The following is a 70,519-nucleotide window of genomic DNA, read 5'->3' on the forward strand; positions in this document are numbered from 1 at the left end:
CGCTGACTTTATAGGACTGGAATTCATTCAGCAGCACAATATACCACTGCTGCCAGCCACGCTGCCACTGCACGTTGTCACGGTGGATGGCAGAGACTTGTTAGGGGGGCAGGTGGTGCAACAAACGCAACCAATGGTGATGCGGATTGGAAATCACCAAGAAGTCATCAGCTTCAATGTCACCCACCTGTCGGACACGCCTGTAGTCTTGGGCATGAGTTGGCTGCACAGGCACAGCCCAGCATTGGCGTGGTACCAGCGCCAACTGACCTTCGGCTCCTCCTATTGCGCGGAACATTGCATCCTTCCTAGCCCGGAAGAAGGAGGGGACGACCCGCAGCTACAATTAGGCACGCTGCAAGCAGTGCCGCGCAAGTACGCAGCGTTTTTGGAGGTTTTCTGCGAGAAGGAAGCGGACAAGCTGCCTCCCCACAGGCCCTATGACTGCAAGATTGACCTCCTGCCAGGAGCGACGCTGCCAGCCGGGAAACTGTATTCCATGTCTGAGGACGAGCTGCAGGAGCTCAAGGAGTTCATAGACCTCAACTTGAAGCGCGGTTTCATCCGGGAGTCGAAGGCAGCGGGGGGCAGTCCAGTATTCTTTGTGAAGAAAAGGGACACGCCCCAAAAGAGGCTTGTAGTTGATTTCAGGCTCTTAAATGCCAAGACCAAGCCCACGGCCTTTCCCATGCCCAAAATAGATGACCTGCTGGCAACGGTGAGGAAAGGACGCGTTTTTACAAAATTGGATCTGCGAGGGGCGTACAACCTGATTCGCATACGGGAAGGAGACGAGTGGAAGACTGCCATGTTCACGCCCCTGGGCACATATGAATACAGAGTTATCCCCTTCGGTTTACAAAATGGCGCCCACTGTTTTCAAGCCTTCATGCATCACGTCCTGGCGGGTCTCCTCTACAAGACATGCGTCTGCTTCTTGGACGACATCCTGATATTCTCGGAATCTGAGGAGACCCACGAAGGTGACGTCAAGGAAGTTCTGCAGAGACTGCAGGAGCATCGGCTGTATGCCAAGCTGGAGAAGTGCCAGTTCGACAGGAAGGAGGTGGATTTCCTGGGCTACAAGCTGTCGGACAAGGGGCTTGCCATGGACAGCGCCAAGGTTCGCGCAGTGTTGGACTGGAAGAGCCCGCGCAATCGGAAGGAGGTCCAGCGGTTTGTGGGGTTCGCCAACTTTTACCGCAAGTTCATCAAGGGGTTCGCGATGCAGACGGCGGCCATTACCGACACGCTCAGCTCCAAGAAGAAGAAGTTCATCTGGACGGAGCAAGCGGAGCAGTCCTTTCAGAACCTTAAGCGTCTCTTCTCGTCCGAAGGGCTGCTACTGCATGTGAATCCCAGCAAACCGATGAGGGTTGAAACAGACGCCTCAGACAGAGCCGTGGGCGCCGTACTGTTGCAGAAGGACCCGCATGGGGACTGGAGACCGTGTGCCTTCTACTCTAGGAAGCTCAGCAAGTCGGAGCAGAACTACACCATCTGGGACAGGGAGCTGCTGGCCATTCATGCAGCATTCAAGGCGTGGCGGCACTTCCTCGTCGGGGCCAAACACACAGTGCAGGTTCGCACGGATCATAAGAACCTGGAGTACTGGCGCACGGCAAGGTTCCTGAACCAGCGGCACATCAGATGGGCGGAATTTTTTGCGGATTTCGACTTCAGGATAGAATACATCCCAGGCGACAACAACATCATGGCGGATGCACTGTCCAGAAAGCCGCAATACCTCGAAGAGGCGGCACCAGCAGCGGCCAAGCACATTTTCGCTCCGAAAGCGTGGGCGTGCGCTTCAGCAACCGTGGACCTGGAGGCGGTCCGTCGAGCACTGCAGGAGGACCCCTTCGCACAAGCCAAGATGGAGGAGGTGCACAAGGGCACGGTGAAGGACGACGAGTTCCAAGTACGAGACGGATTGCTCATCCGCAGAGGAGCACTCTATGTACCGGGAGACGACCTCCGGGCGAAAGTACTGCAGCAGTTGCACGACGCACCCACCGCCGGGCACTTTGGCAAGGAGAAGACGGCAGAACTAGTTGCCAGAGATTTTTGGTGGCCCAAGATGCGGGGGGAAGTCGCGGAGTACGTCTCGAGGTGCGACACCTGCCAAAGGGCCAAGTCAGTGCACAAACCTCCGGCGGGACTGCTCGAACCGCTGCAGACCCCGAGCGAACCGTGGGAGAGGGTGGCCCTGGACTTTGTCACGGATTTACCCAGCTCAAGGGGTAAAACGGCAGTGCTAGTGGTGGTGGACATGTTCACTAAAATGGCCCACTTCATTCCATGCGCGAAGGTGGCCACGGCAGAACAGACCGCCAAACTGTTCATAGACCACGTCTTCAGGGTGCACGGTCTGCCACGGTCTATCTTGTCCGACAGGGGGCGCCAGTTCATTTCGAACTTCTGGCAGAAGCTGATGGGTTTCCTGAACGTCAAGATCAACCTAGCGTCGGCGAGACACCCGCAGACCAACGGCCAAGCGGAGCGCGTCAACGCCATCATGCAGCAGTACCTGAGATGCTATGCAAATCAGCAGCCGACAACATGGGTGGACTACCTGCCGCTCGCTGAGTTCGCCTACAACAACACGAAGCACGTGTCCACGGGGGTGACACCGTTCTTCGCCAACAACGGGAGGCATCCCAGAACCTTCCCGGGATTAGGGAGACTGGGGGAGGGAGAGCCACAGGCAGCGGAAGTCTTGGCGGCAGAATTGCAGGAGGTTCACGAACAGCTTAGGAGGCAGTTAGAGCTTGCAAAGCACGCATACAAACTGCAGGCTGACAAGCACAGAAGGGTTGGGGAGGACATAAAGGTGGGAGACTGGGTGTGGTTAGCGGCACACGCAGTGCCGACCAGATCACTAGCTAAGAAGAAACTCGGACATAAGCAGCTAGGACCTTACCAAGTTGAAGCACGGATCAATCCGGTGGCTTTCCGGTTGACACTTCCGGAGGGATCCAGAATGCACCCAGTATTCCATAGGTCGGTGCTCACGCCCTACAAAGCACCTCACCGATTTCAGGCGCAGGACACGGCACCAGACCCATATGGGGAGACCCCCCCAAGGAGGGAGTCGCCAGGAAGGGAGCCCATCAACCAGGTCACAGAGATTTTAGACTCGAGATGGGGGGAAGAGGGAGTAGAATACTTTCTCGCCAGTGAAGGTACCCCGGCCAGCGCCAACCGTTGGGTGCCGGACTATGCCCTGAACGAGCCTCTTCTCAAGGAGGAGTTTCATGCCTTGTTCCCACACAGGCCCATGCCAGCCGAGTATTTCGACGACTGGCTTTTCACACCCACGCTTTCAACCAGCACCTTCCAGGGGTTCACCTCGGACGAGGAACCAGCAACGGAAACACGTTCCCCGGAGGGCTCGCCCTCGGGGTTTGCCTCAGACCGCTCGTTTTGGTGGGACGATCGAGGAGAGGAGCGGTGGAGCAGGAGGTGGCTGAGGGGTCCTTGGCGGGCAACGGACCCAGAGGACACCGAGGGTGAGATGGACATGGACAGGCTGGGGGAGGACGTTGGGTTCGAGCATGGCGGCACGGAGATGGAAGCAGAGGAGATTGAGGTCGGCGAAGACAAGGAGGACGAGCCGGACTTATCCGGATGGATGCACGCCACGGGGGACGAACTGTATCCACCATTCACCCCCACAACGACGGAGCACCCAGCACCCCCGCCGGAGGAGGGGGAGGGGGGAACGGGGGGCTTCGAGGGGGGGATGGATGTCAGAGGTTCAGGAGCAGAGTCACAGGAGAGGGAGGAAATGGAGAGCGAGGGGGAGGAGTCTGAAGGAAATGTCAGCGAAGACAGCAGTCCGAGGTCTCTGAGTCTCTCCAGTGACTCGGAAGATTCACAGAAAGGGGCCCCCATAGTCAGGGCAAGGGGAGTGCCCAGGGGGGCACCTCAGGAAGAAGGGGCCAGAGGGGACTCAGAGAGTAGCAGCTGGAAATCCGGACCAGCGTCCCCCCCAGAGGGCAGTAGGGGGGAGGAGTCCCAAGCATCGGGATCAGGTGGCGCGCGGGCAGCGGGAGAACGTGAGGCAGGAGCGATCACACCCTCGTCGGTGAGCGAGGAAACGGTCATCAGGAAAGTTAAACGCGCGCGCGCGCCAAGTTCAAATGTACAGGAAGGCGGCAAGGTGGGCAGCCCGGGTAGGGAGCCAGGTCCTAAAGCCCGCCGAAGAGAGGGGGAGGAGTCAGAGGGGTCAACGTCTGCATCAGAAGAGTCCAGGAGGGAAGAGACACCGGGGGGTAGTAGGACCCAGAGGAAGAGAGAGAGAAGGAAGAGGTGGAGTAAGATTAGAGTGTTAAACTGGTGCGCAGGGGGCGAAGACTCAGATGGAGCTTCGCCGGTCTAGAGTTCAGACGTAGAGCTGGGACGCTGAGGCTTTGAAATGCAAACTATTCTTCAATAAAGACTTTGATACTATACTATCGGCTAGCGTTGGTCCTTGGTGAGCTGGGACCCGGAGCCAGCTCTGACATCTGCTTTCTCACAAGATGCTGCTGCTTAAGCAAAAGGTTATTTTTTATCAGTACAAGAAGGCTTCAAAAAGCTAATGAATAGGCTCTGTCACTGCCAGGAAAAAGCAGGTCTGGGAACTAAGTCTTATCTCATTCAGTTGCAACACATCTTGGACACGCTGAATGCAAGGCTTCTCAGCCCCCTTGGCTTCTCATCCCCCTTTCCTGGGAAGGGCGCCGAGAGTCCCAAGAGTCCCAGGACAGGAGCTTTCTGTTCATGCTCAGGGAAACTCATGAGGCAGGACTCCTGAGGAGGGGGAGAAGGGGGAGGGAAGTGGAGGGGAATTATGCTCTGTGCAAATGGCTGTGCACTAGCTCCTTCTACCAATCCCGGATGGTAGAAATAAAGCTTTTTCTCTGAAATTATCCCTTGAGTGCCTGTTTGACTCCCATTTCCGTCTCCCGGGTGCAATGCTCTTCCCACCTGAGGGCAAAGCCTGAAAAGGCTACAGGAGTTGTGGCGTCCTCAGGCACAGAGGTTTTCCAGGTAGCTAGTCCCAGTGTCAATTTCTGCAGGCAGCGCGCCTCCACCTGCACACAAGACAAGCCACCTGCAGGAATCGACTCCTGCAAAGTGGCACAGCAATGGGAGATCCTTCCAGCAAGGTTTCAGGGCAGACCTTCAGCCAGACCTAGTCTGTCCTGGGATCCACCCATAATGAGAAAACGAAAACAAAACTATTCACACAAAAGGCAGGCCTTACATCCAGGCTTTTACTGACCGTACATTAAAATACCTTTTCACAAGAGATATTGAAGATAATAAAACACAGCACCCAGAATTAGGAAGAGATAACCAGGCTGGAATAGTAGATCATGTCAGATCATTTTCCTCCACAAATTTTACAATATTCTTCCGTGGTATCCACTTCCTCCCCCCTTTGATCTACATGAGCTTGCTATTTCCAGGTCTGTATCCTTCTCACTCTGAGTAAAAAGACTTCCTCATTTCAATGTTTACAAATAAAAATACCATACCAAATACTTTGAATCATTCCCAGATTCTGTCAATATCCAGGATATTTCCCAATTGCTAAATTTCCAGCAATCAAAACTGGAATATCTTATTCCAGTCTTAATAGATTACCTAAAAATAACAATTTCTTATCCAGAGATTCTATTTATTTTTTTAAAATAATTTTTTATTAATTTTTCCATGGATTCTAATTCTAACACAATATCTTTAACAATTTTTCATATTTCGACCCTCCTCCCCTGGACTTCCCTCATACTCACATTTTTTTTTATTTCCCTATTGTTCACCTTGCATATTTGATGTTTCCCCAAAATTTCCTCAATACATATTGTCTTATTTTTTGTTGTAGACAGTTGTGATTGTTCACTCAAACCCTGCCAATGAGTCCATTTTTTATGTTGCCTCTTCATATATGTTGTAAATGGTTCCCATTCTCTTTTAAAGTCTTTGTTGTCCTTTTCATGTAATTTTTCTGTTAGTTTTGCCGGTTCTGCATATTCCATAAATTTCCCTTGCCATTGTCCTTGTTGGTATTTCTTCTGTCTTCCAAGTTTGTGCTAATAAAATTCTTGCTGCTGTTGTTGCATACATAAATAATTTCCAATTTTCTTTTTTTACATCTTGGTCTAAAATTCCTAGAAGGAATGCTTCTGGTTTTAACAAAAGTCTTTTTAAACAGTTTTTTAAATCCTTATATATCATTTTCCAATAATTCCTAATCTTTTTGCATCTTGCAGGATGGCTTCTTTTCTAAAACGAAAGAAGAAAAACAGAATCTACCCCTCATATGAGGACGAGGCCCCTGTCCTACTGCCGGCATTGGCAAAGCCTTCAACATCAGCTGCAGAGGGCAGGAGGAAAACGCAGGCTGTACCCCTAGTCTTGCCAGGGCTGGTGCAGCCCCAGACCAGCACTTTTCAGCAGGCAAGCAGGCAAGACAGCAGGCAAGACAGCAGGCAAGACCCAAGCAGGGAAGACCTAAGACAGCAGCGGCCCTTGTCCCTGCCCAAAAAGAAGAGCCTTGCGGACTCTGGGCCAGCGTTCCCAGGTGAGTAGGCAGAACCAGATCCCTTTTGGGTTCCCCTTGGCCTTAGACTTGGTGTTTACCTCTACGGATGTTGGTGATCTGACACTAACTAAAAGCGAAACAAAAGAAGTGCCATGGTCAGATCACTTCCTGGTGCAACTGGACTTCTCCGCGACCCTTCCCCTCGGCAGGGAGGTGGGACCAATTCGGATGGTCCGCCCCCGCTACTTAATAGATCCAACTGGTTTCCAGAGAGTGGTAGGGGATGTTTTATCCCAAGTTGATGGCCTCTCGGCTGATTCCCTGGTGGCCCATTGGAATGCGGAGTTAACCAGGGCTATTGACTGCCTGGCTCCGAAGCGCCCTCTCCGATTGCATGGAGACTGGACAGCCCCGTGGTTTTCCCTGGAGCTAAGGGCGATGAAACAATCATTGAGACGGCTAGAGCGCCGGTGGCGGAAAATTCACTCCGAATCAGACCGGACACGGGCTAGAGCTCAACGTCGAGCCTACCAAGTGGCAATGGCGACGGCATCTGCAGAAAACAGCAGCAGGAGACTTTTTCAGGTGGTTCGCAATCTATCAGAACCACTTGCACCACCGGGGCCTGGTAGGGACCCCAAGATCTCCTGCAATGCTTTTGCAAAGTTTTTTGCAGATAAAGTCGCTCAGATTCAGAAGGAGGTAGACTCCACCGTGGGAGCAGGGCCAGGGCGGGAGAGTGCTAGAGTTCTGTCTAGTCCTGTTACATGGGATCAATTCCAATCTGTTACCTCCGAGGATGTGGACAGGCTGCTTGGACAAGTGAAACCGACCACCTGTCTCCTTGAGCCCATCCTGGCTGATCAAAGCGAGCCAGGAAGGGCTGGGCGATGGGCTCTGCGGGGTGGTGAATGCTTCTCTCTGTGAGGGAGCCTTCCCAGTCCTGCTGAAAAAGGCGATCATTAAACCGCTTCTTTAAAAAACATCTTTAGACCCAGCCAGTTTGGCCAACTATCGCCCAGTCTCAAATTTACCATTCTTGAGCAAGGTGATTGAGCGGGTGGTTGCCAAACAACTCCAAGCACGCCTGGAGGATGCGGACCATTTGGATCCCTTCGAATCGGGATTCAGGCCTCACCATGGGACTGAAACTGCCTTGGTCGCGCTGGTCGATGATCTCCGGCGGGCTAGGGACAAAGGTGAGAGCTGTTTCCTAGTTCTGCTGGATTTCTCAGCGGCCTATAACACCATCGACCATAACATCCTTCTGGACCGTCTAGAGGGGCTGGGAGCTGGGGGCACTGTGATACAGTCGTTCCGCTACTTCCTCCTGGGCTGTGTTCAGAAAGTGGTGGTGGGGGGATGAGTGTTCAGACCCCTGGGCTCTCACGTGTGGTGCTTCAGGGTTCCGTCCTCTCCCCCATGCTTTTTAATATCTATATGAAGCCGCTGGGAGAGATCATCAGGGGGTTTGGGCTGGGTGTTCATCCGTATGCAGATGACACCCAGCTCTACCTCTCCTTTAAATCAGAACCAGTGAAGGCGGTGAAGGCCCTGTGTGAGTGCCTGGAGGCGGTTGGAGGATGGATGGTGGCTAACAGATTGAGGTTGAATTCTGACAAGACAGAAGTACTGTTTTTTGGGGACAGGGGGCGGGTGGGTGTGGGGGATTCCCTGGTCCTGAATGGGGTAACTGTGCCCCTGAAGGACCAGGTGCGCAGCCTGGGAGTCACTTTGGACTCACAGCTGTCCATGGAGGCGCAGGTTAATTCTGTATCCAGGGCAGCTGTCTACCAACTCCACCTGGTATGCAGGCTGAGACCCTACCTGCCCGCGGACTGTCTCACCAGAGTGGTGCATGCTCTAGTTATCTCCCGCTTGGACTACTGCAACACGCTCTATGTGGGGCTACGTTTGACGGTGACCCAGAAACTGCTATTAATCCAGAATGCGGCAGCTAGGCTGGTGACTGGGAGCGGCCGCCGGGACCACATAACACCGGTTCTGAGGGATCTGCATTGGTTCTGGGCACAATTCAAAGTGTTAAAGCCCTAAACGGCCCCGGTCCAGTATACATGAAGGAGCGTCTCCACCCCCATCGTTCAGCCTGGACACTGAGATCCAGCGCCGAGGGCCTTCTGGTGATTCCCTCATTGCGAGAAGTAAGGTTACAGGGAACCAGACAGAGGGCCTTCTCGGTAGTGGCGCCCACCCTGTGGAACACCCTCCCTTCAGATGTGAAGGAAATAAGTAGCTATCCTATCTTTAAAAGACATCTGAAGGCAGCCCTGTTTAGGGAAGTTTTTAACATTTAACGCTGTATTGTTTTTAATACTTGATTGGGAGCTGCCCAGAGTGGCTGGGGAAACTCAGCCAGATGGGCGGGGTATAAATAATAATTATATAATAATTAATAATTATATAATAATTAATTAATTATTATTATTATACAAGGCCGGGGTCTCTCCTGGTTTCCTTGATGTCTGGGTGCAAGCCCCCCCCCTTGTTAAGAGGCTTGTAACATGGAGCAGGGACTTCTGGGTGGCTGCTCCTGTTCTGCATTGCTGGGGGTTGGACTAGGTGACCCCGCAGGTCCCTTCAGACGCTACAGTTCTATGATCCCTGTTCAATTATGGCATACACCCGCTCATTGCAACTGGCGAGAAGCCCCCTGAGAAAGAACTTGCCGTCTTTTCTCGTGTATAAGACGAGGTTTTTTACCCCCCAAATCAAGTGTCAAATTGGGGCTCCTCTTCTACATAGGTAGTGCTGAGGGGGGACGGTGTGACGTTAACATATATGAGAGAGTGCTGGAGGGGAAATAGTTAAATAGGTTGCACAGACAGGACCCAGGGGGATGGAGTCAGTGGGTCTATAAAACTAGTTCTGGGAGGGGTTCTGAGAGGAGTCCGTTGGGAGTTGTGGGTGGGTAGTTGGTTGGATTTCATGGGTTGGCTGGGAAAGGCAGTTGGTAATAGAGAGACAGTTAGGGCAGTTGGTCCTTGAGTGTGGGGAGGTAGCAGAGATAGAGAGAGGAACATAAGACTAAGAAAGTAAAGAGGAACACCGTTTGGAATGCTGCAAAAGTTTTGTTTTATCTCTGAAATAAAATACACTCTTCTTTATTGGTAATTGAAAAGCTGACTGAGACTGAAGTGATTTTACCAGGGAGGACCTGGTTGGTGGCAGCGGATTAATGGTGTATGGGTCAATAATCCGTGAGACAACTGGGTGCTCTGTACGAACGCCACAGACGGGCGCTTGGTTGTAGCCGCCAGGAGGAGATTCCTAGCCATGATTTCTTTGCTGTGGAAAGGGCTGTTGTCGACTGGCAGGCGATAGGTGACTTGGTGGTTGATGCCTGCAATTGTGCAATTTGATTAATGCCCCCCCCAAAAAGCTCAACAAATCTGGGCAACCCCTCCCCAAAAAAGCTTAACAAGTCTTGGCAATCTGCCCCCGTTTTCTAAATTTTGAGTGCCCCAAAATAGGGGGCATCTTATACATGGGGGGCGTGTTATACATGGGAAAATATGATACCTTCAGTGGCGTAGCGTGGGTTGTCAGCACCCGGGGCAAGGCAAGTAATTTGCACCCCCTAACCCGTGGATTTGCGCCCCTAACCCTAACCCCCAGATGTTGCGCCCGGTGCGGCCGGCCCCCCTGCACCCCCCACGCTACGCCACTGGATACCTTTCCCTCTCATCCGCCTCATTTACTCACCTCTCTCTCCTCTCTCTCTTTCTTTCTGAAGAACTCTCTGATGAAAACTTCGAGTACTTGTGGATGGGTACGAAGATCCTGGGAGGAAGAACCGTCAGAGAAGCCTTGGAGATGATGGATGAAAGGGAGATTTTGGACACCATCCTCCAACACCTCCAGCCACCTCCCCAGGTGTGTGTGATGCAGGGTGGATTTGATTGAAATCAAATCGATTTAAAACATATTTTTACATTCTTGCTTGTATAATCTTAATATTTACAACCAGATGAAGGTTTCATTTTGGGAATAATAAATTTCCAGAGTAGTTTTTACTACTGATTTGGTTATACTGTTAGGAATGAATAGACAGATAATTATGAAATTATTGTGGGGTATAATAAGTTAACTGTGTACAGACGCTTCAGGTTACAGACTCCGCTAACCCAGAAATAGTACCTCGGATTAAGAACTGCCATTGGCTCAGGGGCGAGAGGGGAAAAGCCGGGTGGATTACAGAGAGCCCCCAAAGATCGTGGGAAGCAGCACTTCCTCAGCGGAGGAAGGAGAGGAGATGCAGGGGTCGGAGGAGGCAAGGCGGTGCCAGGACACCTTGCCTGAGCAAAGCGGGGAGGAGGGGGGTCCTCCATTACCCAAGCCTTCCTTGCGCAGTAGGCTTCCGCGCAGAGAGGGGAGGCGCAGACTGGCGCCAAGAAATTACTCTGCTGGGGAAGGTTGAAGGGCCGCTCACTCTCAGATGCCCATGAATGAGCAAGACACGGAATAGAGGCGCTCTGCATTCTAAAGGTTTTGATCATTAAGAAGAAAGCTTGAAAACAGACTCTTGAGCCATATTGCCTGATTGCTCTCAAGCAACCAACCGATACCTCTAACAGTGGTGCTTCAGGTTAAGAACAGTTTCAGGTTAAGAACGGACCTCCAGAACGAATTAAGTTCTTAACCTGAGGTACCACTGTATATTTGGACAACTTTTCTGCTGTACCTTATTGGAAGGAGAAAAATAATCATTTCCTTAATAAGAATTTAAACAATTTATTTAACAAAAACAATAACATTATAGCATATATATCCATGTTTGTTAACTGATGTGGTTAAACATTTTTTTAAAAAAAATTCTTAGACTGAATTTTAGCATATATGAAAAACTTAAAACAAAGTCTTACTTCCCAGTGAACAGCCATTGGACTATAATGCAACTTAAAAAGAAAAATATATTTCGAAAATTTTTTCCTCCAAAAGCATTTTATTTTAGAAATCCAATTTAATTTTTTTAAAATGTGATTTAAATCAAAGAAATCCATTTAAAAATAATAATAAAAAATTGGGTCATTTATTTTTATCCACCCTGGTCTGATGTTGCGCAGCGTGAACCAGGATTTCCCAACCTGGTGCCCTCTAAATGTTCTGGACCATATGCTGCCTGGGGCTGGTGGGAGCATGTAGAAGGGTTCAAGTTGAGGGGAACTGCCATGAACTATCACAGGCAAAGGCAAACTCGGCCCCCCAGCTGTTTTGGGACTACAGCTCCCATCATCCCTAGCTAATAGGACCAGCGGGTCAGGGGTGATGGGCATTGGAGTCCCCAAACAGCTGGAGGGCCGTGTTTGCCTAGGCCTGAACTATTGGGAGCCCAGCTTGGAGGAAGGTCCTATTTGCACATGCAAGAGACGACTTTCCCCTGGTGAGAAGGAGTGGTGACCGCCAGTCTGGGGGGGCTTGAAAAGAGGACCAGGCAAACTTGGGGAAGCAGAGAAGGCAATCAGTGCAGGATCTGTAGACCGGAAGAAGAACCAATCCATGAACTAGATTTGGTGGGGTGACTTGGACCCCAGGAAATGTTGCATTTTTTTTCTTTAACTTTTGCAACTGATCGTTCCCGATATCTGGGAACGTTTCAGAACCCGATATTGTGCAGTAAAAGTTTTGTGACTGTATTGTGCTAAATATGGCCAATATTTCCTCTTCGCTCTCAAGAGCAGTTAATTTGCCAGGCCTGGGCATTTGGCAGAGCAGGCAAGCAAATACTTTATGCAACAGAAAATTTAATAAATAATCATACTGGGAGTGGTATTGTCTGTTTGTTATTATGGTATGTATTTTTTAGTTTTTATATTGTAAACCGCCCTGTGATCTTCGGATGAAGGGCAGTACAGAAATTTAATAAATAATAGTAATAGCCACAATGCCTAGATTCTGTTTGTTCATGGCAGGAAACAAAGTGCTTTAAATGAATGGTGTGTCTCCCAGTCTGGAGGATTTATTTAATCTTCTTTGGAGTGTTACTTTAAAAAAGAAGAATAATTGATTGCAATAGATTTTACTCCAAATGATTTTTGCAAGAAGTCTATTTCTAGGCATGTGGGGGTTTTTTTAGAGAAGACAAGTGGCAGATAGATGGCAACTGCTCTCTAGACAAAAAACATTCACTTTTCTTCATTTTATTCCCAGCAGAAGACATCCAAGCCAGGACACAACAAGGTAAGTCCTTGTCGCGAATTCCTCACGGTGCTTTTAGTAGAATGCTCAGAGTCCCAGGTTCTTTAGTGCAGTATTCATTATTGTGAGCTCAATATATATGCAAATATCTACAGAAGCAGTTCATCTAATCAGACAGAGTACCTGCACCTTGAGGCAAAAGAAGACTCCACACTCATCTACACCACTCCACCACTATTGGACAGGCTTCCCTTTTAAACCGGTGACAGCCAATCACATTACTGCTGCATCATTCTGACCCAGCACTTCCACAGAGGGTATTGGATCTGTAGCCTTATTGGAGTTCACTGATTTGGTCTGCGTTGCTCCGGGACAGGAGGAAGGAAGCCAAATGACACCGAGGTTGATTCAAAGAAGAAAGAGTTTATTCTGCTCTCCGGATAGCAGAAGGTACTTGCGTGATCAAGTCCACAGCAAGTCCAAAGAAATGACAAGTTTCATGCAGTATATATATCCTCCAGGCACCCTCTCCCTCCTTCCAACCACATCAACCTATGTACGCAGGTTGACATCACATATGTTCTTGCTCTGGTATTCTTAACCATAAAAGGGTGTTCCTTCCTGTACTTCTGACCATAAAAGGATCTTCCTCTTCCTACTCTTATCTGGGAGGAATAGGTCATAATCTCCGGGAACACGCTCTGGTGCTGTTCCCAGATTGGGTCTGTGCGTCTTTTGTGGTCAGCACAGATAAGGCACACACACATCATCCCTGCTCTACTGGAACTTGGCAACATTGCCGCCACAGACTGATAAGGGAGAGAGCTTCGAGCACAGCCGGGTTTTTGTTTATACATTGACTCAGAGCTCGTTAATGGATTTTAGCTAAGGAAAAATAGGGATTTTGGTGCAGTTTTCAAACTACCTTCACAGTCAGTTTTGGGTTTGGGAAACCCATTCCTTCACATCAGCCTGTTGCAAACTGAAGCCTGCAGACTTACTTGCACAGCATCCTGTGAATCCCAACACTCAAAGGCTCGAGACCTAATAATTCTCTTAGGTCTCGAAATTTAGGAGCATCCAAACATTTTGTATACAAATCTGCCACATTACATTTTGTGTTACAGTGCTGTACCTTGAACACATTTCTTTCCAAAGCATTTTTCACATTTCCATATCTTATAGCAATATGTTTGCTCTTGCTCTTAAAGTTCTGTTGGTTAGCAAGCTGTTGTGCAGCCATGTTGTCATTGAGCACAGAGATTGGCATTTCAGAAGGTATTCCAAGCTCTTTTGTTAGGCAAGCAAACCACTCTACTTGTGACACACATTCGCTTATGGCTGAGTACTCTGCTTCACAAGTACTTGTGGCAACAAATGTTTGTTTCTGGGATTTCCACTGAACCAGGGCATTTCCAATATATATGGCATAGCCAGTGGTAGACTTTCCATTTTCTCTGTCTCCCCAGCTGGCATCAGTATGTGCATACACTTGCTGATCATATCCTGTATCCAGCACCAGTTTGTAATCTTTTGTGCCTTTCAGATACCTTAGGATTCTTTTAAGTGCTACTCAATCTCTCTGAGCCAGGTCTGCACTTCTTTGGCTTAACATGTGCACTGCCAATGTTATGTCGGGTTTCGTCCAGCAACTTAAATATAACAGAAAACCTAACAAAGAATGAAACACAGTTGCATTCTCACATTTTTGTCCTTCTGGTTCATTTTTGTACTGTTTAGTTATGGGAGTGTCAACCTCATTTGCCCTCTCTATTCCATATGTCTTCAGTAACTTTTCGATTTTTTCCTTCTGACTCAGAGAGTAGACGCCCTCTTCATTTCTCTGAACCTCTACTCCTAAGTAATTCTGAATCTATCCCAAATACTTCAGTTTGTGGCTCCAACCTGGTGGAACGCTCTGTCACAAGAGACTAGGGCCCTGCAAGACTTGACATCTTTCCGCAGGGCCTGCAAGACCGAGCTGTTCCACCAGGCCTTTGGTCAGGGTGCATCCTGACTCCCTCCTTTGGCAATCTTTACAAAACTTTAGTTTATGGTTGCCATCAACTTTGAATTTGATCTTAATTAATTTTTTATAATGTTTTATAATGTTGCACTATTTTAGTGTTGTTAGCCGCCCTGAGCCCGGCTTCGGCTGGGGAGGGCGGGATATAAATAAAATTTATTATTATTATTATTATTATTATATGTATTTGTTACCTAGGCTGTTTATAAACCAAGACCCTTGCTTTAGTGCAGTTGTTATTAGACAGATATCATCAACATACAAAGTAAATAACAAATGCTTCCTTGCACCATTGCTGAATATAAACAGGAATCAGCCATGCTTTGTTTGAATCCCATCTTTTTCAAAGTTGTGTCTATGCATTCATGCCATAGACGTGCACTTTGGTGTAAACCATATAGTGCCCTTTGCAGCTTTAACACCATGCTGTCTTTTTCCAGCTCATAACCTGGTATTTGCTGTAACTACACCTCGGCGTCAATAGCAGCATTTAGCAGCTGAGGCAACATCAAAATGATTAACTTTTAACCCCCTCAGACTTGCCATTGCTAAAACTGATTTTACTGTTTCAGCCTTTGCTCTTGGGGCAAACACTTCATCATAATGTATCATTTTCCTTTGTGTAAAGCCCCTTGCAACCAGCCTGGCTTTCCTCTGACAACTACCACCAGCCAGCTTTTTCACTTTAAAAACCCACTTACAGCTTATGGGCTTTTTACCTTCAGGCAATTCTGTAGGTGTCAGCATCGCCCTTGAGCCAGTGTCACCCTTCAGCCCCAACTGGGCTAGGCGAGCTGGATAGCACTTCCAGAGACCACCTTCTGCACAGGAAGAGGTCAAAGTGCTGTGGACTCACAGCTTAGAGTTGTGAGCACCAGATTCACTTCCACAAGAAGACAGTCATCGCACAGCAGAGTATAGCAGAGTACAGCAGAGCATAAACGGCTCAGAGAACAGCTCTGTAAAATATCTTCTTTATTCTAGCTACAACTATAATACACAACTATATACAGAGCTAAATGAGGTCTAAACGAAAATGAATGCTGAACTGCACTGAGTGTCTGCAGCTGCTCTTAGCAGCAACCTTATCTATACACACGATCTCTCTCTAACACTCAGTCTCTCTCTCCGACACTTTGATGTGAGGCTGGAGCGGAATAAGTAGAGAGCAAAAACCGCCCCCTCCTCTCTGGAGAATCAGCAGAGAACATCAGCAGATTCTTGGATATGGGAGGGGTGAAATCTCCTCAGTAGGTACAAACACATTGTTATTTAGCAGAGAGTTATACTCTACCTGCATTGCCTTTAACCACACCTCTTTCTCTAGAGTAGGTAACTCCTGCACTTCTTCAAAGTTTGCTGGCTCAGTTACACAAACCTGGTTTATGGTGGCTGGGAACCCATAACGGGCTGGAGGTTGGCCTTTATTACTTCTTTCAGACCTCCTTGGTTCATTAATCTCACCCCCTGGGCTACCTTTAGGACTGCTTTTGGGGTGGATTGACTCTGGAGATTTACCTCCTTCTGTCCCTGTTGCACTTTCTCCCCACCCCCTGCTCCATGCTAGCAGCTGGAGAAAAATGCTCAGTCTTTACCTCCTCCCTTTCAATTTCTCTGGGAGAGCTGCCAATTCTTAGCTTTCTTTCAACGGCCTTATCAGGTACGCTTGGCAGTAAAACGTTTTCTGGCAGCAGGTTTGCATGTATCTTGGGCCAATTTCTTTGCTCATTAAAGCTGGCTGACCAACTATAACTCAAAAGATTTTTATCATCTTCAAACCTGTAGGCTTTCGTACCGCTTTCATACCCAAGAAATAGCAACTGCGGTGCCCTTTTCCCACCTTTTCTTCGGGGTTTTTACAGGTATGCCAACCCATGCCTTTGTCCCAAAGATTCTCAAATGTTGCAAACTGGGACTTTTGTTATAGAGAATCTTATAGGGTATGTCATCTAGTACCCTTGACCACAAACAATTTCCAATATAATTCCCTGTCTTAATACTCTCAGCCCAGTATTTAATTGGAAGATTTGCATCTGCCAACAATGCTTTCATTTGTGTCTGCAAGACACCTCCCCTACGCTCTGCTACTCCATTCTCCTGAGGAGTCGCCACAGTGGTAAGCCTATGTTTAATCCCTTGGGATCGCAACCAGTTTCTTAGGGAGCTTGCCATAAATTCTCCTCCCGTCTGTCTGAATAGAGCACACCTTTTGGCCAAGTTGTCTTTCTATCCTTCTTACCCAGAACTTCAAAGTTTGGGCAACATCAGATTTTTGCTTTAATGGATAGACCCAGCCAAATCTAGAATAGTCATCCACTAGGATCAAATAATACTTGTTACGGGAGACACTTGGTGGAAAAGGACCAGTTACATCAGCATGAACCAACTCCAGTGGTTTTTTTGTTTCTCTCTGGCTTGCTCTTGCTACTGGGCAAGCCCTGCTTTTAACCTCCTTGCAGATATTGCAGTCTAAGTAATTATCACAACTTTTAATGTTTTTCATCCCCCCACACAACTCCAATGTTTTGTTCAGCACCTTAAAGCTGCCATGAGCCAGACGCCTGTGCAGCAGATGAATACACATATCATGGGTTGGGACATTTTGCACATTCGCAACCTTAGACTCACACTGCAGTACATACATATTAATTCTAAGGTTAGCATTTGCCAATACTGCCCCATTTTGCTTTATCTGGCACTGATCTCCCACAAAGTTTACTTCAAAGCCTGCTTTTGCCAAGTCAGGAATACTCAGGAGATTGTTTTGCAAACTAGGCACACACAACACATTCCTGAATGTGTGTCCCAGCTGTGGGAACACAATCTCCCCCTCACAGACTACATTAGCTTTCTGGCCTGTAGCAAGACTTAGATGGTTTTGTTTGAAGCCCTAGCATCAGTTAGCAATGCTTTTCTTTTACAAAAAGTTTGAGAAGCTCCGCTGTCCAGAACCCACAGCTCTTCATTTTCTTGGCCATCTGCAGACACCCAAGCGGTAGACTCTCTCTGCTGCCTCCTGTGCTTCTGCTGTTTTTGTTGTTTCCTTGGGCAGTCCCGAAGCAGATGTCCACTGGACTTGCAGCAAAAACACCTTTTTACTTTGTCGACCACCAGCTGGTCTGCAGCAGCTCCTCCTGGTTGTTTCTCCGGCTCCCGACACCTCTGCTCTTCCCGGCTGTTGTTCCCTCTGGGATGCTCCAACAGCTGGGCTGAGGTCATCTTTCGCTCTGAACGCCTGTCCTCCTCTGCATACAACCGTCCGGTAACGTATTCCAGAGTCAGCTTATCAGTCTCTACTGACTCGAGGGAATTGACCAGCATATCATAGCTGTCATCAAGGGAACTCAGGACTATAAAGACTTTGTCCTCTTCCCCCACAGGCCTCCCTCTTAAGACTAGCTCCTAGAAACAGCCTGTTAGGAATTTTAGGTGGTTCACCAGGGAGTCCCCCGGTGTCTTCCGACACCGGTACGTTCTCCTGGTCAGTGTTATCAGCGAGCCAGCTGTCTCTCGCACATGGACAGCCTTGAGTGCATTCCACGCCTCACTTGCCATCAAAAGTGTGTCATGAGAATGAAATACGAGGCTGCTGGGTTAGACCAGCAGCCTGCACAGTCCAGCATCCTTATCTCACAGTGGCCAACCAGATGCCCATGGGAAACTGGAAAGCAGAATTCGAACACAGAGCCCTCTCCCCTTCCTGTGGTTTCCAGCAACTGGTATTCAGAAGCATTCCTGCCTCCAACAGTGGAGGCAGAGCAATTAGGACATGTTGAACTTGTCAACTTTCAAATTCCCCAAATGAGGAGTACTAAAGAGTTGTAATAGGGACGCGGGTGGCACTGTGGGTTAAACCACTGTGCCGCTTGGGCTTGCCGATCGGAAGGTCGGCGGTTTGAATCCCTGCGACAGGGTGAGCTCCTGTTGTTCGGTCCCAGCTCCTACCCACCTAGCAGTTCAAAAGCACACAGTGCAAGTAAATAATAATAATAATGATGATGATGATGATGATAATAATAATAATAATAATAATAATAATAATAATTTATTTATATCCCACCCTCCCCAGCCGAAGCCAGTACTGCTCTGGCTGGAAGGTAAACGGCATTTCCATGTGCTGCTCTGGTTTCGCCAGAAGCAGCTTAGTCATGCTGGCCACATGACCTGGAGAAACTGTCTGCGGAAGCGGACAAATGCCGGCTCCCTCGGCCTTAAAGCGAGATGAGCTTTAAGCCCAGAGTCATTTGCGACTGGACTTAATTGTCAGGGGTCCCTTTACCTTTACCTTTAAAGAGTTGTAACATGACTTGGGAATTCAGAAGATGTGTAAAATTGCATGCAAATCATTAAAACAATTGCCTAGTACTTGCAATCTATTATTATTTAGTATTACCCGACATTTTCAGACGGTAAAATTGAAATTCTTTGGTTTTCCAAAAGCAGTTGATGTAGCTGGTGCGGTCTCCTCCCTGTAACTCACCCAAACCTTCCCCAACCCTTAGAACGCCCTCTATAGATACTATGGACTCAAGCTGCGGGATTCCAGGAGCGCAGAGACAGTCCACCAGTACCTGCACTTACTCCTGAGGTTGCCTCTCGAAGAGGAAGCAGACAGAGAGGTGAGTGAATGTGTGGGATGTCAGGGGGGAGGAGAGCCAGCGGGACTGGGACTGTGCTCACATGGAGACTCTCCACCTCCAGCCGTGTCCTGGAAGAGCCTTCTCCTTCTGAACCCTCATGCTTCAAGCGCCTCCCCAGGCTGCTCCCCAGTATCCCACCACCACAATCCAGGGTCCCCCACTCTTACTCATCCAGCCAGTCCCTGACATTACCCCACAGACCCCACCAGCCCTCTGTCCTGATTTCCGGATTGGTCTCTGCTCGTGACCTTCGTTCCTCCAAGGATTTCGTGCCCACACAGTCACCCCCTCAAAGCCCCTTACAGGAGGAACCGCTTTTCAGCATTCAACATATCTGGGGCAGATTTGTTTAGTTTTGGGTTAGATCAGAGCAGCCAACAAGTGGCCCTCAATGCCTTTCTTGGCAGCCCTCAGCAACCTTGGAGGCACCCCTACACACCTGTAGGCCTTGCACCGCCTTCCCAAAGCTGAGTAAGGAGGTGCTGGGCTTGGGGAAGGAGGCAGGTGTGATCTGTCAGGGTCCTAGAGTCCTCAGTTAGCTCTTTCCCATCTTTGGCAAGAAGGTGGGAAGGCGCTAGGTCCCACCAGAGCCTCGTGCCTCCTTCCCAAAACCCAGCGCCTCACCTGTCTACCTTTGGGAAGGCAGCATGCGGGCCGGGGCGTGTGTGTCAAATTTTGGCCTTGCTCCCCTCTCCCACATGACAAGTCAGTGTGCGGCCCACAGTTCTGTGCTGAACTACTCTTGTGGCCCACTTGGTATGAGAAATTGGAGCACCCTGGTTTAGATGGTGCATATTCCTGCTCTGGCGCCCTTGGGTGAGGGGTGGATTACAAATACTTCCAGGGAATAAATGATGCATTTTAATGTAGTTGGGTGTTTAATGAAGCCAAGAACTGTATCACAAGATTCGAAAATGTCAGAATGCAAGGTATCCTTGCATTGCAAGCTGCACATGAGTCTGGGAGGTGTGGTCTGGTCAGTTCACAGCAGAATCCACAGAAATATCGTTCTTCAAACCACCCCTATTATTATCCGGGATGAAAGGATCTGTTCAAATTGGTTCTCTAAGTGTCTCATTTTTCCACTCTTAAATTTGGTTCCCCACATTTTGCAGCAATCTGCTTACAGAATCACATTTATCCTCCATCCCCCATGATCAGCTTAGCTTAATGGTTGCCCTCAATTTCATTTTAATTGATTTTAATTAATTTTTATAATGAAATGTTTTTAGAATGTTGTACTATTTTATTGTTGTTAGCTGCCCTGAGCCCGGCTTTGGCTGGGGAGGGCGGGATATAAATAAAATTTATTATTATTATTATCACTAATTGCAATCAAGAAAATGACATATTTGACGTGCCTCATTCTCCCTAGGGAATTTCTGAGGCTATCGGTGTGGCTTCAAGCACCCATATTTCCCAGGTGCTGATGGCAGTGCGGGATTTTGGCCGTGCAGCCATTGCAAGGAAGACTGAGACGTCTGAGGTAAGGGTGTGAAGTGAGGAAAGAGCGCAGCAAGAGTGTAGGTCAGCCACCCCCAGCCTGGTGCCCCTTCCCCATCCGTGTGTTTTGAATTGGAACTCCCGTCAGCCCCTGACAGCATGGCCAATGGTTAGACAAAGGTCCTGGCAAATTGGATCCTTAGCGGCTATTTACATCCACACCAAAGCATGTGAAGCAGCCTCTGGGTTCCTCTGATCTAGTAAAAAAGAGCTGTGTTGGAAAAGAACGAATCCTGCCCCATTTCCAAATACAGTGGTGCCCCACAAGACGAATGCCTCGCAAGACGGAAAACCCGCTAGACGAAAGGGTTTTCCGTTTTGGAGGTGCTTCGCAGGACGAATTTCTCTATGGGCTTGCTTCGCAAGTCGAAAATGTCTTGCGATTCTTGCGATTTTTTTTCGCTCCCCACCCCCTTTTTCTAAGGCACTAAGCTGCTAATAGCCTTTTAGCAGCTAATCCGCTAATCCCTTAAGCCTTTAATAGCCGCTAATAGCTGCTAAACCGCTAATAGCGCTAATCCGCTAATAGGGTTGCTTCGCAAGACGAAAAAACTGCTAGACGAAGAGACTCGCGGAACGGATTCTTTTCGTCTTGCGAGGCACCACTGTATGCTCTTTTTCAAGGGATGGGATCCTTACCATTCCAAAAAGGCAATTGGATCTGCTCATCCTCTCAGTATGGAAGCCAGACAGCTTCCTCTGTGGGTATGTCTCAGTCATCCTTCTGTAGTGGGCTCCAGCAGTCCTGTCTCTGTGGCTCCAGATCCTAGATCTGATCTGATCCCTTGGCTCAGTCAGTCAGTCAAACGGATTCGTTAGAAACCATTGGTCATCCCCCAAAGTACACTGACCCCTGTTTTTAGGTTGGTTGTCAGATGGTTGGTTGGCATTTCTTCAATAGTGGAAGCTAATGGGGGACCCCCAAGGGTCATCTAGTCCAACCCCCTCCGATGCAGGAATCTCAGCTCAAGCATCCCTGAGAGATGGCCATCCAATGTCCAACGAAGGAGAGTCCACAACCTCCCAAGGGAGAGTGTTCTGCTGTCAGAAAGCTTTGAATGAAAACCGTCTTAGAGTTTGGAAGAGGGGACACCTCTCCAACTGAGGGGAGGGAGCAGAACCCAAGAGAGAAGGCAGTCGGCAGGCTGGGAGAGGCAGAAAGAAAGAGGGGAGAGGTTTCAGCTGCATCCCGGGGCAGGGCAGCTGCCAAATTTGCTCTCGTGCAAGGGTTCTTCTGCCTTACGGGAGTGCCTGCTGGCCCCATTCAACTATGTTTTAGAGTAGACCCACTGAATTTAATGAACATGACTAAGTTAGGCCCATTCACTTCGACAGGTCTACTTGAAGCAAAGCATAGTTGAGTGTCACTCTCTGTGTATATATATTTGTCAATTAAGCGAATTATTACAAAGGCTTAGTAACTGCATGCGGATCTAACAGTTCCATAACTTGAGGGGGCCTTGGGGTCATGTGCCCCCGACTCTCCAATTCTCCAACCCAGAACCTTTTCCTTCCACTTTCAGTTAACTTCCCTCAAGCTTCTGGTCTCCGTTTTGCAACTGTGCTAGAGGAGAAGGGAGCAGGAGCCGATGAGTCCAAGGCTCATTCACACAATAAACCATAGTTTATCACAGAGGTAACCAAAATGGGGCCCTTCAGATGCTACAGACTGCAACTCCCATCCCTCCTGACCACTGGCCATGCTGGCTGAGGCTGATGGGAGCTAGAGGCCAACCTATGTTGATGCCCTCTGGTTTATTGTTACATCTGAACGCAGCCCTGAACTCTCTTGTGCTCTGCCATCCAAGAGAAATGAAACCCAGGAGTGTAGTACCCCTGGATTTTTGCTGTGAGTTGGGAAATGACCAAGGAAATTTCCCAACCCTCACTATGGAGAAGATGAACAGATCCACCCGGTTCATTTTAATTTTAAAAAAGAAGCTCCCATGGAAAAGAGCACCAGTGGTCAGTCTACCCTACACTGTCCTGCACTTTCTCCCTCATTGACTGACCAAACCCAAAGAGAACACCTTCATGGTTCCTCGTCATCCTGGGGGAAAAGTGACCAGTGGGGTGTCACAGGGTTCTGTCCTGGGCCCGTTGTTGTTCCACGTTTTTTTTAAAATAAATGACTTGGATGAAGGAATTGAGGGGATGCTCATCAAATTTCAGATGACACCAAACTGGGAAGGGTAGCCAATGCCACAGAAGACAGAATCGGGATTCAATATAACCTTAACAGATTGGAGAACTGGGCCCAAACTAACAAAATGAAATTCAATAGGGTCATATGTCAGGCTCTACATTTAGGCAGGAAGAACCTGATGCACATATATAGGGTGGGGGAGCCCTGGCTTGCCAGCAGTTTGAGTTTCCTGGAGAAAAAAAGAATACAAAATTTGTAAGTTTTTGTTGCTTAGTCGTTTAGTCGTGTCCGACTCTTCATGACCCCCTGGACCAGAGCACGCCAGGCACTCCTGTCTTCCACTGCCTCCCACAGCTTGGTCAAACTCATGCTGGTAGCTTCGAGGACACTGTCCAGCCATCTCGTCCTGTGTTGTCCCCTTCTCCTTGTGCCCTCCACCTTTCGCACAACAACTTACTGACTACTAATATTTTCCCAGCTGCTAAAAGGTCCCTACTAAACTCACTTTCCCCATCCTTTCCCTCCAGAATACTAGCAAGACGAATGCCAGTATCACCGTCATCCTTTGCTGCGGGCAAATGTCATTCGGGGCACGGCAGGATGACCTCCCCTTTTTTATAGACCAGATCACAGAGGAGCTCCTCTTCCAATTCCAGAACAGCAGGAAGGTATGGCTCTGATTATCACACACACTCCTGTTGTTTGATCTCTCAGCTATACCATACTTTTCCGTGTATAAGACGAGGTGTTTTTTATTATTATTAAAAAATGATGTTTAAAAATAAGGGTCATCTTATACACAGATAGTGCATAGGGGGGAGGGGGGATTGGTTGCCACTGTAAGCCGGAGATAGTCAGCGGCTATTGTGCGTGTTATTGGTGGCTGCGGCAAGGGGTGGTGTTGACTGGCTGTCGCTGCGGAAATTGGGAAGGCGATTGGCGGTTTCTGCCGGCGAGGGACAGACAATAAGTAGGTTTTGCGACGTGTGTGAGTGGCAGCATAGGTCCAGCGGGTGAGCAATTTTTGGAATCCCCTCCCCCAAATAGCTGAACAACTGTGGGTAATCCTCCTCCCCAAAAGCTCAGCAACTCTGGGCAATCCTTCCCCCATTTTCTTAATTTGGAGTCCCCCAAAATAGGGGGTGTCTTATACACGAAAAAATACGGTATATCCTGCCTTTCTCCTGTCATACGACTCCATTTCCCCCGTGGTCACCATCCAGGCACTGAGCAGACCTCCTGAGCTCTGTCAAGGTTCTGTGTCCAGTTCTGGGCACCACAGTTCAAGAAGGACACTGACAAACTGGAACGTGTCCAGAGGAGGGCAACCAAAATGGTCAAAGGCCTGGAAACGATGCCTTATGAGGAACGGCTAAGGGAGCTGGGCATGTTTAGCCTGGAGAAGAGGAGGTTAAGGGGTGATATGATAGCCATGTTCAAATATATAAAAGGATGTCACATAGAGGAGGGAGAAAGGTTGTTTTCTGCTGCTCCAGAGAAGCGGACACGGAGCAATGGATCCAAACTACAAGAAAGAAGATTCCACCTAAACATTAGGAAGAACTTCCTGACAGTAAGAGCTGTTCGACAGTGGAATTTGCTGCCAAGGAGTGTGGTGGAGTCTCCTTCTTTGGAGGTCTTTAAGCAGAGGCTTGACAACCATATGTCAGGAGTGCTCTGATGGTGTTTCCTGCTTGACAACCATATGTCAGGAGTGCTCTGATGGTGTTTCCTGCTTGGCAGGGGGTTGGACTCGATGGCCCTTGTGGTCTCTTCCAACTCTATGACTCTATGATTCTAAGGTCCTTGCACCACATGCCTTCAGACTGTGCCCTAGGGCAGGGTCTTTGGCTTCATCCACCAAAGGGTTGTAGACTGGGATGTATACTGACTCCACCCTTAGGACCAGATGGGGCATTACAGTGGTACCTTGGTTCTCAAACTTAATCCATTCTGAAACCAAAGCGTTCCAAACCAAGGCACGCTTTCCCATAGAAAGTAATGCAAAATGGATTAATTATTTCCAGACTTTTTTTAAAGAAACCCTAAAACAGCAATTTAACATGAATTTAACTATCTAACAAGACCATTTCTGGGTTAGGGTTAATTTTTGGATTGGGTTAGTGTTAGGGTAAGGATTAGAATTAGGGTTAGGGTCAGTGTGGCTTTATGTTTCCTTGTGATTTTGATTCAAATTCAATTTTACAAAATCCCTTCTCCTTTCAGAACGAGGCTTTGAAGAAGAGCTTTATGAAGGCAGCAACTCTAACAACCAAGGCGCTTGTGCAATCGAATGTGGGATATGTCACCTTCCCCCACAAAGACGAGCTCACCTTCTGCATCATAGTGAGTAAAAAGAAAAAGAAAAAAATAGGGGGAATCTCCTGGGGTTTCTTTTCAGAGCGTTTTTTCTTAAAAATAGCCGCATAGGTCTAGCTCTGGGTTCATGTTCTGACCATCTGGCCCCAAACCATTTCTGGGTGGTCACGTTCTGCTCCAGCTCAAGTTTCCAAACCCTCTTGAAAGGCAGCCCTGCATTGTGGCAACCTCAGCAGGCTGTCACCAGCGCCTAAGTAAAAGAGGCTAGGTTCTCCCAGGAGGAGAGGGCTGTTGATGGCTCCCAGCCATGATTGCTATGTTCTACCTCCACAGAGGAAGGAAGCAATGTTTCTGAATATAGTTGCTGGAAGCCACAGGTGGGGAGAGGGCTCTTGGGCTCATGGTCTGCTCCCTGGTTTCTCACAGACGTCTGGTTGGCCACTGTGAGAATGCTGTGAGGATGCTGGACTAGATGGGCCCTTGGCCTGGTCCAGAAGGCTGATCTTATGCTGTTCTTATGCAGTAGAGCTCTGCCCAGGAGAAAAAGGGATCTTATTCCCAGATCCAGGAAGCCCACTCTTCTCCTCTAGGAGGACCCACTTGCCAATTGCAAAGAAGTTGTCAAGTGGGCTGGATAGAGAGCACAACTCAGGGCTTGGTGTGGTGGTGGCAGGGATGGCGCCTCCAGTTCCCCGACATGCTGTGTGCTTCCCCACCACAGGAGGTTATCAAAGAGGAGCCGATGGCATCGCTCACCATCCTACATGAAGCAATGGAAAACATCATTCGCATGACGTAAGTACGGCCAGACACAGTACATATTTCTTCACCAGGTTTATGGACTGCTGGGTGCTGATCCTTTCCTCTCCCCTTCTTTCTCTTTTCAGTGCCTTGAGACCACGCATGGACCCCCTGCTCCGGTCTCAGCTGCTACAGAAAACCATCAGAAAGGTCTTCCAATTGCCTTCATTGCAGGTTACGAAGGTCAAAGCCGGGAGCTCTGTGCCAGCAACACAGAGCCAGGTGACTGGACCTTCTGCTTCTGGAGGAAAATGGGGTTGCCAGGTTAAAGGATTTGAGGGCAAAGAGTCTGAGCCGTGTAAGCTGCAAAGAATGCTGCCCGAGACACTTGACCCATCACAATGATGTAACAACCAGAGACTTTGGATGTATATTTTTGATTTTAATCATGTTTCCATATTTATTGCATTTCACCTTTGGCTAGAATGCATCCACAAATGATTCCTGCATGCCTGAATTTTGTGACTCTCATGCCTCCCTCCTACGCTGCATTTAATTTTATTTGTTTGCTTGTTTGTTTATATGCTGCCCATCTGACTGGGTTACTCTAGCCACTCTGGGCGGCTTCCAACAAATTAAAACACAGCCAGACATCAAATATTTAAAACTTCCCTATACAGGGCTGCCTTCAGATGTCTTCAGACGGAAGTATAATGATGTATCTCTCTGACATCTGATAGGAGGGTGTTCCACGGGGTGGGCCCCACCACCAAGGCAGCCCTCTGCCTTGGAACACCCCAAGGAAGTTGAGCCCTGTGGAGCCCTGTGGAGTCCTGTATCTTTATTTTTTTAAAAATAATATTTATTAGATATTTTATAATTATAAAAAGAAAAACAATAAAAAAAAATACATGGGTTCAACAAACAATACATCAACAATAAAAAACAATACAACAATACAACATAAAAAAACAAAAACACACATCCAAATTTTATATCTATATCTTTCATTAGCTTATTTCCTCGACTTCCTCGCACCTCCTTTTTTTGTATTCTATTCAAATTAACTGGTTCAACAAATCCTTTCCCTCTTCTTCAATTTTTGTTCTATAATTTATCCTAACACAATTTAACTTTAAATTTTCCACATTAACACTTAATATTCATATAATTCTTAATAACACTTCTGCTAAAACCATATAGCTTCATTCCAATATTCTTCTAACATTCATTAATTTTGCAATATTTCTGTAAATATACTTTAATTTTTTTCCAATCTTCTTCCATCGACTCTTCTCCCTGGTCTCGGATTCTGCCGGTCATTTCCGCCATTTCCATGTAGTCGGAATCCTGTGTCTTTATATCGCATGACCTGTAACCTTACATACATCAAGAAACGTTTGATGTTTATGACTCTTTGTGTGCCGTTCTTGAACCCCTGCATAAGCTTTGTTACGAATTTGGACTAGAAGGCTCCAGAGCATATGGGATTTCCAAGGGGGTCTTCAGCTTCTAAGTGCTTTTGCTTCTCTCCTTCCAGGACTGGTATCAGGAGACCATCTACATCTGGCTCAACATGCTCACCAGCTTGCTGTCGGAGGCCCCCTCTCTGGAGACGCTGCAGGAGATATTAGTGGTAAGGGAGCCCCCAAGGTGTCAGAGCAGGGGGAAGCAGCAGCTCCCATACCGGAGGACAGACCCTCTTGAAATGATTGCACGGGGGGCATCTGTGGCCAACTCGCTGGTTGTGGGTGCTGATGGTCAAGTGGGCCTCTGTTCTGCTAGCAATGCTTGTGCAAGGCACACAAGATATGTCCTCTGCTGATGGCGTATGGGGAAGGGCTGTGGCTCGGGGCAGAGCATCTGTCTTGCATGGCCAAGGTCCCCGGTTCAGTCCTCAGCATCTCCAGGTGGGGCTGGGAAAAGGCTCTCTGTCTGAAAGCCCAAAGGGCCAACTGCCAGTCCTCAGCACCTGTGGATCAATGGCTGGGCTTGGTCTAAGGATGCTTCCTGCATTCCATTGCTATGGCTGTGGTGAGGTGTATGTTGTATTGTTGTAATTATCACACACACAAACACACAAATGACAGATTGCAGGGCGGTTCACAACATAAAAATACAAAATTAGAACAGAAAATGCATAATAAAACAAAAGCAACCCAAGAGCCAATTAATATCTAATTCTACTAATGCTTTTTTTTTAATGGCTTCTTTTTTCTGTGTCTTTAGTTGTTCTTGTTTTGTTTGTAAGCTGCCTCGAGTCCCTGTCTGGGAAAAAGGTGGGGTATTAATAATAATAATAATAATAATAATAATAATAATAATAATAATAAACAAATTGCAGCAAACTTCCTCCTTTACAAAACAACCCCTTTTTGCAATTTGTCCCCTCTATGAAGCTTTGCGAATTTGCAAACCTGGATTAAGGGTTGTCCTTCCATGTGATGACAATGATTTCTCTCTCGCAGCACACAAATGGCTGGATTGACGCCACAAAAATCAGTGAGAGGCAAAGAGCAGTCAAGACCACCAACGTACTCATGAAATATGTCTCCGAGCATTTGGACTTTGATGTGAGTGACCAAGGCTTAACGCTGCAATTTCATAATCGTATTGCGTTGGAAAGTTCAGGTGTGAACTAGATGAAAGCTGTATGGCATGGCCATCCCAGGGGAAGGTGCCAGCCAGTGCTATTTTTCTAGAAAAAGAGGTGCCAGGACTCACCATGAACTCACCTCCCTCATTCTCTTATCATGGCAATAGCGCCCACCTGAGAGGTGCCAGTGTTAGCTATTTGCAGTATAGTAGCACTGCAGAGAGCTTGCTGGGGAGACCATGCATTAATACTAAACAAGGTTTTAATAACAAAAGCAAAAACTCCTTATACACTAAATACACCAACAACAAACCAGACCCAACCACCAACCCATCCCCCAGGGTAACGGGAGAGCTAGGTGCTGCTCATATACTACACCCAAATGCTGACACAGCCATTCAACATTCAACCATTCAACATTCAACCATTCAACAGCCAGAACTGAGTTCCAGTGAGTTCTGGCTGGGGAAAAAGCCCTGGAGCAAGCCTAGGGTGGGCCACCTAAGCACAGCTCTCTTGCCCTGCGCCCCTCTGTCACCTTTGTCAACTGAAAGCATGCCAGACGGTTTTCTCTTGCTGGGCTCTGTGGGACAAGGACTGACTGTGCATCTCTCTCTCTCTCCACCTCCTAGGTATCCCAGGATTTCCCCCTTCTTGGACAGCTGGTGGCGCTCTTGTCCCTTCACCTCGCAGACAATGTGAAGGAGATTGGCCTGCAGTCAGCGGAGGCCTTGTACCATCTCCATTACATCATGATAGCCAAAATGGGTGAGGGCGATGCTGGGAAATGGCTTGTTTCTTGTAAGCCGCAGGGTGGGAGATCTGTAGCCCTCCAGAGGCTGCTCCAACTCCCATCATCCCTGAGTGTTGCCCATGCTGGCTGCTGCTAGGGTTGATCAGGGAGTTCAGGAGGGCCAGAATTCGTGCCAGCACTGGCCTAACGCCAACACCCTGTTGGCCAGAGACGAGAGGGCAGTCTTGGGGGAGGGATTCACTGCTGAAGAACATCAGAAAAGCCTTCTGGACCTGACCAGTGTCCCAGCCCAGTCCAGCATCCTGTTCCCACAGGGGTTGACCAGATGCCTGTGGGAATCCATTCAAGCACTTTCTACTCCTGTACTTTGCTGCCTCTGACCATGGAGGCAAAGCATAGCCATCCTGGCTAATAGCCATGGGTAGCCTTCTCTTCCATGAATTTGCCTCATCTTCTTTGAAAGCCATCTTGGTCCGTGGCCATCAGTGCCTCCTGTGGCCGGGAGTTCCAGAGTTTAGCTGTGCACTGCAAGAAGAAGGACCATCCTGAAACTTCAGTTTCATTGGAGGTCCAGTTGTTCTCATGTTCTCTCTCCACTTTCTCCATGCCATACATTGTGTCTCCTCTTCCTCGCCGTTTTTCTAAACGGACCCCCCCCCAAATGCTGCAACCAGCTCCACAAGCACCCCAATCCTTTTGGTTGCCCCCTTCTGAACCTTTTTCCCAGTTCTGAATTATAATTTTTGAGGTGAAATCGATAATTGTTTTTGTTGGTCCCAGTGGGAAAACTGGAGGTTTTGAGCAGGGAGCACTAATGCTGGGTTCTTTTGCATGCATATTCCAAAACCCGACCCTGCTTAGGTAAGGAACTGGAGAAGAGGAGGAATAAAAATAAGAAAGGCAACATGGTCAGATGGGTCCGAGAAGACTTCTTCATCCCTGGGCCCTCCCTCTTCCACTACAACATCGCAAAAGTGGCCAAGGTAGGGGTGGCTTTTTGTACTCTTTATTGCTATGACCGCAGCCACTCCCAGTTAGCAAAGATTTGCTCATTCGGGCCAATGGGGCCCTGCCCCACCAACTTCAGCCTGCCCTCAGGCAGCCCACGCTCAGAACAGTTCACACTGGAAGCCAAAAGCTATCAAATCGAGGCTTTCAGAATCAATAGGAGAACTGAAACACAACCCGCCTTTGAAATTCACATGTCCTTGAATTTCGCAATGCCAAACAGTGTGTAAAAAAAAACATGCGTGAGCTATTAGTGTAAATAACTTTCAGAAATGCATTGTATTAGAATAAATTGCTCAAAGACAAGTGCCCGCTAGCCTAAACTGCATGCAGAATTCTACTTATTGAAATTCTACCAGGTGCTGGGAGACCTAGGGTTCAGATCCCCACTCAGCCCTGAAACTCACGAGTCAGTCACAGTCTCTCAGTCTAACCTACCTCATGAGACTAAAACGGGGAGGAGAGAGAACCATGCATTGCCACCTTGGGCTCCTCAGAGTGGAAAAGGGATAGGAAAAGTTGACTTATTCGGTGCATCTTTCACGAGGCACTGCCAAGCCAATGAACTATGCCAACATTGTGGTGGGTGTTTTTGTTGTATATTAAGAACTAAACACACAGCCGGCAGGTTCCCACCCAGTCTGTTTGGCATTGGTTATATAACGGATAGCCACTATTACTCACCCTCTCTGTTCCTGCAAGAATTTTTTTTTAAATTTTCTAGTCTGATTTTAGATTGAACCTTTTCATGTTCCAATGTCATAACCAATTTAAGATGTGGATCGAAAATAGCAAGGCGTCACCTGACTTTTATTTTTGTTTGTTGTAAAATCTTTCAGCTACTTAAATAAACACATAAATAGAATCACCGAATTGTAGAGTTGGAAGGGACGCGGGAGTCACTTAGTTCAACCCTCTCAAGGCAGAGTGGAGATGTCTTTCACTTGGTTTGTGAAGGCACCCTCGGACTACTGAAACGTGGTCAGAGTGTGGAGCAGAAGAAAACTCCCACTTCTTTCTTCTTTGTGCCAGGCTTTTGGGGAGCACCTCACGCCCAGCCAGATCAACGAAGTCGTGTTGAAGGCGATTGACAACCTGACAGTGGAAGACAGAGCCGTCTCTCAGGCTGCAGGAAAGCTCCTGAGGTCCTTCCTTGAGGAATGCGGGATGGAAATGGAAAACGTAAGGCTCAAAATGGAGGCAGGGGGAGCAGGTTTCCTCTAAATTAAACATTCTATTTGGACTTAGAATTAGCTTCTTTCTGGGAAGTAAGAAGAGCCAGTGTGGTGTAGTGGTTAAGAGCGGTAGTCTCGTAATCTGGGGAACTGGGTTTGTGTCTCCGCTCCTCCACATGCAGCTGCTGGGTGACCTTGGGCCAGTCACACTTCTTTGAAGTCTCTCAGCCCCACTCACCTCATAGAGTGTTTGTTGTGGGGGAGGAAGGGAAAGGAGAATGTTAGCCGCTTTGAGACTCCTTCGGGTAGTGATAAAGCAGGATATCAAATCCAAACTCGAAGGGGGCGAAGGGGATCGAGATATGGATATGCTCGTACCCCTTCCAATCTGCGCCTCATCCCGAGGGATGAGGGTAGGGTGAGCAAGGATTACTCACCTCCGTCACTGGTGTTGTGCAATGCCAGGTCTATAGGCAAAAAAACCGCCACCCTGCGAGATTTCTTTATCTCGCAGGGGGTCGACCTGGCTTGTGTGACGGAGACCTGGGTGCGCGAAGGGGCAACAGTTACCTTGCGAGAGATGGCGCCCCCGGATTTCTCCGTCCTCCACCAGTCGCGGACTGTGGGCGGGGGGGAGGGGTGGCATTATTAATCCGGGAAGATTGTCCTTTCAGGGCTCTACCATCGCCATCGATCCCCGGCATTGAATGTGTTGGCCTAGTGTGGGGCTCCAAGGAGAGCTTGGCTGTCTGGCTGGTGTACCGGCCACCTAGCGCACCAGCAGCCACCCTTTCAGGCCTATTGGAGGCAGTGGCCGGCTGGGCCTTGGAGTTCCCTAACCTAATGGTATTGGGGGACTTCAACATCCATGCTGATGCCACTCCCTCCTCACAGGCTCTGGACCTGGTGTCTTCCATGGCGACACTAGGGCTCTCCCAGTTTGTTTCGGGCCCCACACATCAAGCAGGCCACACGCTGGATTCGATCTTTGGCGTAGGTATAGATGTGATCATGTCTCCTTCGATGTAGGTACCATGGTCTGATCACTACGCTCTGAAAGCCAGGATTGACTTTCCACCCCCACCCTGCTTAGGTGGCAAGCCGATTTGGGCTCGCCCGCAGAGGCTGATGGACCCTGATAGATTCCGCCAAGCCTTGCGGGACCTTGCTCCCCCTGGCGACTCATTGACTGAGCTTGTTGAGGGCTGGAATATCCAGCTCCTGGCAGCCATCGATGAGATCGCACCTAAGCGCCCTCTGCGACCCCGCAGAAACCGGGCTCCCTGGTTTACCGAGGAGCTCCGGAAAATGAAGCGGGACCTCAGACGGCTAGAGCGAGTATGGCGGGGTGCCCGTGACGGAGCCTCAAGAACATCTTATAGGGCTTTTATGAAAACCTACGAGATGGCGGTGAAGGCTGCTAAGAAGTCTTACTTCTCGGCCTCCATTGCATCCGCTAGCTCTCGCCCGGCGCAATTATTTAGTATAATCAGGTCTTTAACGTCCCTTGAGGGACAGCCAAATTTAAATAACAATTTGACACACAGCTGTGAGGCATTTGCGAGCTTTTTTGTGGAGAAGGTCTTGTTGCTCCGCCATGACCTCCCTGCCAATTTGGATACAATAAAGGAACTGGAGGCCCCTCGACTGTCCTCGGGTCCAGTATTGGACCACTTCAACCGGATATCCCCAGCCGATGTGGACAGACTCCTCCGAGCTGGAAAGCCCACCACCTGTCCTCTCGACCCGTGCCTGTCCTGGCTGATTAGAGCGTGTCCAGACGAGGTGCGGGCCCTCCTGGGGGATATCATCAATTTGTCCCTTGGCACGGGGACATTCCCAGGAGAATTGAAGGAGGCAGTGGTGCGCCCGCTCTTAAAGAAAACATCATTAGATCCTTTAGATCTATCCAATTACTGCCCGGTTTCGAATCTTCCGTTCCTGGGTAAGGTGATTGAGAGAGCGGTTGCTGAACAGCTTGGTGGGTTTCTGGATGAAACATCGGCTCTCGACCCATTCCAGTCCGGCTTCCGCGCTGGTCATGGGACCGAGACGGCTCTGGTTGCCCTAACAGATGATCTTCGTAGACAGCTGGATCGAGGTGGGTCGGGGCTGCTGATTCTTCTAGATCTGTCAGCAGCTTTTGACATGGTCGATCACGAACTTCTGGACCACCGCCTTGCCGACGTGGGGATCCAGGGCACAGCCCTTCAATGGCTGCGCTCGTTTCTCTCTGGTCGGGGACAGAGGGTGGCGCTTAGGGGGGAATTGTCATCGCGCCACTCCTTGGTGTGTGGAGTACCTCAGGGTGCGATACTCTCCCCGATGCTTTTTAACATCTTTATGTGCCCCCTCGCCCAGCTTGTCCGGAGTTTTGGGCTGGGTTGCCATCAGTATGCTGATGACACCCAACTCTATCTGTTGATGGATGGCCATCCTGACTCGGCCCCAGACACACTGACCAGATGTTTGGAAGCTGTGGCTGGATGGTTACGTGGGAGCTGGTTGAAGTTAAATCCTTCAAAGACAGAGGTCCTGTGGCTGGGACGGGACGATATGGGATTGGGGGGACAACTCCCATCTCTTGCGGGGGCGCAATTAGTGCCAGCACCGTCCGTTAAGAGTTAGTTAGTTAGTTATAGACTTTATTTGCATAGCCAACAGGCCATAGCATCAAAGGACAAACACCAACAGGAATACATTACAAATATAGTTAAAATCTTGTGACCTATTAAAACCCTAGGTAAGTTAATAATCTCAGTACTTAAAACTTGGCAGAAGTAATAAAATAATAATAATAAAACATAATGATAATAATCATAAAAACCTAGGCGAGGAATCCGGGTGACCACACTGATATCATTCAGATACCAGCTCTCAGTCTCATTGCTCTCTCGATAAATTTGGCAACCTTCTCTGTTGTCGAGCTGTTCTGGTCGGCTAGAAGTGAGAACAATTTGGCTTCGCAAGAGCGGCCGGGGATGGCAAATAGGAGCGGCGTAATGGTCTCGTCCCTGAGATCTTTATATAGGGAGCAAGACAAGAGAACGTGTGACACCGTCTCTACATAGCCAGCTCCACAGGGGCAGAGCCGGTTCTCAAATGGAATTTTTTGATATCTACCTTCAAGAACAGCTGACGGTAACATATTTAGTCTGGCCAGTGTAAAGGCCCGCTTAAGTTTTGGAATGGTTAGGGTAGACAAATAAGGTGCCCGAAAATCAAAATGGGAGGGGGGCAGATAAGCGTACCAAGCACTAAATTTCTTAATATAGGCCAGATTATTCTGCTGCTCAATATCCTTCAAGCGCTGATCGATAATGGTTTTTGCCTTGGGGAGACCCATTTTCAGGAGATGCTGTGCTTGTAGGCCGCATGTAAGTAGTTTTTGATGCACTACTTTGGACCACCGTTAAGAGTTTGGGTGTAATCTTCGACACCTCCCTTTCCATGGAGGCGCAGATTGCAGCTACAACAAAGGCGGCATTTTTCCATCTCCGCCAAGCTAAGCAGTTGGCTCCCTACCTCTCTCGCCCTGACCTAGCCACTGTGACCCACGCGACGGTCACCTCCAGACTGGATTATTGTAACTCGCTCTACGTGGGGCTGCCCTTGAGACTGACCCAGAAACTCCAGCGGGTGCAGAATGCTGCAGCGAGACTCCTTACGGGGTCTTCGCTGCGAGATCACATTCACCCGGTGCTATACCAGCTGCCCTGGCTCCCGGTGGAGTACAGGATCAGGTTTAAGGTGCTGGTTTTAACCTTTAAAGCCCTATACGGCCTAGGACCCTCGTACCTACGGGACCGCCTCTCCTGGTATGCCCCACAGAGAAACTTACGGTCTTCAAATAAAAACATCTTGAAGGTCCCAGGCCACAGAGAAGTTAGGCTGGCCTCAACTAGAGCCAGGGCTTTTTCGGCCGTGGCTCCGATCTGGTGGAACACTCTGTCACAAAAGACCAGGGCCCTGCGGGACTTGACATCTTTCCGCAGGGCCTGCAAGACAGAACTGTTCCACCAGGCCTTTGGCCAGGGCACAGCCTGACTCCCTCCATCGGCAATCTTCGCAGAGCTCTGGCCCAATGGTTGCCAGTGGCTTGAATTAATTAATTTTATAATGAATGATTTTAGAGTGTTGTTTGTACTGTTTTATTGTTGTTAGCCGCCCTGAGCCCGGCTTCGGCTGGGAGGGCGGGATATAAATAAAATTTCTTCTTCTTCTTCTTCTTCTTCTTCTTCTTCTTCTTCTTCTTCTTCTTCTTCTTCTTCAATTTCCGTGTCTGTGGCTCGCGCCTCTGTTTCCATCCTGCTGCAGTTCGACTTCCAAAAATCAATCACCCTGTTTTTCATCTCGCTGTCTGCTTTGGCAGTATTTTAATTACATTATTCCACCCTGTTCATTTCAGTGCAAAGGAAACACAATATGGGCAACACTGAGGTCAATTAATAAAACTTTGCTATGATCAAAATGATCACCCTCCCAAAACTAACCTACCTATTCCAAACCCTCCCAATCTGGATTCCCCCAACACAACTCCGCAGAGAAAACGACACTCTCTTATCTTCTCACATAAGAAACCAAAAATAAGCCCCAAATACCTGCACCTCCCCACCTTAGAAGGAGGATGGGGAATCCCCAACATAGAAGCATATTACATTGCCAGCCAAATACTCCATATAATCCCATATATACTAGAAGATGAGACAAAACAATGGGTACACCTAGAGAGGGACATAATTGAAAATACCAACCCCATCCCCACTAATCCCCCTGCCGTACCACCCATTATTCCACCATGCAGCACAAAACCTCCAGATAAAAACGTGGCAAACCAAAGGCTTATATCGCCTAATAGACTTCTGTAAAAATAACAAACCTTTGTCAACACAAACTAGAAGACACCCAAATGCCCTGGTTAACACAACACCAATTACATGCCCTCTTAAACAATCCAACAGTAAAATCAGCAACTAGGCCCCTGATAACCTTTGAAAACCTTCTCCTAACAACAAAGGGAAACGGTAAAGGGATGGTATCCGCAATATACAAAATACTACTCCAAAATCCCACAAACCCCCTAGACATAATCAAAAAACAATGGGAGAATGACATAGGCTATGAGATTAACCCCACTCAATGGATCAGAATGTGGTCTAAACCCCCCTTTAAATCCATATCAACGAAAAGAACTCACTCTGAAACTCACCTACAGGTGGTACCTAAGACCAAGAAAACTAGCGCTAATACGCCCAGGAACCTCACCAAAATGCTGGAGAGGGTGCACCTCCACAGGCACATACCTCCACATGTGGTGGGAGTGCCCCAAAGTCCAACTATTCTGGACAACAGCCATACGAGAAATATGTAAAATAACTTAGCAAGTATTAGACATCACCCCAGAACTGGCCCTACTAAACATCTTACAAGACAACAATGCCCACTTACACCACAAATAACTCATAAACCACCTACTTTCAGCAGCCAGAAACACCATAACCAGACACTGGGGAGACCTGTCAGGAGTAAGCATGGACCAATGGTACCAAATAGTATGTGAAACAGCCCTACTAGAAAAATTAACCAATAAACTGAAACTGACACAGGGACAAACAGAAGAAGACGCCTTCACCCTGGTATGGCTCCCCTTTACCACGTACACAGCCCAACAAGACAATGAAAATAATCCACCAACAGCATACAAATCAGTATGGCTAACCTGATCCAAAACACCCACCCACCCCACTCTCACACGAAAACAAAGATCACCACAGCCAATCACAAACAAACAACCACACCCTAGGCCAACCCCAACCTCTCTCACCACCAAAGGAACACAAGTGGAGAAACAATTTACATATTTTTCTGAATCGAACCAGTAAATGTCAAGAATAGATCAAATATGCGTTTCGAATGAACTGACTCCAAGAATACTACAAATTGAAATACAATCTAAAGTAATCTTAGATCATAATCCAATAAAATTGGAACTAAAAAGCTTTGAAGAAAGAACATTTAGATGGAAAATTAAGGATTATCTTTTGGACAACCAGAAAATTGTAGGAAAAGCACAAAAGAAACTAACTGAATACTTTGTTGATAATTGCAACAAGGGTACAAAGATGAGCGTAGTATGGGACGCAAGCAAGGCTGTGATGCAAGGTTTTTTTATCCAGCAGAATTCATTGAAGAATAAAAACAGAGAAAAGGGGGGAAAGGAAATTTTAAAGCAGATAATGGACTGTAATGGTTCTAGGGGTTGCTCGTGCGTAAGTTGCCTTTACTCCTGGCTAGGTTGCATGGTTGAACCCTTTCTGTCAGGACAGCCTCAAGATCCGTGGCTGCCTCAGTCGCTGGCAGAATCCGTCAGTGGACGTTTCTTAAACCGCTTCCAGCATAGAAGCTGTTTGACGCCCAGTCTCCTCCCCCGTTGCCTGCGCGAAAGTTTTCTGCACAAGGTGGGTGTTAGCAACGGAGCGCTAGTGCCCTCTCCGCTGGTCTCCTGCGAAGAGTCCGGGAGCCACCTCTCCGATTCCTCTATCTCCTCCCCTTCTCCACTGGTGTTGCACTGATTACCTTCCCCAGCGGATGGGCTATCCCTCCTCCTACTAGGACCTTCTCCACCATCGTCCGGGAGCTTCCTCTCCGCCTCCCGCTCCGATGGCAGTTCCCTGACATGGACAATGAACAAAAATTAATTAAAAAACCAAATAACTCCAAAATAAAACAAGAAATTTGCAATGATAATAAACAAAGAAGTGGAATGGAATATTAAAAAGTTAAGACAGAGAAACTTTGAATTCGCTAACAAATCAGGCAAATGGCTTGCGTGGCAAATCAAAAAAAGAAAGGAGCAGAACACAATTAACGGAATCATTGTGAATGGCGAAGAGATAGATAATCCGAAAGAAATTAGAAAAGGATTCTTGGACTTTTACAGACAACTATATAAAAATAAAGAAAGGAATAATATGAGGAAAATTGAGAGATTTTTAAAAGGGAAAAAGGTGCAAAAGATCCCGGCAGATAAAAAAAGACCAACTGAATGCCCTAATAGAAACAGATGAGATAAAAGAGGTTATAAAGGAATTGAAGAGGGGAAAGGCCCCAGGACCAGATGGATTTACATCAGGTTATTATAAAGAGTTAAAAGATGTTCTGATGATACCTTTAAAAGAAGTTATGAATAATATTTTAAAGGAAAGAGACATCCCGGAAACGTGGAAAGAAGCATTCATTACACTTATCCCAAAACAGGACTCGGATTTAACCCAAGTTAAAAACTATAGGCCTATTTCATTGTTGAATACAGACTACAAAATTTTTGCAGGGATCTTAGCAAGAAGAATGAAAAAGATATTATTAGAAACTATTTATAAGGATCAAGCAGGTTTCCTTCCAGGTAGACAGATGAAGGATAATGTAAGGAACATAATTAATATTTTGGAGTATCTGGCTGCCAGGAATGAGAAACAAGCTATACTTATGTTTGTGGATGCAGAAAAGGCCTTTGACAACATAGCATGGGACTTTATGTTGAAAAATCTGGAGTATATGGAGGTGGGAAAAGAGTTTTTCAGTGGGATAAAGGCAATATATACAGAACAGAGAGCTAAGTTGATTGTAAATAATGTGACTACGGAAGATATTAAAATATCCAAATAACTAGGCAGGGATGTCTGCTTTCGCCATTTCTGTTTATAATGGTCCTGGAGGTATTTTTTAATGCGATTAGACAAAATAAATTAATAAAAGAGATAACAGTTGGCCAGAATGAATATAAAGTTAAAGCCTTTGCAGACGATCTGGTAATAACGATTGAAGAACCTATAGAAAGTGTAAAAGAACTATTAGAGGAGATTGAACAATTTGGGAAAGTGGTAGGGTTCAAATTAAATAAGAAGAAAACTAAAATAATTGCAAAAAATATGGAGCAAAGTATGATAGAAATAATGCAACAACAAACAGAGATAGAGGTGGTGAAAAAGGTAAAATATTTAGGAATTTGGTAACTCCTAAAAACATTGATTTGTATCAGAACAATTACATACCGGTTTGGAACGGAATAAGGAAAGATCTGGAGGTGTGGGGTAGAATGAAACTATTTTTGGGGGGCAGAATTTCTACGATAAAGATGAGCGTCCTTCCAAAGATGTTATTTTTGTTTCAGACTATCCCCATAATAAAGGGGGTAATGATTTTTAAAGAGTGGCAAAGAGTGATCTCAAGGTATATCTGGCAGAGCAAAAAGCTGAGAATTAAATTTAAGCCACTAACAGATGCGAAAGAAAGAGGAGGCTTTGCCCTGCCAGACCTGAAGTTATATTATGAAGCAGCATGTCTTTGCTGGTTGAAAGAATGGATAAAATTAGAAAACAAAGAGTTACTGGACTTAGAAGGCTTTGATAACAGATTTGGATGGCACGCGTACTTATGGTGTGGGAAGAAGAAAAATCACAAAGGCTTTGGGAACCACATCTTCCGGAGTGCGTTAATAGAAATATGTGATAGGTATAAAAACCTATTAGAACCAAGAGTTCCACACTGGTTATCTCCATTAGAAGTTCTGAGTCTAAAGAAAATTAATATGAGAGGTAAATGGATTACATATGGTGAACTGATAATTAAAGAAGGAGGAAAATGGAAATTAAAACCATATTGTCAGAGCTGGCTCCAGGTCCCAGCTCACAGAGGACCAACGCTCACCGGTAGTAATGTACAAAAGTCTTTATTGAAGTACAGTTTCCATTTTCATTCCGCAGCGCCCCAGCTCTACGTCTAGGGTTAGATCGGCGAAGCTCCATCTGAATCTCCGCCCCCTGTACACCAGTTTAAGATTCTAGCCTTACTCCACCTCTTCCGTCTCTCCTTTCTCCTCTGGGTCCTGCTACCCCCCGGGGTCCCTTCCTTCCTGGACTCTTCTGATGCTGACGTTGACCCCCCTGACTCCTCCCGCTCTTTTCGGCGGGCTTTGGGACCTGGCTCCCTATCCGGGCTGCCCACTGCGCCGCCCTCCTGTACATTTGAACTTGGCGCGCGCGCCCAGCCTTCAACCTTCCTCTCGACCGTTTCCTCGCTCCCCGATGGAGGCGTGGCCAATCCTGCCTCATGTCCTCCCGCTGTCAGTGCGCCGCCTGATCCCGATGCCTGGGACTCCTCCCCCCTACTGCACTCTGGTGTGGACGCTGGTCCTGATTTCCAACTGCTGCTCTCTGAGTCCCCTCTGGCCCCTTCTTCCTGGGGTGTCCCCCTAGGCACCCCCCTTGCCCTGACCATGGGAGCCCCTTTCTGTGAATCTTCCGATTCGCTGGAAAGACTCAGAGACCTCGGACCGCTGTCATCGCTGACATTTCCTTCGGACTCCTCCCCCTCGCTCTCTATTTCCTCCCTTTCCTGTGCCTCTGCTCCTGAACCCCTGACACATATGAACAAGTAATAATAATAATAATAATAATAATAATAATTTTATTGTCATTGCCCCCTTCGGGGACAACGAAATTACTTGGCTGCTCCATAAAAACACTAAACAATATAGTAAAATACAGCAAGGGAGATTAGATGACTTTCAAAGTCCGGGCTTCCCATTCAGGGCTGAGATCGCTCTGGAGAAGAAGCTGTTCTTAAGATGGCTCGTTCTTGTCTTCATCGTCCTGTATCTCCGTCCCGATGGCAAGAGCTCAAAGAGACAGTGACCAGGATGCGATGGATCTTTTACTATGTCCAGTGCCTTCCTATGGCACCTTGTGGCATAAATCTGCTCTAAGGTGGAGAGTGGGCAGCCAACAATGCTCTCTGCTGCCTTAACAACCCTGCGCAACCCCATCCTGTCCTGGGTAGTACAGCTTCCGTACCACACACATAAGCCATAAGTGAGCACGCTCTCTATGGCACAGTGATAGAAGGCAAGCAGCAGTTTCTGCGGAAGATGGTTTTTCCTTAGTATTCTCAAAAAATACAGTCTCTGCTGCGCCTTCTTCACAAGCCCCCTTGTGTTGACACTCCAGGACAGATCCTCTTGTAATTCAATGCCCAAAAATCTGAACGTTGTTACCCTCTCCACACAGACCCCATCAATCAAAAGTGGCTGGACATTGCTCTTCTGTCTCCTGAAGTCCACCACAAGTTCCTTTGTCTTCCTTGTATTTATGAGCAGATTGTTAGCTCTGCACCACTCTGTCAGCCGCTCCACCTCATCTCTATAATCCATTTCACCCTCCCTTTCAGAGATGAGCCCAATCACGGTTGTGTCATCTGCAAATTTGACAACCCTATTACTAGGGTGAGTAGCGACACAATCGTACGTGTAAATATGTCATAAATATGTTTATGATTGGTTGCATTATTTTCAGGTGAATGAAATGTTTAAAAAAGATTTTAAAGAAAGCGGTTATGCAGAAAAAGATTCTAAGTTTCAAATCGACATAATAAGCAATGATTGTAAAATTCTGTCAAAAATGTATAAGATATTGTTGGAATGGCATACGAAAGATGAAGAAGTGAAATCGGTAATGATACAATGGGCCAGAGATTTCAGTTATAATATACAATTTGATGATTGGGAAAAACTATGGAAAGAAAACTTAAAATTTACTGCATGCACGGCATTAAAGGAAAATGTGATGAAAATGTTTTATAGATGGTATATCTGTGTTGTAAATCAATAAATTTTTTAATAAAAAAACACACAAGTGAACAGCAGAGAACCGGCACGAGTAACGCTGACACCAAACCCTACATACATTAAGCAAAATAGAAACAGGTTCACCACACTTTCTCATCCTGGTCTTCTTTTATCTTCTTCCAGCTGCCTATGGTTGTGAAGGAGATTTACCACCATCTCCACCGGATCCCCGACACCCGCACTAAGGAAGAGACGCTTTCGGCTATTGTCAGCCTGGCCACCAAGCGCCTGCAGCCAGTCGTAGACAGCCTGTTGGACTGCTCAAAGGAGTGTGATGAGTAAGTTTTTGTGATGTGAAAATGGGGAGGGCTAGATTTAAGGGGTTTCTTAATTTATATTTATTTATATTGAATTTCGTACTTGCAAAAAATTGTGCTCCAAGTTGTGGTTTCTTTCTTTGCTAATGTATGTGCAATATAAAGAAAATATGAAAGGCCTGACTTATTTTAAGAAAAGGAAAAATGAAAAATTCTGTTTTGAAAAATTGCAGAAGTGCTGCAGCAATCTGGAAGGCGTTGGTCGCCGATTCATATTCCAGTGTCAAGCTGCTGAGACCCCTCCTGAAAAGGCTGCAGGATGAAGACCCCAAAGCGGAAGTCACTTCCAGGCGACGCAGCACTTCTCAAATGCCAATGGCGGTACGAAACCACTCAGTTTCTCTCTCCTGGATTGTTTTGAATGGGAGCTGGATGGGGCTGGGGGCTTCTTGCTGGGAGGGGGGGTGCATCTTAATAAGTGGTCCATCCTGTGAGCACCTGCTTTGTATGCAGAAGGGCGCCAGCATCTCCATGTCGGGGAGTCCCTCGCCTGAAACCCTGGACAGCCACTGCTAGTCAGTGTAGACAACACTGAGTAAGATGGACCGGGGCTCTGAGTCGCGTCTGAGTCTGAGATCTTGATCTGACGATGACCTCTGCTGAATGCCGTTCTCCTCTCCTTGTCCCTCCAGGCTACCAACGCTCTGTGTCATATCCTGTCGTTCCCTGAGGCTGCAGGTATCCTGAAGAGCAAGTTCCACCACCTGCTGTTTGCACTTAGCACTCAGATCTGTTTTGTCCATGAGGCAAGAAGAAGAGGTTCGAGGGCGACAAGTCTAATCCCGGAGCCCTCTTCACATCTCGATCCGCTGACGTAAGGGACCTGCTAATGCATTGGGGGGGGGGCCCTCCCTTCTCTCTCTGACCCATAGCGGTGATGGCTCAGCCCTCCCCCAAGATATAGGCTTCATTTGGACATGGAGGTTCTGCTTAGGTTAGCTAGGAGACCCAGGCTTCCCCAACCCCTGTGCTCTTCAGTCACTTTGGACCACAACTCCCACCAGCCCCAGCCAGCACAACTGGGCTGAAGATGGGAGTTGTAGCCCAAAACATCTGAAGGACACTAGGATGGGAGAGGATGTTGGAGACTCTCCCGCACGATGGGCTGATTTGGGTGTGGTGGGACTCACGTGTCATGAAACCTTAAGTCTCCATCACAGCCAAAAGGTTGCCGCTTGTGCTGGAAACATGGGGAAGGCTGCAGGGGGTGATGGTTGGGGTTGGACTGCAAGATGTCAAGGACCTAAAACTCCCCAGATGAACCTACCCAGACCTTGTGCTCATCATCGGAAGCCCCTCTTCACGTGCCTCCTCCACACAAGAAGGGGCCTTTTCTGTGGTGGCTCCCCATTAGTGGGTTGCTCTCCCCAGGGAGGCTTGCCTGGTGCCTTTAGATGCCAGGCAAAAATGGTCCTCTTCAATCAGGCCATTGGCTGATTAACCTCTTATGCCCTTTCAACTGTTTTTGTTGGAGGGAGAGGAGTTATTGGTTTGCTTTGGTTCTTGTTTTTATTCTGTATTTTGTGCTTTTTAACTTGCATGTTGTGAACTGCCCGGAGATCTACGGGTGAAGGGCAGTATACAAATTTTAAAAATATAATATTCTTAATTCCTTCACTTGCCTCAGGACCGCTGTGCAGGCCCTGAAACAACTGATTGGGCGTGTTGGATACCTTGACGATTTTGAGGTTTTGGGGTTGCAAAGCTGCTGGGATATGCTGTCAAGTCCAGAAAGCTTTTTTGAAGGCATTCGTCTTCTGGCAAGGTAAGAAGGTGAAAAGGACTGGCAGGTGAGGCATGAAGAGCAAGGCCTGCTTTCTGGGGAAATGGGGATAAACTTCTTATTTATTTCAGAAAATGTACCATATTGTTCACTCTATAAGACGCAATTTCCCCCGCCTAAAAAGTAAGGGGAAATGTGTGTGCGTCTTATGGAGTGAATGCAGGTGGGAGGCTCTGCTCAGCGTTCAAGTAACCTGGTGGTGGTTGTTGTTGTGCAGGAACGCTGAGCAGTTCTTCCTGCCAGCTTCAGGCTTGTGAATCCTTTGTTTCTTACTCTTATGTTTCAGGACCTTATTCGCCTCCTCGCCAGAACAGTACAAGAGGATTGCCCGATTGGCACGGGAATATATGTGCTGTCCGAACAATAAGAAGAGAGCCATTGGCATGGCGTTTTACTTGGAGGTAGGAACTGGAAACAGGGAATGCCTGTTCTAATGTTTCTAGTGGTTTCTTTATTCCTCGCAATTTAACTGTCAAATGTTCTTTAGCATTTACACATTTTTTATTTAACTGTACAACTTCAGCTGCATTCACTGCTATCATGTGTAATATATATTGACAATGTTTTTTTGATAGAAGATGAATGTATACATAATAAAAGATGCACTTACAGTGGCTTTGCTCCAACTTAGGGGATGTCCGACTCGGATACAGACACTTCCATGACCTAGAGCGCAAGTTACTGCAGGCAGCAATCATACAGGTATTCCGTTAATGGATGGACAAGTCTTCACCTTTGGAACGCTAAGATTTTTCTTAAAATTACATTTTTATATGTCCTATTGGAAACACCTTAAAGCTGGTATAAGTTCATATGTATTTATTTTTGCCTGCTTTAAAGATTGATTTTTGTGTGTCTGCTGGTTTATTATATATCTTTTTTTCTCTTTGTTCCGCTATGTATCAGGGTGGGGAGACTAAATCATCATCATCATCATCATCATCCTTTGCTCATCCAAATAAGCTTTTTTCATTTATTTATTGAGGCCACTAAGTCTTTGAACAGAAGAGATTTCTCCAGTTTCAAGCCTCATCTCATGCTCTTTATGAGCCAAGTCCAAACCCTCCTGCAGTTCAGACCCAGCTTAGGATGTGTTTGGTTCAGCATGATTCCAACCAGCTTATACTCCTTCCTTCCCTTTCCCACCAACCTGACTGTGAGAGCAGAGGCGATTTAGATTGGGAGGGCCATGCCCAGCCCTAGAGGTTGGAATGTGGGGTCCAGGCCCACCAGAAACCAGCGGAGAACTCCGTAGTTCCAAATGGAAGCACCAGCCTAGCTTCTGCTGCGGCCAGATTGGGATGAGAAGCGGCATGAGGGGTCATGCATGGCTGGGTGCTTCTTGCTGGAGACCAATTAACTGAAGTGAGCTCCTTTGGGGGCCAACCTGAATCAATCCCAAAATAACCCATTCAAGAGGTGCTTTTTAGAAACTGAGCTCACAGTCCAACTGTAAAACCATGACATTATATGCTTATGAAATACGTGATATTTGTTGTCTGATAAGGGGGGGGCAGCTCTATACCTTCCATGGGTCAGAACAAGCCTGGGGGTCAAAAGAAGGCACCACCTTCTCAGGTGAATATCAGGCGTGAGTCCATAAATGTTGCTCGACTTTACCTGCTGTCACTTAGGCTCTGCCGGTGAGACCACCTGTGCTGCTGCCGCTGCCCCTTCTGTCTGTCAAAGCTTCGACGACCTGCGGTGCTGCAACTGCCTCTTCTGGCTGACAAAGCCTCAGCGACCTGTGCTGCTACCGCTGCCTCTTCTGGCTGTCAAAGACTCAATAACCTGCACTGCTGCCACTGCCTTTTCTGGCTGTCAAAGCCTTGACGACCTGCTATACTGCCACTGCCCCTTCTGGCTGTCAAAGCTTCGACGACCTGCTCTGCTGCCGCAGCCCTTTCTGGCTGTCAAAGCCTTGATGACCTGTTCTGTTGCCGCTGCCTCTTCTGGCTGTCAAAGCGTCGATGACCTGTGCTACTGCCGCTGCCTCTTCTGGCTGTCAAAACCTCGATGACCTGCTTTGCTGCCACTGCCCCTTCTGGCTGTCAAAGCCTCAACGACCTGCGCTGCTACCACTGCCTATTCTGCCTGTCAAAGCCTTGATGACCTGCTCTGCTGCCGCAGCCCATTCTGGCTGTCAAAGCCTCAACAACCTGCGCTGCTGCCGCTGCCTCTTCTAGCTGTCAAAGCCTTGACGACCTGCTCTGCTGCCGCAGCCCCTTCTAACTGTCAAAGCCTCAACGACCTGCGCTGATGCCACTGCCTCTTCTGGCTGTCAAAGCCTCGATGACCTGTGCTGCTGCCGCTGCATCTTCTGGCTGTCAAATCCTTGATGACCTGCGTTGCTGCCGCAGCCCCTTCTGGCTGTCAAAGCCATGATGACCTGTACTGCTGCCGCTGCCTCTTCTGGCTGTCAAAGCCTTGATGACCTGTTCTGTTGCCGCTGCCTCTTCTGGCTGTCAAAGCCTTGAAGACCTGTTCTGCTGCCGCTGCCTCTTCTGGCTGTCAAAGCCTCAACGACCTGCTCTGCTGCCGCTGCCTCTTCTGGCTGTCAAAGCCTCGATGACCTGTACCTCTGCCTCTGCCTCTTCTGGCTGTCAAAGCCTCAACGACCTGCACTGCTGCCACTGCCTCTTCTGGCTGTCAAAGCCTCGATGACCTGTGCTGCTGCCGCTGCCTCTTCTGGCTGTCAAAGCCTCGACGACCTGAGCTGCTGCCGCTGCCTCTTCTGTCTGTCAAAGCCTCGATGACCTGCTGCCGCTAACGCAGGCCCTTCTGGCTGTCCAAACATCAATGACCTGTGCTGCTGTCTCTGACTCTTCTGTCTGTCAAAGCCTCGATGACCTGCTGCCGCTACCGCAGGCCCTTCTGGCTGTCCAAACATCAATGACCTGTGCTGCTGCCGCAGCCCCTTCTGGCTGTCGGCCTCAATGACCTGTGCTGCTGCCGCTGCCTCTTCTGGCTGTTAAAGCCTCGATGACCTGTGCTGCTGCCGCTGCATCTTCTGGCTGTCAAATCCTCGATGACCTGCGTTGCTACCGCAGCCCCTTCTGGCTGTCAAAGCCATGATGACCTGTTCTACTGCTACTGCCTCTTCTGGCTGTCAAAGCCTTGATGACCTGTTCTGTTGCCGCTGCCTCTTCTGGCTGTCAAAGCCTTGATGACCTGTTCTGCTGCCGCAGCCCCTTCTGGCTGTCAAAGCCTCAACGACCTGCGCTGATGCCACTGCCTTTTTTGGCTGTCAAAGCCTCGATGACCTGCTGCCGCTACCGTAGGCCCTTCTGGCTGTCCAAACATCAATGACCTGTGCCTCTGCCTCTGCTTCTTCTGGCTGTCAAAGCCTCAACGACCTGCACTGCTGCCACTGCCACTTCTTGCTGTCAAAGCCTCAACAACCTACTCTGATGCCGCAGCCCCTTCTGGCCGTCAAAGCCTCAACGAGCTGCAGTGCTGCCACTGCCTCTTCTGGCTGTCAAAGCCTCAATGACCTGCACTGCTGCCACTGCCTTTTCTGGCTGTCAAAGCCTTGACGACCTGCTATACTGCCACTGCCCCTTCTGGCTGTCAAAGCCTCGACGACCTGTGCTGCTGCCGCTGCATCTTCTGGCTGTCAAAGCCTTGATGACCTGTTCTGTTGCCGCTGCCTCTTCTGGCTGTCAAAGCCTTGATGACCTGTTCTGCTGCTGCTGCCTCTTCTGGCTGTCAAATCCTCGATGACCTGCGTTGCTGCCGCAGCCCCTTCTGGCTGTCAAAGCCATGATGACCTGTTCTGCTGCTACTGCCTCTTCTGGCTGTCAAAGCCTTGATGACCTGTTCTGTTGCCGCTGCCTCTTCTGGCTGTCAAAGCCTTGATGATCTGTTTTGCTGCCGCTGCCTCTTCTGGCTGTCAAAGCCTCGATGACCTGTGCTGCTGCCGCTGCATCTTCTGGCTGTCAAAGCCTTGATGACCTGTTTTGCTGCCGCTGCCTTTTCTGGCTGTCAAAGCCTCGATGACCTGTGCTGCTGCCGCTGCATCTTCTGGCTGTCAAACCCTCGTTGACCTGTGCCTCTGCCTCTGCCTCTTCTGGCTGTCAAAGCCTCAACGACCTGCACTGCTGCCACTGCCTTTTCTGGCTGTCAAAGCCTCGATGACCTGCTCTCCTCCCGCTGCCTCTTCTGGCTGTCAAAGCCTCGACGACCTGCTCTGCTGCCGCAGCCCCTTCTGGCTGCCCAAGCCTCGATACCCTACGCTGCTGCTGCAGCACCTTCTAGCTGTCACAGCATCAATGACCTGTGCGGCTGCCACTGCCACTTCTTGCTGTCAAAGCCTCAACAACCTGCTCTGATGCCGCAGCCCCTTCTGGCCGTCAAAGCCTCAACGACCTGCAGTGCTGCCACTGCCTCTTCTGGCTGTCAAAGCCTCAATGACCTGCAGTGCTGCCACTGCCTTTTTTGGCTGTCAAAGCCTTGACGACCTGCTATACTGCCACTGCCCCTTCTGGCTGTCAAAGCCTCGACGACCTGTGCTGCTGCCGCTGCCTCTTCTGGCTGTCAAAGCCTTGATGACCTGTTCTGCTGCCGCTGCCTCTTCTGGCTGTCAAAGCCTCGATGACCTGTGCTGCTGCCACTGCAACTTCTGGCTGTCAAAGCCACGACGACCTGTGCTGCTGTCGCTGCCTCTTCTTGCTGTCAAAGCCTCATCGACCTTCTCTGCTGCCGCTGCCTCTTCTGGCTGTCAAAGCCTCGATGACCTGTGCCTCTGCCTCTGCCTCTTCTGGCTGTCAAAGCCTCAACGACCTGCACTGCTGCCACTGCCTTTTCTGGCTGTCAAAGCCTCGATGACCTGCTCTGCTGCCGCTGCCTCTTCTGGCTGTCAAAGCCTCGATGACCTGTGCCTCTGCCTCTGCCACTTCTTGCTGTCAAAGCCTCAACAACCTGCTCTGATGCCGCAGCCCCTTCTGGCCGTCAAAGCCTCAACGACCTGCAGTGCTGCCAGTGACTCTTCTGGCTGTCAAAGCCTCAATGACCTGCACTGCTGCCACGGACTTTTCTGGCTCTCAAAGCCTTGACGACCTGCTATACTGCCACTGCCCCTTCTGGCTGTCAAAGCCTCGACGACCTGTGCTGCTGCCGCTGCATCTTCTGGCTGTCAAAACCTTGATGAGCTGCGTTGCTGCCGCAGCGCCTTCTGGCTGTCAAAGCCTTGATGACCTGTTCTGCTGCCGCTGCCTCTTCCGGCTGTCAAAGCCTTGATGACCTGTTCTGTTGCTGCTGCCTCTTCTGGCTGTCAAAGCCTCGATGACCTGTGCCTCTGCCTCTGACTCTTCTGGCTGTCAAAGCCTCAACGACCTGCTCTGCTGCCACTGCCTTTTCTAGCTGTCAAAGTCTTGATGACCTGCTCTGCTGCCGCTGCCTCTTCTGGCTGTCAAAGCCTCGATGACCTGTGCTGCTGCCGCTGCCTTTTCTGGCTGTCAAAGCCTCGACGGCCTGCTCTGCTTCCGCAGCCGCTTCTGGCTGCCCAAGCCTCGATAACCTGAGCATCAACGACCTGTGCTGCTGCCACTGCCACATCTTGCTGTCAAAGCCTCAACAACCTGCGCTGATGCCACTGCCTCTTCTGGCTGTCAAAGCCTCGACGACCTGAGCTGCTGCCGCTGCCTCTTCTGGCTGCCAAAGCCTTGATGACCTGCTCCGCTACCACAGGCCCTTCTGGCTGTCCAAACATCAATGACCTGTGCTGCTGCCTCTGAGTCTTCTGGCTGTCAAAGCCTCGACGACCTGCTCTCCTGCCGCAGCCCTTTCTGGCTATCAAAACATCAATGACCTGTCCTGCTGCCGCTGCCTCTTCTAGCTGTCAAAGCCTTGATGACCTGTGCTGCTGCCGCTGCCTCTTCTGGCTGTCAAAGCCTCGACGACCTGCTCTACTTCCGCAGCCCCTTCTGGCTGCCCAAGCCTCGATAACCTGCGCTGCTGCTGCAGCGCCTTCTAGCTGTCAAAGTATCAAGGACCCGTGCTGCTGCCACTGCCACTTCTTGCTGTCAAATCCTCAACAACCTGCTCTGATGCCGCAGCCCCTTCTGGCCGTCAAAGCCTCAATGAGCTGCAGTGCTGCCACTGCCTCTTCTGGCTGTCAAAGCCTCAATGACCTGCACTGCTGCCACTGCCTTTTCTGGCTGTCAAAGCCTCGACGACCTGCTCTGCTGCCGCAGCGCCTTCTGGCTGTCAAAGCCTCAACGACTTGTGCTGCTGCCGCTGCCTCTTCTAGGTGTCAAAGCCTCGACGACCTACTCTACTTCCGCAGCCCCTTCTGGCTGCCCAAGCCTCGATAACCTGCGCTGCTGCTGCAGCGCCTTCTAGCTGTCAAAGCATCAATGACCCGTGCTGCTGCCACTGCCACTTCTTGCTGTCAAAGCCTCAACAACCTGCTCTGATGCCGCAGCCCCTTCTGGCCGTCAAAGCCTCAACGAGCTGCAGTGCTGCCACTGCCTCTTCTGGCTGTCAAAGCCTCAATGACCTGCACTGCTGCCACTGCCTTTTCTGGCTGTCAAAGCCTCGACGACCTGCTCTGCTGCCGCAGCGCCTTCTGGCTGTCAAAGCCTCAACGACTTGCGCTGCTGCCGCTGCCTCTTCTGGCTGTCAAAGCCTCAACGACCTGCTCTACGTCCGCAGCCCCTTCTGGCTGCCCAAGCCTCGATAACCTGCGCTGCTGCTGCAGCGCCTTCTAGCTGTCAAAGCATCAATGACCCGTGCTGCTGCCACTGCCACTTCTTGCTGTCAAAGCCTCAACAACCTGCTCTGATGCCGCAGCCCCTTCTGGCCGTCAAAGCCTCAACGACCTGCAGTGCTGCCACTGCCTCTTCTGGCTGTCAAAGCCTCAATGACCTGCACTGCTGCCACTGCCTTTTCTGGCTGTCAAAGCCTCGACGACCTGCTCTGCTGCCGCAGCCCCTTCTGGCTGTCAAAGCCTCAACGACTTGCGCTGATGCCACTGCCTCTTCTGGCTGTTAAAGCCTCGACGACCTGAGCTGCTACCGCTGACTCTTCTCGCTGTCAAAGCCTCGACGACCTGCTCTCCTGCCGCAGTCCCTTCTGGCTGTCAAAACATCAATGACCTATGCTGCTGCCGCTGCCTCTTCTGGCTGTCAAAGCCTCAATGACCTACGTTGCTGCCGCAGCCCCTTTTGACTGTCAAAGCCTTGATGACCTGTTCTGCTGCCGCTGCCTCTTCTGGCTGTCAAAGCCTCGATGACCTGTTCTGTTGCCGCTGCCTCTTCTGGCTGTCAAAGCCTTGATGACCTGTTCTGCTGCCGCTGCCTCTTCTGGCTGTCAAAGCCTCGATGACCTGTGCTGCTGCCACTGCATCTTCTGGCTGTCAAAGCCTCGATGGACTGCGTTGCTACTGCAACCCCTTCTGGCTGTCAAAGCCACAACGACCTGCTCTGATGCCGCATCCCTTTCTGTCCGTCAAAGCCTCAACGACCTGCAGTGCTGCCACTGCCTCTTCTGGCTGTCAACGTCTCAACAACCTGCTCTGCTGCCGCAGCCTCTTCTGGCTGTCAAAGGCTCTATGACCTGTGCCTCTGCCTCTGCCTCTTCTGCCTGTCAAAGCCTCGACGACCTGCTCTGCTGCCGCAGCCCCTTCTGACTGTCCAAGCCTCGATAACCTGCGCTGCCGCCACAGCACCTTCTAGCTGTCAAAACCTCGACGACCTGCTCTGCTGCCCTAACCCTTCTGGCTGTCAAAGCCTCGATGACCTGCGCTGCTGCCACTGCCTCTTCTCGCTGTCAAAGCCTCAACGACCTTCGCTGCTGCCACTGCCTCTTCTGGCTGTCAAAGCCTCGACGACCTGCTCTGCTTCCGCAGCCCCTTCTGGCTGCCCAAGCCTCGATAACCTGCACTGCTGCTGCAGCGCCTTCTAGCTGTCAAAGCATCAATGACCCGTGCTGCTGCCACTGCCACTTCTTGCTGTCAAAGCCTCAACAACCTGCTCTGATGCCGCAGCCCCTTCTGGCCGTCAAAGCCTCAACGACCTGCAGTGCTGCCACTGCCTCTTCTGGCTGTCAAAGCCTCAATGACCTGCACTGCTGCCACTGCCTTTTCTGGCTGTCAAAGCCTCGACGACCTGCTCTGCTGCCGCAGCCCCTTCTGGCTGTCAAAGCCTCGATGACCTGTGCTGCTGCCGCTGCCTCTTCTGGCTGTCAATACCTCGATGACCTGTTCTGCTGCCACTGCCCTTTCTGGCTGTCAAAGCCTCCACGACCTGCTCTCCTGCCACTGCCTCTTCTGGCTGTCAAAACATCAATGACCTATGCTGCTGCTGCTGCCACTTCTTGCTGTCAAAGCCTCAACAACCTGCTCTGATGCCGCAGCCCCTTCTGGCCGTCAAAGCCTCAACGACCTGCAGTGCTGCCACTGCCTCTTCTGGCTGTCAAAGCCTCAATGACCTGCACTGCTTCCACTGCCTTTTCTGGCTGTCAAAGCCTCGACGACCTGCTCTGCTGCCGCAGCCCCTTCTGGCTGTCAAAGCCTCAACGACCTGCGCTGATGCCACTGCCTCTTCTGGCTGTCAAAGCCTCGACGACCTGAGCTGCTACCGCTGACTCTTCTCGCTGTCAAAGCCTCGACGACCTGCTCTCCTGCCGTAGTCCCTTCTGGCTGTCAAAACATCAATGACCTGCTCTGCTGCCGCAGCCCCTTCTGGCTGTCAAAGCCTCGATGACCTGTGCTGCTGCCGCAGCCCCTTCTGCCCGTCAAAGCTTTCAACGACCTGCAGTGCTGCCACTGCCTCTTCTGGCTGTCAAAGCCATAACGACCTTCGCTGCTGCCACTGCCTCTTCTGGCTGTCAAAGCCTCAACGACGTGCTCTGCCTCCACTGCCCCTTCTGGCTCTCAAAGCCTCGATGATCTGTGCTGCTGCCACTGCCTCTTATGGCTGTCAAAGCCTCAACGACCTGCGCTGCTACCGCTGCCTCTTCTGGCTGTCAAAGCCTCGATGACCTGTGCTGCTGCCGCTGCCTCTTCTGGCTGTCAAAGCCTCAATGACCTGTGCTGCTGCCGCTGCCTCTTTTCGCTTTCAAAGCCTCGATGACCTGTGCCTCTGCCTCTGACTCTTCTGGCTGTCAAAGCCTCGACGACCTGCTCTGCTGCCGCAGCCCCTTCTGGCTGTGCAAGCCTCGATAACCTGCGCTGCTGCCGCAGCACCTTCTAGCAGTCAAAGCCTCGATGACCTGTGCTGCTGCCACTGCCTCTTATGGCTGTCAAAGCCTTGACGACCTGCTCTGCTGCCACTGACGCTTCTGGCTGTCAAAGCCTCGATGACCTGCACTGCTGCTGCTGCCCCTTCTGGCTGTCAAAGTCTCAACGACCTGCTCTGCTGCCGCTGCCTCTTCTGGCTGTCAAAGCCTGGATGACCTGTTCTGCTGCCGCAGCCCCTTCTGGCTCTCAAAGCCTCCACGACCTGTGCTGATGCCATTGCCACTAATGGCTATCAAAGCCTCAATGACCTGTGCTGCTGCCACTGCCTCTTCTGGCTGTCAAAGCCTCAACGACCTTTGTTTCTGCCGCAGCCCCTTCTGGCTGTCAAAGCCTCAATGACCTGCATTGCTGCCAGTGCCTTTTCTGGCTGTCAAAACCTCAACGACCTGCACTGCCGCCGCTGCCTCTTCTGGCTGTCAAAGCATCGATGACCTGTGCCTCTGCCTCTGCCTCTTCTGGCTGTCCAAACCTCGATAACCTGCTCTGCTGCCGCAGCCCCTTCTGGCCGTCAAAGCCTCAACGACCTGCAGTGCTGTCACTGCCTCTTCTGGGTATCAAAGCCTCAATGAACTTCGCTGCTGCCACTGCCTCTTCTGGCTGTCAAAGCCTCAACGACCTGCTTTGCTGCCGCAGCCCCTTCTGGCTGTCAAAGCCTCGATGACCTGCTCTGCTGCCACTGCCTCTTCTGGCTGTCAAAGCCTCAACGACCTGCACTGCTGCCACTGCCTTTTCTGGCTGTCAAAGCCTCAACGACCTGCGCTGCTGCCGCTGCCTCTTCTGGCTGTCAAAGCCTCGATGACCAGTGCTGCTGCCACTGCCTCTTCTGGCTGTCAAAGCCTCAACGAGCTGCAGTGATGCCACTGCCTCTTCTGGCTGTCAAAGCCTCAATGATCTGCACTGCTGCCACTGCCTTTTCTGGCTGTCAAAGCCTCGACGGCCTGCTCTGCTTCCGCAGCCGCTTCTGGCTGCCCAAGCCTCGATAACCTGAGCATCAACGACCTGTGCTGCTGCCACTGCCACTTCTTGCTGTCAAAGCCTCAACAACCTGCGCTGATGCCACTGCCTCTTCTGGCTGTCAAAGCCTCGACGACCTGAGCTGCTGCCGCTGCCTCTTCTGGCTGCCAAAGCCTTGATGACCTCCTCCGCTACCACAGGCCCTTCTGGCTGTCCAAACATCAATGACCTGTGCTGCTGCCTCTGAATCTTCTGGCTGTCAAAGCCTCGACGACCTGCTCTCCTGCCGCAGCCCCTTCTGGCTATCAAAACATCAATGACCTGTCCTGCTGCCGCTGCCTCTTCTAGCTGTCAAAGCCTTGATGACCTGTGCTGCTGCCGCTGCCTCTTCTGGCTGTCAAAGCCTCGACGACCTGCTCTACTTCCGCAGCCCCTTCTGGCTGCCCAAGCCTCGATAACCTGCGCTGCTGCTGCAGCGCCTTCTAGCTGTCAAAGCATCAAGGACCCGTGCTGCTGCCACTGCCACTTCTTGCTGTCAAAGCCTCAACAACCTGCTCTGATGCCGCAGCCCCTTCTGGCCGTCAAAGCCTCAACGAGCTGCAGTGCTGCCACTGCCTCTTCTGGCTGTCAAAGCCTCAATGACCTGCACTGCTGCCACTGCCTTTTCTGGCTGTCAAAGCCTCGACGACCTGCTCTGCTGCCGCAGCGCCTTCTGGCTGTCAAAGCCTCAACGACTTGCGCTGCTGCCGCTGCCTCTTCTGGCTGTCAAAGCCTCGGCGACCTGCTCTACTTCCGCAGCCCCTTCTGGCTGCCCAAGCCTCGATAACCTTCGCTGCTGCTGCAGCGCCTTCTAGCTGTCAAAGCATCAATGACCCGTGCTGCTGCCACTGCCACTTCTTGCTGTCAAAGCCTCAACAACCTGCTCTGATGCCGCAGCCCCTTCTGGCCGTCAAAGCCTCAACGAGCTGCAGTGCTGCCACTGCCTTTTCTGGCTGTCAAAGCCTCGACGACCTGCTCTGCTGCCGCAGCGCCTTCTGGCTGTCAAAGCCTCAACGACTTGCGCTGCTGCCGCTGCCTCTTCTGGCTGTCAAAGCCTCGACGACCTGCTCTACTTCCGCAGCCCCTTCTGGCTGCCCAAGCCTCGATAACCTGCGCTGCTGCTGCAGCGCCTTCTAGCTGTCAAAGCATCAATGACCCGTGCTGCTGCCACTGCCACTTCTTGCTGTCAAAGCCTCAACAACCTGCTCTAATGCCGCAGCCCCTTCTGGCCGTCAAAGCCTCAACGACCTGCAGTGCTGCCACTGCCTCTTCTGGCTGTCAAAGCCTCAATGACCTGCACTGCTGCCACTGCCTTTTCTGGCTGTCAAAGCCTCGACGACCTGCTCTGCTGCCGCAGCCCCTTCTGGCTGTCAAAGCCTCAACGACTTGCGCTGATGCCACTGCCTCTTCTGGCTGTCAAAGCCTCGACGACCTGAGCTACTACCGCTGACTCTTCTCGCTGTCAAAGCCTCGACGACCTGCTCTCCTGCCGCAGTCCCTTCTGGCTGTCAAAACATCAATGACCTATGCTGCTGCCGCTGCCTCTTCTGGCTGTCAAAGCCTCAATGACCTACGTTGCTGCCGCAGCCCCTTCTGACTGTCAAAGCCTTGATGACCTGTTCTGCTGCCACTGCCTCTTCTGGCTGTCAAAGCCTCGATGACCTGTTCTGTTGCCGCTGCCTCTTCTGGCTGTCAAAGCCTTGATGACCTGTTCTGCTGCCGCTGCCTCTTCTGGCTGTCAAAGCCTCGATGACCTGTGCTGCTGCCACTGCATCTTCTGGCTGTCAAAGCCTCGATGGACTGCGTTGCTACTGCAACCCCTTCTGGCTGTCAAAGCCACGACGACCTGCTCTGATGCCGCATCCCTTTCTGTCCGTCAAAGCCTCAACGACCTGCAGTGCTGCCACTGCCTCTTCTGGCTGTCAACGTCTCAACAACCTGCTCTGCTGCCGCAGCCTCTTCTGGCTGTCAAAGGCTCGATGACCTGTGCCTCTGCCTCTGCCTCTTCTGCCTGTCAAAGCCTCGACGACCTGCTCTGCTGCCGCAGCCCCTTCTAGCTGTCAAAACCTCGACGACCTGCTCTGCTTCCCTAACCCTTCTGGCTGTCAAAGCCTCGATGACCTTCGCTGCTGCCACTGCCTCTTCTCGCTGTCAAAGCCTCAACGACCTTCGCTGCTGCCACTGCCTCTTCTGGCTGTCAAAGCCTCGACGACCTGCTCTGCTGTCGCAGCACCTTCTGGCTGTCCAAGCCTCGATAACCTGCGCTGCTGCCGCAGCACCTTCTAGCTGTCAAAGCCTCGATGACCTGTGCTGCTGCCACTGCCACTTCTGGCTGTCAAAGCCTCAACGACCTGCAGTGGTGCCACTGCCTCTTCTGGCTGTCAAAGCCTCAACGACCTTCGCTGCTGCCACTGCCTCTTCTGGCTGTCAAAGCCTCGATGACCTGCTCTGCTGCCGAGCCCCTTCTGGCTGTCAAAGCCTCGATGACCTGCTCTTCTGCCACTGCCTCTTCTGGCTGTCAAAGCCTCAACGACCTGCACTGCTGCCACTGCCTCTTCTGGCTGTCAAAGCCTCAACGACCTTCGCTGCTGCCACTGCCTCTTCTGGCTGTCAAAGCCTCAATGACCTACGTTGCTGCCGCAGCCCCTTTTGACTGTCAAAGCCTTGATGACCTGTTCTGCTGCCGCTGCCTCTTCTGGCTGTCAAAGCCTCGATGACCTGTTCTGTTGCCGCTGCCTCTTCTGGCTGTCAAAGCCTTGATGACCTGTTCTGCTGCCGCTGCCTCTTCTGGCTGTCAAAGCCTCGATGACCTGTGCTGCTGCCACTGCATCTTCTGGCTGTCAAAGCCTCGATGGACTGCGTTGCTACTGCAACCCCTTCTGGCTGTCAAAGCCACGACGACCTGCTCTGATGCCGCATCCCTTTCTGTCCGTCAAAGCCTCAACGACCTGCAGTGCTGCCACTGCCTCTTCTGGCTGTCAACGTCTCAACAACCTGCTCTGCTGCCGCAGCCTCTTCTGGCTGTCAAAGGCTCTATGACCTGTGCCTCTGCCTCTGCCTCTTCTGCCTGTCAAAGCCTCGACGACCTGCTCTGCTGCCGCAGCCCCTTCTGACTGTCCAAGCCTCGATAACCTGCGCTGCCGCCACAGCACCTTCTAGCTGTCAAAACCTCGACGACCTGCTCTGCTGCCCTAACCCTTCTGGCTGTCAAAGCCTCGATGACCTGCGCTGCTGCCACTGCCTCTTCTCGCTGTCAAAGCCTCAACGACCTTCGCTGCTGCCACTGCCTCTTCTGGCTGTCAAAGCCTCGACGACCTGCTCTGCGTCCGCAGCCCCTTCTGGCTGCCCAAGCCTCGATAACCTGCACTGCTGCTGCAGCGCCTTCTTCAAAGCCTCGATGACCTGCGCTGCTGCCACTGCCTCTTCTCGCTGTCAAAGCCTCAACGACCTTCGCTGCTGCCACTGCCTCTTCTGGCTGTCAAAGCCTCGATGGACTGCGTTGCTACTGCAACCCCTTCTGGCTGTCAAAGCCACGACGACCTGCTCTGATGCCGCATCCCTTTCTGTCCGTCAAAGCCTCAACGACCTGCAGTGCTGCCACTGCCTCTTCTGGCTGTCAACGTCTCAACAACCTGCTCTGCTGCCGCAGCCTCTTCTGGCTGTCAAAGGCTCTATGACCTGTGCCTCTGCCTCTGCCTCTTCTGCCTGTCAAAGCCTCGACGACCTGCTCTGCTGCCGCAGCCCCTTCTGACTGTCCAAGCCTCGATAACCTGCGCTGCCGCCACAGCACCTTCTAGCTGTCAAAACCTCGACGACCTGCTCTGCTGCCCTAACCCTTCTGGCTGTCAAAGCCTCGATGACCTGCGCTGCTGCCACTGCCTCTTCTCGCTGTCAAAGCCTCAACGACCTTCGCTGCTGCCACTGCCTCTTCTGGCTGTCAAAGCCTCGACGACCTGCTCTGCTTCCGCAGCCCCTTCTGGCTGCCCAAGCCTCGATAACCTGCACTGCTGCTGCAGCGCCTTCTAGCTGTCAAAGCATCAATGACCCGTGCTGCTGCCACTGCCACTTCTTGCTGTCAAAGCCTCAACAACCTGCTCTGATGCCGCAGCCCCTTCTGGCCGTCAAAGCCTCAACGACCTGCAGTGCTGCCACTGCCTCTTCTGGCTGTCAAAGCCTCAATGACCTGCACTGCTGCCACTGCCTTTTCTGGCTGTCAAAGCCTCGACGACCTGCTCTGCTGCCGCAGCCCCTTCTGGCTGTCAAAGCCTCGATGACCTGTGCTGCTGCCGCTGCCTCTTCTGGCTGTCAATACCTCGATGACCTGTTCTGCTGCCACTGCCCTTTCTGGCTGTCAAAGCCTCGACGACCTGCTCTCCTGCCACTGCCTCTTCTGGCTGTCAAAACATCAATGACCTATGCTGCTGCTGCTGCCACTTCTTGCTGTCAAAGCCTCAACAACCTGCTCTGATGCCGCAGCCCCTTCTGGCCGTCAAAGCCTCAACGACCTGCAGTGCTGCCACTGCCTCTTCTGGCTGTCAAAGCCTCAATGACCTGCACTGCTTCCACTGCCTTTTCTGGCTGTCAAAGCCTCGACGACCTGCTCTGCTGCCGCAGCCCCTTCTGGCTGTCAAAGCCTCAACGACCTGCGCTGATGCCACTGCCTCTTCTGGCTGTCAAAGCCTCGACGACCTGAGCTGCTACCGCTGACTCTTCTCGCTGTCAAAGCCTCGACGACCTGCTCTCCTGCCGTAGTCCCTTCTGGCTGTCAAAACATCAATGACCTGCTCTGCTGCCGCAGCCCCTTCTGGCTGTCAAAGCCTCGATGACCTGTGCTGCTGCCGCAGCCCCTTCTGCCCGTCAAAGCTTTCAACGACCTGCAGTGCTGCCACTGCCTCTTCTGGCTGTCAAAGCCATAACGACCTTCGCTGCTGCCACTGCCTCTTCTGGCTGTCAAAGCCTCAACGACGTGCTCTGCCTCCACTGCCCCTTCTGGCTCTCAAAGCCTCGATGATCTGTGCTGCTGCCACTGCCTCTTATGGCTGTCAAAGCCTCAACGACCTGCGCTGCTACCGCTGCCTCTTCTGGCTGTCAAAGCCTCGATGATCTGTGCTGCTGCCACTGCCTCTCCTGGCTGTCAAAGCCTCAATGACCTGTGCTGCTGCCGCTGCCTCTTTTCGCTTTCAAAGCCTCGATGACCTGTGCCTCTGCCTCTGACTCTTCTGGCTGTCAAAGCCTCGACGACCTGCTCTGCTGCCGCAGCCCCTTCTGGCTGTGCAAGCCTCGATAACCTGCGCTGCTGCCGCAGCACCTTCTAGCAGTCAAAGCCTCGATGACCTGTGCTGCTGCCACTGCCTCTTATGGCTGTCAAAGCCTTGACGACCTGCTCTGCTGCCACTGACGCTTCTGGCTGTCAAAGCCTCGATGACCTGCACTGCTGCTGCTGCCCCTTCTGGCTGTCAAAGTCTCAACGACCTGCTCTGCTGCCGCTGCCTCTTCTGGCTGTCAAAGCCTGGATGACCTGTTCTGCTGCCGCAGCCCCTTCTGGCTCTCAAAGCCTCCACGACCTGTGCTGATGCCATTGCCACTAATGGCTATCAAAGCCTCAATGACCTGTGCTGCTGCCACTGCCTCTTCTGGCTGTCAAAGCCTCAACGACCTTTGTTTCTGCCGCAGCCCCTTCTGGCTGTCAAAGCCTCAATGACCTGCATTGCTGCCAGTGCCTTTTCTGGCTGTCAAAACCTCAACGACCTGCACTGCCGCCGCTGCCTCTTCTGGCTGTCAAAGCATCGATGACCTGTGCCTCTGCCTCTGCCTCTTCTGGCTGTCCAAACCTCGATAACCTGCTCTGCTGCCGCAGCCCCTTCTGGCCGTCAAAGCCTCAACGACCTGCAGTGCTGTCACTGCCTCTTCTGGGTATCAAAGCCTCAATGAACTTCGCTGCTGCCACTGCCTCTTCTGGCTGTCAAAGCCTCAACGACCTGCTTTGCTGCCGCAGCCCCTTCTGGCTGTCAAAGCCTCGATGACCTGCTCTGCTGCCACTGCCTCTTCTGGCTGTCAAAGCCTCAACGACCTGCACTGCTGCCACTGCCTTTTCTGGCTGTCAAAGCCTCAACGACCTGCGCTGCTGCCGCTGCCTCTTCTGGCTGTCAACGCCTCGATGACCAGTGCTGCTGCCACTGCCTCTTCTGGCTGTCAAAGCCTCAACGAGCTGCAGTGATGCCACTGCCTCTTCTGGCTGTCAAAGCCTCAATGATCTGCACTGCTGCCACTGCCTTTTCTGGCTGTCAAAGCCTCGACGGCCTGCTCTGCTTCCGCAGCCGCTTCTGGCTGCCCAAGCCTCGATAACCTGAGCATCAACGACCTGTGCTGCTGCCACTGCCACTTCTTGCTGTCAAAGCCTCAACAACCTGCGCTGATGCCACTGCCTCTTCTGGCTGTCAAAGCCTCGACGACCTGAGCTGCTGCCGCTGCCTCTTCTGGCTGCCAAAGCCTTGATGACCTCCTCCGCTACCACAGGCCCTTCTGGCTGTCCAAACATCAATGACCTGTGCTGCTGCCTCTGAATCTTCTGGCTGTCAAAGCCTCGACGACCTGCTCTCCTGCCGCAGCCCCTTCTGGCTATCAAAACATCAATGACCTGTCCTGCTGCCGCTGCCTCTTCTAGCTGTCAAAGCCTTGATGACCTGTGCTGCTGCCGCTGCCTCTTCTGGCTGTCAAAGCCTCGACGACCTGCTCTACTTCCGCAGCCCCTTCTGGCTGCCCAAGCCTCGATAACCTGCGCTGCTGCTGCAGCGCCTTCTAGCTGTCAAAGCATCAAGGACTCGTGCTGCTGCCACTGCCACTTCTTGCTGTCAAAGCCTCAACAACCTGCTCTGATGCCGCAGCCCCTTCTGGCCGTCAAAGCCTCAACGAGCTGCAGTGCTGCCACTGCCTCTTCTGGCTGTCAAAGCCTCAATGACCTGCACTGCTGCCACTGCCTTTTCTGGCTGTCAAAGCCTCGACGACCTGCTCTGCTGCCGCAGCGCCTTCTGGCTGTCAAAGCCTCAACGACTTGCGCTGCTGCCGCTGCCTCTTCTGGCTGTCAAAGCCTCGGCGACCTGCTCTACTTCCGCAGCCCCTTCTGGCTGCCCAAGCCTCGATAACCTGCGCTGCTGCTGCAGCGCCTTCTAGCTGTCAAAGCATCAATGACCCGTGCTGCTGCCACTGCCACTTCTTGCTGTCAAAGCCTCAACAACCTGCTCTGATGCCGCAGCCCCTTCTGGCCGTCAAAGCCTCAACGAGCTGCAGTGCTGCCACTGCCTCTTCTGGCTGTCAAAGCCTCAATGACCTGCACTGCTGCCACTGCCTTTTCTGGCTGTCAAAGCCTCGTCGACCTGCTCTGCTGCCGCAGCGCCTTCTGGCTGTCAAAGCCTCAACGACTTGCGCTGCTGCCGCTGCCTCTTCTGGCTGTCAAAGCCTCGACGACCTGCTCTACTTCCGCAGCCCCTTCTGGCTGCCCAAGCCTCGATAACCTGCGCTGCTGCTGCAGCGCCTTCTAGCTGTCAAAGCATCAATGACCCGTGCTGCTGCCACTGCCACTTCTTGCTGTCAAAGCCTCAACAACCTGCTCTGATGCCGCAGCCCCTTCTGGACATCAAACCCTCAACGACCTGCAGTGCTGCCACTGCCTCTTCTGGCTGTAAAAGCCTCAATGACCTGCACTGCTGCCACTGCCTTTTCTGGCTGTCAAAGCCTCGACGACCTGCTCTGCTGCCGCAGCCCCTTCTGGCTGTCAAAGCCTCAACGACTTGCGCTGATGCCACTGCCTCTTCTGGCTGTCAAAGCCTCGACGACCTGAGCTACTACCGCTGACTCTTCTCGCTGTCAAAGCCTCGACGACCTGCTCTCCTGCCGCAGTCCCTTCTGGCTGTCAAAACATCAATGACCTATGCTGCTGCCGCTGCCTCTTCTGGCTGTCAAAGCCTCAATGACCTACGTTGCTGCCGCAGCCCCTTCTGACTGTCAAAGCCTTGATGACCTGTTCTGCTGCCACTGCCTCTTCTGGCTGTCAAAGCCTCGATGACCTGTTCTGTTGCCGCTGCCTCTTCTGGCTGTCAAAGCCTTGATGACCTGTTCTGCTGCCGCTGCCTCTTCTGGCTGTCAAAGCCTCGATGACCTGTGCTGCTGCCACTGCCTCTTCTGGCTGTCAAAGCCTCGATGGACTGCGTTGCTACTGCAACCCCTTCTGGCTGTCAAAGCCACGACGACCTGCTCTGATGCCGCATCCCTTTCTGTCCGTCAAAGCCTCAACGACCTGCAGTGCTGCCACTGCCTCTTCTGGCTGTCAACGTCTCAACAACCTGCTCTGCTGCCGCAGCCTCTTCTGGCTGTCAAAGGCTCGATGACCTGTGCCTCTGCCTCTGCCTCTTCTGCCTGTCAAAGCCTCGACGACCTGCTCTGCTGCCGCAGCCCCTTCTAGCTGTCAAAACCTCGACGACCTGCTCTGCTGCCCTAACCCTTCTGGCTGTCAAAGCCTCGATGACCTGCGCTGCTGCCACTGCCTCTTCTCGCTGTCAAAGCCTCAACGACCTTCGCTGCTGCCACTGCCTCTTCTGGCTGTCAAAGCCTCGACGACCTGCTCTGCTTCCGCAGCCCCTTCTGGCTGCCCAAGCCTCGATAACCTGCGCTGCTGCTGCAGCGCCTTCTAGCTGTCAAAGCATCAATGACCCGTGCTGCTGCCACTGCCACTTCTTGCTGTCAAAGCCTCAACAACCTGCTCTGATGCCGCAGCCCCTTCTGGCCGTCAAAGCCTCAACGACCTGCAGTGCTGCCACTGCCTCTTCTGGCTGTCAAAGCCTCAATGACCTGAACTGCTGCCACTGCCTATTCTGGCTGTCAAAGCCTCGACGACCTGCTCTGCTGCCGCAGCCCCTTCTGGCTGTCAAAGCCTCGATGACCTGTGCTGCTGCCACTGCCTCTTCTGGCTGTCAATACCTCGATGACCTGTTCTGCTGCCACTGCCCCTTCTGGTGTCAAAGCCTCGACGACCTGCTCTCCTGCCACTGCCTCTTCTGGCTGTCAAAACATCAATGACCTATGCTGCTGCTGCTGCCACTTCTTGCTGTCAAAGCCTCAACAACCTGCTCTGATGCCGCAGCCCCTTCTGGCCGTCAAAGCCTCAACGACCTGCAGTGCTGCCACTGCCTCTTCTGGCTGTCAAAGCCTCAATGACCTGCACTGCTTCCACTGCCTTTTCTGGCTGTCAAAGCCTCGACGACCTGCTCTGCTGCCGCAGCCCCTTCTGGCTGTCAAAGCCTCAACGACCTGCGCTGATGCCACTGCCTCTTCTGGCTGTCAAAGCCTCGACGACCTGAGCTGCTACCGCTGACTCTTCTCGCTGTCAAAGCCTCGACGACCTGCTCTCCTGCCGTAGTCCCTTCTGGCTGTCAAAACATCAATGACCTGCTCTGCTGCCGCAGCCCCTTCTGGCTGTCAAAGCCTCGATGACCTGTGCTGCTGCCGCAGCCCCTTCTGCCCGTCAAAGCTTTCAACGACCTGCAGTGCTGCCACTGCCTCTTCTGGCTGTCAAAGCCATAACGACCTTCGCTGCTGCCACTGCCTCTTCTGGCTGTCAAAGCCTCAACGACGTGCTCTGCCTCCACTGCCCCTTCTGGCTCTCAAAGCCTCGATGATCTGTGCTGCTGCCACTGCCTCTTATGGCTGTCAAAGCCTCAACGACCTGCGCTGCTACCGCTGCCTCTTCTGGCTGTCAAAGCCTCGATGACCTGTGCTGCTGCCGCTGCCTCTTCTGGCTGTCAAATCCTCAATGACCTGTGCTGCTGCCGCTGCCTCTTTTCGCTTTCAAAGCCTCGATGACCTGTGCCTCTGCCTCTGACTCTTCTGGCTGTCAAAGCCTCGACGACCTGCTCTGCTGCCGCAGCCCCTTCTGGCTGTGCAAGCCTCGATAACCTGCGCTGCTGCCGCAGCACCTTCTAGCAGTCAAAGCCTCGATGACCTGTGCTGCTGCCACTGCCTCTTATGGCTGTCAAAGCCTTGACGACCTGCTCTGCTGCCACTGACGCTTCTGGCTGTCAAAGCCTCGATGACCTGCACTGCTGCTGCTGCCCCTTCTGGCTGTCAAAGTCTCAACGACCTGCTCTGCTGCCGCTGCCTCTTCTGGCTGTCAAAGCCTGGATGACCTGTTCTGCTGCCGCAGCCCCTTCTGGCTGCCCAAGCCTCGATAACCTGCGCTGCTGCTGCAGCGCCTTCTAGCTGTCAAAGCATCAATGACCCGTGCTGCTGCCACTGCCACTTCTTGCTGTCAAAGCCTCAACAACCTGCTCTGATGCCGCAGCCCCTTCTGGCCGTCAAAGCCTCAACGACCTGCAGTGCTGCCACTGCCTCTTCTGGCTGTCAAAGCCTCAATGACCTGAACTGCTGCCACTGCCTATTCTGGCTGTCAAAGCCTCGACGACCTGCTCTGCTGCCGCAGCCCCTTCTGGCTGTCAAAGCCTCGATGACCTGTGCTGCTGCCACTGCCTCTTCTGGCTGTCAATACCTCGATGACCTGTTCTGCTGCCACTGCCCCTTCTGGTGTCAAAGACTCGACGACCTGCTCTCCTGCCACTGCCTCTTCTGGCTGTCAAAACATCAATGACCTATGCTGCTGCTGCTGCCACTTCTTGCTGTCAAAGCCTCAACAACCTGCTCTGATGCCGCAGCCCCTTCTGGCCGTCAAAGCCTCAACGACCTGCAGTGCTGCCACTGCCTCTTCTGGCTGTCAAAGCCTCAATGACCTGCACTGCTTCCACTGCCTTTTCTGGCTGTCAAAGCCTCGACGACCTGCTCTGCTGCCGCAGCCCCTTCTGGCTGTCAAAGCCTCAACGACCTGCGCTGATGCCACTGCCTCTTCTGGCTGTCAAAGCCTCGACGACCTGAGCTGCTACCGCTGACTCTTCTCGCTGTCAAAGCCTCGACGACCTGCTCTCCTGCCGTAGTCCCTTCTGGCTGTCAAAACATCAATGACCTGCTCTGCTGCCGCAGCCCCTTCTGGCTGTCAAAGCCTCGATGACCTGTGCTGCTGCCGCAGCCCCTTCTGCCCGTCAAAGCTTTCAACGACCTGCAGTGCTGCCACTGCCTCTTCTGGCTGTCAAAGCCATAACGACCTTCGCTGCTGCCACTGCCTCTTCTGGCTGTCAAAGCCTCAACGACGTGCTCTGCCTCCACTGCCCCTTCTGGCTCTCAAAGCCTCGATGATCTGTGCTGCTGCCACTGCCTCTTATGGCTGTCAAAGCCTCAACGACCTGCGCTGCTACCGCTGCCTCTTCTGGCTGTCAAAGCCTCGATGACCTGTGCTGCTGCCGCTGCCTCTTCTGGCTGTCAAATCCTCAATGACCTGTGCTGCTGCCGCTGCCTCTTTTCGCTTTCAAAGCCTCGATGACCTGTGCCTCTGCCTCTGACTCTTCTGGCTGTCAAAGCCTCGACGACCTGCTCTGCTGCCGCAGCCCCTTCTGGCTGTGCAAGCCTCGATAACCTGCGCTGCTGCCGCAGCACCTTCTAGCAGTCAAAGCCTCGATGACCTGTGCTGCTGCCACTGCCTCTTATGGCTGTCAAAGCCTTGACGACCTGCTCTGCTGCCACTGACGCTTCTGGCTGTCAAAGCCTCGATGACCTGCACTGCTGCTGCTGCCCCTTCTGGCTGTCAAAGTCTCAACGACCTGCTCTGCTGCCGCTGCCTCTTCTGGCTGTCAAAGCCTGGATGACCTGTTCTGCTGCCGCAGCCCCTTCTGGCTCTCAAAGCCTCCACGACCTGTGCTGATGCCATTGCCACTAATGGCTATCAAAGCCTCAATGACCAGTGCTGCTGCCACTGCCTCTTCTGGCTGTCAAAGCCTCAACGACCTTTGTTTCTGCCGCAGCCCCTTCTGGCTGTCAAAGCCTCAATGACCTGCATTGCTGCCAGTGCCTTTTCTGGCTGTCAAAACCTCAACGACCTGCACTGCCGCCGCTGCCTCTTCTGGCTGTCAAAGCATCGATGACCTGTGCCTCTGCCTCTGCCTCTTCTGGCTGTCCAAACCTCGATAACCTGCTCTGCTGCCGCAGCCCCTTCTGGCCGTCAAAGCCTCAACGACCTGCAGTGCTGTCACTGCCTCTTCTGGGTATCAAAGCCTCAATGAACTTCGCTGCTGCCACTGCCTCTTCTGGCTGTCAAAGCCTCAACGACCTGCTTTGCTGCCGCAGCCCCTTCTGGCTGTCAAAGCCTCGATGACCTGCTCTGCTGCCACTGCCTCTTCTGGCTGTCAAAGCCTCAACGACCTGCACTGCTGCCACTGCCTCTTCTGGCTGTCAAAGTCTCAACGACCTTCGCTGCTGCCACTGCCTCTTCTGGCTGTCAAAGCCATAACGACCTTCACTGCTGCCACTGCCTCTTCTGGCTGTCAAAGCCTCAACGACGTGCTCTGCCTCCACTGCCCCTTCTGGCTCTCAAAGCCTCGATGATCTGTGCTGCTGCCGCAGCACCTTCTAGCTGTCAAAGCCTCAACGACCTGCAGTGGTGCCACTGCCTCTTCAGGCTGTCAAAGCCTCAACGACCTGCGCTGATGCCACTGCGTCTTCTGGCTGTCAAAGCCTTGACGACCTGAGCTGCTACCGCTGACTCTTCTCGCTGTCAAAGCCTCGACGACCTGCTCTCCTGCCGCAGTCCCTTCTGGCTGTCAAAACATCAATGACCTATGCTGCTGCTGCTGCCTCTTCTAGCTGTCAAAGCCTTGGTGACCTGTTCTGCTGCCGCTGCCTCTTCTGGCTGTCAAAGCCTCAATGACCTGCGTTGCTGCCGCAGCCCCTTCTGGCTGTCAAAGCCTTGATGACCTGTTCTGCTGCCGCTGCCTCTTCTGGCTGTCAAAGCCTCGATGACCTGTTCTGTTGCCGCTGCCTCTTCTGGCTGTCAAAGCCTTGATGACCTGTTCTGCTGCCGCTGCCTCTTCTGGCTGTCAAAGCCTCGATGACCTGTGCTGCTGCCACTGCATCTTCTGGCTGTCAAAGCCTCGATGGACTGCGTTGCTACCGCAACCCCTTCTGGCTGTCAAAGCCACGACGACCTGCTCTGATGCCGCAGCTCCTTCTGGCCGTCAAAGCCTCAACGACCTGCAGTGCTGCCACTGCCTCTTCTGGCCGTCAAAGCCTCAAAGACCTGCACGGCTGCCACTGCCTTTTCTGGCTGTCAAAGCCTCGATGACCTGTGCCTCTGCCTCTGACTCTTCTGGCTGTCAAAGCCTCGACGACCTGCTCTGCTGCCGCAGCCCCTTCTGACTGTCCAAGCCTCGATGACCTGCGCTGCTGCCACTGCCTCTTCTCGCTGTCAAAGCCTCAACGACCTTCGCTGCTGCCACTGCCTCTTCTGGCTGTCAAAGCCTCAGCGACCTTCGCTGCTGCCACTGCCTTTTCTGGCTGTCAAAGCCTCAACGACCTTTGCTGCTGCCGCAGCCCCTTCTGTCTTTCAAAGCCTCGATGACCTGTGCTGCTGCCACTGCCTCTTCTGGCTGTCAAAGCCTCAACGACCTGCGCTGCTGCCTCCGTCTCTTCTGGCTCTCAAAGCCTCAACGACCTGCTCTCCTGCCGCAGCCCCTTCTGGGTGTCAAAGCCTCAATGTCCTGCGCTACTACGCTGCCTCTTCTGGCTGTCAAAGCCTCAACGACCTGCGCTTCTGCCGCAGCCACTTCTGGCTGTCAAAGCCTCAATGACCTGCACTGCTGCCGCTGTCCCTTCTGGCTGTCAACGTCTCAACAACCTGCTCTGCTGCCGCAGCCCCTTCTGGCTGTCAAAGCCTCTATGACCTGTGCTGATGCCGCTGCCTCTTCTGGCTGTCAAAGCCTCTACGACCTGAGCTGCTGCCACTGCCTTTTCTGGCTGTCAAAGCCTCAACGACCTTTGCTGCTGCCCCAGCCCCTTCTGGCTGTCAGAGCCTCAACGACCTGCTCTGCTGCCGCAGCCCCTTCTGGCTGTCAAAGCCTCGATGACCTGCGCTGCTGCCACTGCCTCTTCTGGCTGTCAAAGCCTCAACGACCTGCTCTGCTGCCGCAGCCCCTTCTGGCCGTCAAAGCCTCAACGACCTGCAGTGCTGCCACTGCCTCTTCTGGCTGTCAAAGCCTCAACGACCTGCACTCCTGCCACTGCCTTTTCTGGCTGTCAAAGCCTCAACGACCTGCGCTGCTGCCACTGCCTCTTCTGGCTGTCAAAGCCTCGATGACCTATGCTGCTGCCACTGCTTTTTCTGGCTGTCAAAGCCTCGATGACCTGTTCTGCTGCCTCTGCCTCTTCTGGTTGTCAAAGCCTCGACGACCTGCTCTGCTGCCGCTGCCCCTGCTGGCTGTCAAAGCCTCGATAACCTTCCTTGCTGCCACTGCCTCTTCTGGCTGTCAAAGCCTCAACGACCTGCAGTGCTGCCACTGCCTCTTCTGGCTGTCAAAGCCTCAACGACCTGTGCTGCTGCCGCTGCCTCTTCTGGCTGTCAAAGCCTTGATGACCTGTGCTGCTGCCGCTGCCTGTTCTGGCTGTCAAAGCCTCGTTGACCTATGCTGCTGCCGCTACCTCTTCTGGCTGTCAAAGCCTCGATGACCTGTGCCTCTGCCTCTGCCTCTTCTGCCTGTCAAAGCCTCGACGACCTGCTCTGCTGTCGCAGCACCTTCTGGCTGTCCAAGCCTCGATAACCTGCGCTGCTGCCGCAGCACCTTCTAGCTGTCAAAGCCTCGATGACCTGTGCTGCTGCCACTGCCACTTCTGGCTGTCAAAGCCTCAACGACCTTCGCTGCTGCCACTGCCTCTTCTGGCTGTCAAAGCCTCGATGACCTGCTCTGCTGCCGAGCCCCTTCTGGCTGTCAAAGCCTCGATGACCTGCTCTGCTGCCACTGCCTCTTCTGGCTGTCAAAGCCTCAACGACCTGCACTGCTGCCACTGCCTCTTCTGGCTGTCAAAGCCTCAACGACCTTCGCTGCTGCCACTGCCTCTTCTGGCTGTCAAAGCCATAACGACCTTCGCTGCTGCCACTGCCTCTTCTGGCTGTCAAAGCCTCAACGACGTGCTCTGCCTCCACTGCCCCTTCTGGCTCTCAAAGCCTCGATGATCTGTGCTGCTGCCACTGCCTCTTATGGCTGTCAAAGCCTCAACGACCTGCGCTGCTACCTCTGCCTCTTCAGGCTGTCAAAGCCTCAACGACCTGCGCTGATGCCACTGCGTCTTCTGGCTGTCAAAGCCTTGACGACCTGAGCTGCTACCGCTGACTCTTCTCGCTGTCAAAGCCTCGACGACCTGCTCTCCTGCCGCAGTCCCTTCTGGCTGTCAAAACATCAATGACCTATGCTGCTGCTGCTGCCTCTTCTAGCTGTCAAAGCCTTGGTGACCTGTTCTGCTGCCGCTGCCTCTTCTGGCTGTCAAAGCCTCAATGACCTGCGTTGCTGCCGCAGCCCCTTCTGGCTGTCAAAGCCTTGATGACCTGTTCTGCTGCCGCTGCCTCTTCTGGCTGTCAAAGCCTCGATGACCTGTTCTGTTGCCGCTGCCTCTTCTGGCTGTCAAAGCCTTGATGACCTGTTCTGCTGCCGCTGCCTCTTCTGGCTGTCAAAGCCTCGATGACCTGTGCTGCTGCCACTGCATCTTCTGGCTGTCAAAGCCTCGATGGACTGCGTTGCTACCGCAACCCCTTCTGGCTGTCAAAGCCACGACGACCTGCTCTGATGCCGCAGCTCCTTCTGGCCGTCAAAGCCTCAACGACCTGCAGTGCTGCCACTGCCTCTTCTGGCCGTCAAAGCCTCAAAGACCTGCACGGCTGCCACTGCCTTTTCTGGCTGTCAAAGCCTCGATGACCTGTGCCTCTGCCTCTGACTCTTCTGGCTGTCAAAGCCTCGACGACCTGCTCTGCTGCCGCAGCCCCTTCT

The 70,519-nt window shown here is 51.3% G+C and overlaps 1 protein-coding gene across 1 annotated transcript; it reads left to right on the forward strand.

Annotated features, from left to right (window-relative positions):
* The first annotated feature begins 6,479 nt into the window (after positions 1-6,479).
* LOC310668100 (maestro heat-like repeat family member 5) lies at positions 6,480-46,110 on the forward strand. Its single transcript, XM_083421028.1, has 20 exons — positions 6,480-6,574; positions 10,290-10,429; positions 12,704-12,733; positions 19,220-19,336; positions 20,733-20,843; positions 23,534-23,674; positions 25,233-25,352; positions 26,047-26,120; positions 26,213-26,348; positions 27,607-27,702; positions 28,535-28,639; positions 29,295-29,430; positions 30,278-30,399; positions 31,457-31,606; positions 42,404-42,558; positions 42,771-42,918; positions 43,230-43,411; positions 44,225-44,362; positions 44,667-44,781; positions 45,012-46,110. Exons 2-20 carry the CDS (start codon positions 10,322-10,324, stop codon positions 45,048-45,050), a joined length of 2,223 nt encoding a protein of 740 aa, XP_083277154.1. The 5' UTR covers positions 6,480-6,574; positions 10,290-10,321; the 3' UTR covers positions 45,051-46,110.
* Positions 46,111-70,519: the final 24,409 nt, after the last annotated feature.

This window comes from Podarcis tiliguerta (assembly GCF_965153285.1).
Source record: "Podarcis tiliguerta genome assembly, chromosome: 17".
In the NCBI taxonomy this organism is placed as follows: Eukaryota; Metazoa; Chordata; class Lepidosauria; order Squamata; family Lacertidae; genus Podarcis; species Podarcis tiliguerta.

Excerpts from the sequence above, each read along its gene's own strand:
- LOC310668100 (XM_083421028.1), top strand. The coding sequence starts at position 10,322 with ATGGGTACGAAGATCCTGGGAGGAAGAACCGTCAGAGAAGCCTTGGAG. Across the intron at positions 25,353-26,046 it reads AGCTCACCTTCTGCATCATA|GAGGTTATCAAAGAGGAGCC; the intron begins GTGAGTAAAAAG and ends TCCCCACCACAG. Across the intron at positions 42,559-42,770 it reads TGCTCAAAGGAGTGTGATGA|AAGTGCTGCAGCAATCTGGA; the intron begins GTAAGTTTTTGT and ends GAAAAATTGCAG.